The sequence below is a fragment of the Carcharhinus amblyrhynchos genome, chromosome 9 (genome assembly GCF_965287045.1).
Source record: "Carcharhinus amblyrhynchos chromosome 9, sCarAmb.v2.hapA, whole genome shotgun sequence".
Lineage (NCBI taxonomy): Eukaryota > Metazoa > Chordata > Chondrichthyes > Carcharhiniformes > Carcharhinidae > Carcharhinus > Carcharhinus amblyrhynchos.
The window spans coordinates 111338426-111409948 of NC_137332.1; the positions used below are offsets into that span (position 1 = coordinate 111338426).

At 50.9% G+C, this 71523-nt stretch overlaps 1 protein-coding gene and 1 pseudogene across 2 annotated transcripts in view; both read left to right on the plus strand.

The window, feature by feature from the left end:
* The first annotated feature begins 387 nt into the window (after nucleotides 1-387).
* On the plus strand, nucleotides 388-35893 carry LOC145348558 (early estrogen-induced gene 1 protein-like). Its single transcript, XM_080196749.1, has 12 exons — nucleotides 388-617; nucleotides 774-935; nucleotides 17815-17935; nucleotides 20656-20685; nucleotides 23934-24050; nucleotides 25537-25583; nucleotides 28100-28284; nucleotides 28863-28970; nucleotides 31986-32175; nucleotides 32986-33107; nucleotides 35029-35098; nucleotides 35645-35893. Exons 2-12 carry the CDS (start codon nucleotides 787-789, stop codon nucleotides 35682-35684), a joined length of 1179 nt encoding a protein of 392 aa, XP_080052875.1. The 5' UTR covers nucleotides 388-617; nucleotides 774-786; the 3' UTR covers nucleotides 35685-35893.
* Nucleotides 35894-68187: 32294 nt separating this feature from the next.
* Nucleotides 68188-71523, plus strand: part of LOC145348695 (TNF receptor-associated factor 3-like) — a 7334-nt pseudogene continuing 3998 nt past the window's right edge. Inside the window, exons 1-2 of the transcript XR_013887959.1 lie at nucleotides 68188-68889; nucleotides 70099-70153. The product of XR_013887959.1 is annotated as a TNF receptor-associated factor 3-like (transcript). The remainder of the gene's footprint in view (nucleotides 68890-70098; nucleotides 70154-71523) is intronic.

The window sequence follows — 71523 nt, forward strand, 5'->3', positions numbered from 1 at the left end:
CTGTCAGAGGGTCAGTACTGACAACACCATTTCCCCAATCCCATTCACCAAATCCCCCCACTCCATCCCTTACATCCTAATGCCATTTCCTCAATCCCATTTCCCCTCAAATCCCAACTCCTCCTCCTCCTCAATCCCACCCCAGCAGGATTGAGGTGGTGAAGTTCCCCCCTTTAAGAGAAGGAAGCGGGGGGGGGGGGGGGGGGAGCAAACTCACAGAGACTAACTATACCTCCCCACTTCCTAATACTGGACTGCTGCAGTGACTCACATGACTGATGCCTGGAGGCTGAGTCTGAGCAAGTAACAGCAGTAACCCAGCCCATATAGGAGAGGGCTGGACGCTTTTGTTTTAAAAGAAACAGTCTCCTTCCCGGGGGTGGGGGAGAGAAGAAGAAATGCTGGTTCCAAATAAGCTGGCAGTTTAGAAGCAGGTTCGTTTCTGTAGATTGAATCAGCAGCTTAGAGAGAGAGAGAGAGGAGAATGGGGCGTGAGGACTTTTCCTGGTTGTGAAATTAAAGAGAGAGAGAGAGAAACTTCGGAGCAAACTTGATCCAGAAAGTCAATTTCACATCATTAAGTTAATATTTCCACTCAGAACTTCTGCCCTCAGCAGGTAAGACAGAGATGTGTTTCATTTTTAGAAATAAATGGGAGTCTCTCAGCTTTTTTTTAAAATAGAGAACTATGTATTTTCTTTTTTTTTTTGCTTCCCTCTTGCTGGTGTGACTGTCCTGACAGGTTTTGCTGTCCTCTTCTGCTTTCTGTGCAGTGTTGCTTCCTCGATGGCTTTCTTGGTGGTGAAGAAGAAAAAATTTAAGTTCCTGGTCACTCTGAAGTTAGTGGATCTCTCGGCCATCCCCTTCGTCAATGGGATCCTCTTCTGCAAGATCCGCCTTCTCCACGGGGGATCGTTCACCGATCTATCCAGCAGGTAAGATGCAGAAACCCTTCTATTCCCACCCACCCACTTCATAAGGCTTTACCTCCTCCCCATTTCCCCCCATATCTTCCCAATCATTTTATTCCACTCCATTCCAACAACTTCATGGAAAGCCACAGCACAAAACGAGACCCCTCTGCCCATCTTGCCCGTGCTAGCCCTCTTCTGAAAGGGCGACGGTGGGAGGAAACCCACAGCGTGCAGACTCCACACAGACATAAGAGCAGGAGTAGGCCATCTATAGCCCCTCGAGCCTGCCCCGCCATTCAGTAAGATCATGGCTGATCTGACGTGGATCAGTTCCACTTTCCCGCTTTCTCCCCGTAACAGATGCTGACCTGAGGCCGGGGTTCGAAATGAATCCTGCTCTTTCCTACGCTTGTCTGAATTGGGAGCAGGAGAACCCCACTCGAGTCTCCTCCGCCATTCGATAAGACTGTGGGTGGCGCAGTGGTTAGCACAGCTGCCTCAAAGCACCAGGGATCTGGGCTCGATTCCTGGCTTGGGTCACTGTGCAGAGTTTGCGTGTTCTCCCTGTGTCTGTGTGGGTTTTCTCCGGTTTCCCTCCCACACTCCGAGAGACGTGCTGGTTAGGTGTTATTTAAGGCTAACTTCAGTGCTTTCGTTTAAACCCATCTATAAAATAACTTGCCTTGGCCCATTTAAGACAGAGATGAAGAGGAATTTTTTTCTGACTCATGGGTTTCTGGAATTCTCTCCCTCCAAAGGCAGCGGAAACAAAGCCTTTGAATGTTTTTAAGAGCTAGATCGATTCTAGATTAACAAGAAGGTGAAAGGTTATTGGGGGTTACGCAAGAATGTGGGATTGAGTTTACGATTGGATCATAAATGTTAAAGGTGGCCCAGTGGGTTAGCACTGCCGCCTCACAGTGCCAGGGTCCCGGGTTCGATTCCCGGCACGGGTCACTGCCTGTGTGGAGTCTGCACATTCTCCTCGTGTCTGCGTGGGTTTCCTCCCACAATCCAAAGATGTGCAGGTTAGGTTGATTGGCCGTGATAAACCACCCCTTAGTGTCGGGGGCAGGAGGTTAGCTAGGATAAATGTGTGGGGTTACGGGGATGGGATTGTGGTTGGTGCTAGCTCAATGGGCTGAATGGCCTCCTTCTGCACTGTAGGATTCGATGAGCAGGCCCTTCGGCCCTCCGAGCCTGTGGGTTGGAGGGATAGACGCTGTACGGTAGGGATTGAGTGGTTTCCACAGCTCCCCGACCTTTCACATCACTTTTTGAAGCCAGCTGAGTGATTTCCAACAGTGACGCCATTCAACGGTTAGGAAATAGTGCAGTTAACACATCAAGCCAGCCCCCACAAGCTGCAATGTCACAACAACCAAATAACTAATGTGTGTGGCTTTGAATTGATGGATAAATGTTGGGCAGGACGCTGGGGAGAACTCTCCCCACTTTGGTTTTAAACATCCGCACCCAAACCGATAAATTTGATTTTATTATTGTCGCCTGTATTAGTTTGCAGTGGAAAGTATTGTTTCTTGCGCGCCGTACAGACAAAGCATACCGTTCATAGAGGGTGCAAAATGCAGTGTTAGTTGTAGCTGAGGTGTAGAGAAAGATCCACTTAGTGCGAGGTAGGTCCATTCAAAAGTCTGGAGCAGGGAAGAAGCTGTTCTTGAGCCGGTTGGTACGTGACCTCAGACTTTTGTATTTTTCTTTCCTGATGGAAGAGGGAATATCCGGGTTTGCCGGGGATCCTTAGTTGCGCTGGTTGTGTTTCCAAGGCAGCAGGAAGTGTGGACAGAGTCAATGGATGGGGGGCTGGTTTGAGTGGTGGACTGGGCTACGATGCAGGTTAGGGGGATTGGCCGTTGCCTCTTAGTGTCCAAAAGATGTTGGGTTGGATGGATTGGTAGTTAATGCATGGGTGTTACGGGGGATAGGGTGGAGGGGAGGGCCTGGATGGGACGTTCTTTTGGTGGGTCGGTGTAGACATGATGAGCTGAATGGCTTCCTTCTGCACTCATGGGATTCTGAGTCTGCACTTTCTCCCCCGTGCCTGCCTGGGTTTCCCCGCCCCTCACAGTCCAAAGACGTACGGGTTAGGTGGATCGGCCATGCTAAATTGCCAAGGATGTGGAGATGAGTGGGGCAAAAAATGTGGGCTGATGGGGGATCCGACCTGGGTGGGATGCTCTTCCGGTGAGCGGGTCACACTCGATGGGCCGAATGGCCTCTTTCTGCACCGTGTCGGGATTCTGTGGCTGCCTGGTGCTGTGCGAATGTAAGTTGTTGTTGCGTGCCGAGCGACTCCGGCATCGGGGATACTCGTCGGCTTCCGATTTGGACCGGGAAGTCCGTCCCGCGCTCCTGCCTCCGCTCCGTGCCTGGTTTTCCAGATCTCTTTGTTTTAAAGAGAAAGACGTTCTGGTTTTCCCTAAAAACTCTCTTCCCACGGTCCCGGCACGCACGTCAAAACCACTGGGAACGCTGGCCTCGATTTTGGGTGGGGGGGGGGCGTGGTTTTTGAATTCCGCTCCCTGGGGTACTCGTAAGACGCGGGTCTAACGGGCGCTGGCACTGTGGGGAGCGAGGGGTTCGGAGCGAGATGGTGCCCGAATGATCCGTTGAGGGTGTGAGATCCACTTATATATCCAGGGATGCACTTAATCACGGTTGGCAACTCTTACCGTGGGCTGTAAGTTCGATATGTTGTGTGTTTGCTCCCTCCCCTACACCACACCACACTCAAGAGTGCGAATTGAGGTACTCGAACCCAAATTGGTCGCTCCCTCCACTCTCCTGTGCCAGGCTCTGCTCAGACCCCATTTGGAATAATTGAGGGCAGTTTTGGGCCCCATTCCTAAGGAAGGATGTGTGCCGGCCTTGGGAAAAGGTCCAGAGGAGATCGGCAAGAATGATCCCACGATGAAGAGATTGTCGTATGAGGAACATAAGAAATAGGAGCAGGAGTAGACCATCTAGCCCCTTCGAGCCTGCCCCGCCATTCAATAAGATCATGGCTGATCTGTCGTGGCTCAGTTCCACATTCCCGCCCTCTCCCCATAACCCTTAATCCCCTCTCTTATCAAAAACCCATCAACCCGCGTCTTAAATATATTTAGTGAGGTAGCCTCCACCACTTCAACGGGCAGAGAATTCCAGAGATTCACCACCCTTTGAGTGAAGGAGTTCCTCCTCAACTCCGTTCTAAACCGCCCCCCCCCTTTATCTTGAGGCTGTACCCCCTAGTCCTACTGTCCTTTCTGAGCGGGAAGAGTCTCTCCACCTCTATCCTATCCATCCCATTCATCATCTTATACGTCTCAATGAGATCTCCCCTCATTCTTCTAAACTCTAACGAGTACAAGCCTAGTTTATTCAGCCTCTCCTCATAGCTCAACCCCCTCAACTCCGGCATCAGCCTAGTAAACCTCCTCTGAACGGTTGAGGACTCTAGATCTGCACTCATTGGAGTTTAGAAGGGTGACGGTGGAGGGGGGGAGATATTATTGAAACTTATTGCCAGGTCCGGATAGAGTGGAGAGGATGTTTCCACTAGTGGGAGAGACTAGAACTCAAGGGCACAACCTTGGAGTGAAGGAACGCTCCTTTAAAACAGAGATGAGGAGGAATTTCTTCAGGCAGAGGGCGGCCAATCTGTGGCTGTGAAGGCTCGGTCATTAAACGTCTTTAAGACAGCAATAGGTTCTTGATTGATAAGGGGGTCAAGCGTTAACTTGGCAGGAAAAAGGGGATGAGAATCGTATCAGCCATGACTGAATGGTAGAGCAGGCTCGATGGGCTGAGTGGCCTAATCCTGCCCCTATCTGTTGGGCAGTACTCACCTAAAACGTAAGAGTATCGTGTTCAGTTCTGGTCGCCACGTTACAGGAAGGGTGTGGAAGCTTTGGAGAGGGCGCAGAAGAGGTTTACCAGCTGCCTGGATCAGAGGGTATGAGGTACAAGGAGAGGCTGGACAAACTAGGGTTGTTTCCTCTGGAGTGGTGGAGGGGAGACCGGATGGAAATCTATAAAATAATGAGAGGCGAAGACAGTCAGAATCTTCTTCCCAGAGTTGAAATGTCTAATACTCGGTGGGGGGGGGGGGGGGGAGAAAGTTATTTTGTACAGACTGGTAGGTGCCTGGAACGCAGTGCCAGGGGTGGTGGTAGAGCAGATACAATTGGGGTGTTTAAGGGGCTTTTAGATAAGCACAAGAAAATTCAAGGAATAGAGAGATGTGGACAAAAAGGTAGGCAGAAGGGATTAGTTTAACTTTGCCTCATGTTCAGCACAACATTGTGGGCCGAAGGGCCTTTTCCTGTGCGGTACTGTTCTATGCTGCACCTCTCTCAGTTCCTGTCCCCCACCCTGTTGGGTCAAAGCTGCCACTTATCTTTGTCCCACTGCATCTTGATGTGGCCGCCATTTTTGTTTTTGGCTCACTCTTACCTCGTTGCCAGTTGACATGGTTGGTGGGTCAGAGCTTTGATTCCCCCCTGCCCTGGAAGCCACGCTTTTTGGTCCCCACGAAGGATTTGTGTTTTTTTTTTGGAACTTGGAATGTCGTGTCTGGAAAAGGCGGTGGAAGCCTGGTGTCACGGCAGGTACCTGAAGGTCACGGGCAAAACACTGCAGATTCTGCAGTCTGAAACAAAAACAGGGAACGCTGGAAAATCTCAGCGGGTCTGACGGCATCTGTGGAGAGAGAATAGGGCCAACGTTTCGAGTCTGGATGAGCCTTCGTCAAAAAGCAGGGGATATGGCTCCAAAACAGTATTGTTCCTTCACTGTAGTAGCACACATAATGGGCTGAAGGGCCACCTCCCATGTGAATAATTTCACAGAATCCCTACAATGCAGAGGTACGCCATTGTTCCCATCAAGTCTGCACTGACCCAAGCCCCCTTTTTTCCCCCCTCATCTTATCTCTGTGACTTATCCATCTGCCCTACACACCTTGGGACACTAAGGGGCAATTTAGCATGACCAATTTGCCTATCCTATACATCTTTTGATTGTGGGAGGAAACTGGAGCCCCCGGACGAAACTCACGCAGACACGGGGAGAATGTGCGTAGTCAGTGACCCGAGGCGGGAATCGAACCCGGGGACCCTGGCGCTGTGAGGGACGCGAGTTGCTGGTTTGAGCAGTTAACGCGTGGCTTTTAATGGATCTGGATGAGGCTGTATTGTGATGAGGGTGGGGGGAGGTAGAGTGTCCATTCAACGTTGAGGTCAACGTGGCAACTTGAAGTGTCTTTGTGGGTGGGTGCGGGGGCAGAGTAACACGGCATAGTGGACACGGTGAGAATTGCATCCAGCCTATTGATTTATTATTCACATGTATTAACATACTGCGAAAAGTATTGTTTCTTGCACGCTCTACAGACAAAACATACTGTCCTTAGAGAAGGAAAGAAGAGAATGTAGAATGTAGTGTTACAGTCATAGCTAGGGTGTAGAGAAAGATCAACTTAGTGCGAGGTAGGTCCATTCAAAAGCCTGACAGCAGCAGGGAAGAAGCTGTTCTTGAGTCGTTTGGTACGTGACCTCAGATTTTTATATCTTCTCCTGTCGGAAGAAGGCGGAAGAGAGAGAATATCCATGGGGTCCTTAATTATGCTGACTGCTTTTCCGAGGCAGCGGGAAGTGTAGACCGAGTCAATGGATGGGAGGCTGGTTTGCATGTTGGACTAGACTTCATTCATGACCCTTTGCACTTTCTTGTGGTCTTGCTCAGAGCTGGAGCCATACCAAACTGTGATACAACCAGAAAGCACCTGCGCAAAGATATTTTGGCCTTGGAGGGAGTGCAGAGGAGGTTTACTAGGCTGATACCGGAGTTGAGGGGGTTGAGCTATGAGGAGAGGCTGAATAAACTAGGCTTGTACTCGTTAGAGTTTAGAAGAATGAGGGGAGATCTCATTGAGACGTATAAGATGATGAATGGGATGGATAGGATAGAGGTGGAGAGACTCTTCCCGCTCAGAAAGGACAGTAGGACTAGGGGGCACAGCCTCAAGATAAAGGGGGGGCGGTTTAGAACGGAGTTGAGGAGGAACTTCTTCACTCAAAGGGTGGTGAATCTCTGGAATTCTCTGCCCGTTGAAGTGGTGGAGGCTGCCTCGCTAAATATTTTTAAGACGCGGGTTGATGGGTTTTTGATAAGCGAGGGGATTAAGGGTTATGGGGAGAGGGCGGGAATGTGGAACTGAGCCACGACAGATCAGCCATGATCTTATTGAATGGCGGGGCAGGCTCGAAGGGCTAGACGGCCTACTCCTGCTCCTATTTCTTATGTTCTTATGAATGCTTTCTATGGTGCATCTGTAAAAGTTGGTGAGAGTCATAGCTGACATGCCAAATTTCCTTGGCCTTCTGAGAAAGTAGAGGCATTGGTGGGCTTTCTTAACTATAGTGTTGGCATGGGGGGGACCAGGACAGGGTGATCTGGACACTGGAAACTTGAAGCTCTTGACCATGGTCCTCTGGTTTTCAAATTCCCCACCAAGGCAAACAATTTTATCCTGCCCACTCTTCCCCTCATAATTTTCTACACCTCTATCGGGTCACTTCCTGGCTTGAATCATTAGTAGTTGTTGTTTTGGTTTGGCTGTTTATGGTAAAACCCCCTTGCCATCCCTAACTGCCAACATTTTCCCATCCCTGGGGGCATCTGAGTCAACCGCATTGCTGTGGCTCTAGAATCACACGTAGGCCAGACTGGGGTAAGGACGGCAGATTTCCCTCCCTAAAGGGACATTAGAACAAAGAAAATTACAGCACAGGAACAGGCCCTTCGGCCCTCAAAGCCTGCACCGACCATGCTGCCCATACTAAACTAAAACCCCCTACCCTTCCAGGAACCATATCCGTCTACTTCTATCCTATTCATGTATTTGTCCAGACACCCCTTTAAAAGTTACTATCTGCTTCCACTACCTCCAAGCACCCTGCATGTAACAAAACAAAATGAAATCTTGTACATCAACGTCAGATTAGTAAACCAGATGGGGTTTCTTTGGTTTTGTGGTCATTCGTAGATTCTTAATTTCAGATTTTTTAAAAAATTGAATTCAAATTTCACCATCAACTGCGGTGGGATTCGAACCCAGTCTCCAGAACGTTACCCTGGGTTAAAAACAGATTACTGCGGTTGCTGGAATCTGAAACAAAATGTTGGAAAATCTGGCAGTGTCTGTGGAGAGAGAAAAGATCCAATGTTTTGAGTCTGTTTGTCCGAACCATACCCTGGGTCTCAGGATTACTAGTCCAGCAACAATATCACTACACCACTGCCTCTCCATCATTTTCCATTTGAACCTTTCTCTTCTAATATGAAAAGATTTAAATCTGGGGGGAAACAGAAACAAAGATTTTTCAGGATACAGGCAGCATTATCCAGTTGGGTCTTTTGTTTTTTGTTTTCCGATTGGAGTAGGAAGTCAGTCTGGCACAGGATAGATGACCCACTGTCCCACCCAGTCCCAGAGAGGGGGAAAGGACAGTGTCTGACCCACTGTCCCACCCAGTCCCAGACAGGGGAAAGGACAGTGTCTGACCCACTGTCCCACCCAGTCCCAGATGGGGGGGAAAGGACAGTGTCTGACCCACTGTCCCACCCAGTCCCAGACAGGGGGAAAGGACAGTGTCTGACCCACTGTCCCATCCAGTCCCAGACAGGGGAAAGGACAGTGTCTGACCCACTGTCCCATCCAGTCCCAGACAGGGGAAAGGACAGTGTCTGACCCACTGTCCCACCCAGTCCCAGAGGGGGAGAGGACAGTGTCTGACCCACTGTCCCACCCAGTCCCAGACAGGGGAAAGGACAGTGTCTGACCCACTGTCCCACCCAGTCCCAGACAGGGGGAAAGGACAGTGTCTGACCCACTGTCCCACCCAGTCCCAGAGAGGGGGAAAGGACAGTGTCTGACCCACTGTCCCACCCAGTCCCAGAGGGGGGGGAAAGGACAGTGTCTGACCCACTGTCCCACCCAGTCCCAGAGGGGGGGGAAAGGACAGTGTCTGACCCACTGTCCCACCCAGTCCCAGACAGGGGGAAAGGACAGTGTCTGACCCACTGTCCCATCCAGTCCCAGAGAGGGGGAAAGGACAGTGTCTGACCCACTGTCCCACCCAGTCCCAGACAGGGGGGAAAGGACAGTGTCTGACCCACTGTCCCACCCAGTCCCAGGGGGGGGGAAAGGACAGTGTCTGACCCACTGTCCCACCCAGTCCCAGAGGGGGGGGAAAGGACAGTGTCTGACCCACTGTCCCACCCAGTCCCAGAGGGGGGGAAAGGACAGTGTCTGACCCACTGTCCCACCCAGTCCCAGAGGGGGGGAAAGGACAGTGTCTGACCCACTGTCCCACCCAGTCCCAGACAGGGGGAAAGGACAGTGTCTGACCCACTGTCCCACCCAGTCCCAGACAGGGGGAAAGGACAGTGTCTGACCCACTGTCCCACCCAGTCCCAGAGGGGGGAAGGGACAGTGTCTGACCCACTGTCCCACCCAGTCCCAGAGAGGGGGAAAGGACAGTGTCTGACCCACTGTCCCACCCAGTCCCAGGGGGGGAAAGGACAGTGTCTGACCCACTGTCCCACCCAGTCCCAGAGGGGGGAAAGGACAGTGTCTGACCCACTGTCCCATCCAGTCCCAGACAGGGGGAGAGGACAGTGTCTGACCCACTGTCCCACACAGTCCCAGACAGGGGGTAAGGACAGTGTCTGTCCCACACCGGTCTGTACTGGGGGGGTGGGGGTAGGGACAGTGCCTGTCCCACACGGGTCTGTACTCTGGGGGGTGGGGGTAAGGACAGTGTCTGTCCCACACCGGTCTGTACTGTGGGGGGTGGGGGTAGGGACAGAGCCTCCCACACGGGTCTGTATTGGATCGGTGAGATTCCCCTCATGTTGAACTCTCTGATAATGGATGACGCAGGATTTGGGGATTTGCTGTTTAAACAGGCTCTCTGTTGTCACGGTGACGTTCCACAGAAGCCCGTCTGTCCACACTACAGGCCCGGGCCTGTTTCCGCTTCACCAGAACTCGTTTGCCTGCGATGACTCCGCTTGAGGGCGGGTTGCCGGGGCAACCAATTTGGCGATTATGGGCTGGAACTCGATGGGGCCTGAAGACTGGGGGCAAACCTGCCCGTTAGAAGCGGGCCGAGACAGCGAGCGTGAGACAGGATTACCCCCCTGTGATTAAATATACCCCCAGAGGCCTCAAAAATCTCACACACTCCCAATTAGTCTGGGACAGTGGGTCAGACACTGTCCTCTCCCCCTCTCTGGGACTGGGTGGGACAGTGGGTCAGACACTGTCCTCTCCCCCTGTCTGGGACTGGGTGGGACAGTGGGTCAGACACTGTCCTCTCCCCCTGTCTGGGACTGGGTGGGACAGTGGGTCAGACACTGTCCTCTCCCCCTGTCTGGGACTGGGTGGGACAGTGGGTCAGACACTGTCCTTTTCCCCCCTCTGGGACTGGGTGGGACAGTGGGTCAGACACTGTCCTCTCCCCCCCCTCTGGGACTGGGTGGGACAGTGGGTCAGACACTGTCCTCTCCCCCTGTCTGGGACTGGGTGGGACAGTGGGTCAGACACTGTCCTCTCCCCCTGTCTGGGACTGGGTGGGACAGTGGGTCAGACACTGTCCTTTCCCCCCCTCTGGGACTGGGTGGGACAGTGGGTCAGACACTGTCCTTTCCCCCCTCTGGGACTGGATGGTAATGTATCGAGGGTGACCTGATGGGTGTGCCCATTTCAATGGGGCAAGGGTTAAATCAATGACGATTGATTGGAAGTTTAGGATACGGAGGAGGAGGTGTGATGTCTGCCTGGTTAATTGTGGATGAAGTTTTACACTGTATCTAATCCATGCTGTACCTGCCACAGAAACATTCGTGGGCACACATCATTCCTCAATGTTGACCGTAGCATTGTAATCCCAAAATTGCTTCTTGCTCGCTCCCCCCCCCTGCATTCTAGTCTAATTTTGAGGAGTGTAGGGTCTTGAGATCATTTTTAGGATCTCATTTTTTGGAAAAGTATTGCCTTTTTGCTCGTTACTTCCTCACCAACCCAATAATCCCACTATAACTGACTGGATACTTAGACGTGGACCAATAGGGTGACTGGAGGAAGTGGTCAGGATCTCCCATAATGCAACTCCTTTGCCATTCCCGATGCCCTGCCCTTGAAGGGGGGGGCGGCCATTTTTCTAGCCCTGTCTCTACCATTCTTTGTACTACCCCAGTCCTCCAAATGTGTCCCTCCCAAACTGTCCTCTGTTAGACTGAGTGCAGGTCTGGGTGGGCAATTTTTGTTTTAGTTCAGATTATTTCCCTCTCCCTCCCTCCTGCTTCACACCAAAGTCACTTGCAAATTGAAATCGAAGCTTAGAACCCCGCTCCGGTGCAGAATTTATTTAGTATTAGTGTCACAAGTAGGCTTCCATTAACACTGCAATGAAGTTGTTGTGAAAATCTCCTAGTTGTCCCACTCCGGCGCCTGTTGGGATACACTTGAGGGAGAATTTAGCACGGCCAATGCGGCCTAACCTGCACGTCTTTTGGAGTGTGGGGAGACACTGGAGGAAACCCACGCTGACATGGGGAGAATGTGCAGTCTCTGCAAAGACAGTGAGCCAAGCTGGGAATTGAACGTGGGTCCGTGGCGCTGTGAGGCAGCAGTGCTGACCGCTGCTGCTGTCCTGGCGGAGGCCATTCGGCCCATTGAGACCACACTGGTGACAATCTCACCCAAGCCTTATCTCTATCCCCCTGACACTCAGGGGCAAGTTAGCATGGCCGATCCACCTAACCAGCACCCATCATTCCTGCGCCTTGCTCTTTAGTGGATAGTCAGAAGGATTTTCCCAGGGGTGGAAGAACCAGTTACTAGGGGGCATAGGTTTATGTTGTGAGGGGACAAAGTTTAAAGGAGATGTACAAGGCAAGCTTTTTACACAGGCTGGCGGGTGCCTGGAACTCGCTGCCAGGGGGAGTTGGTGACTTTTAAGGGGTGTCTGGACAAATAGATGAGTAGGATGGGGACGGAGGGATATAGCTCCTGGAAAGGTAGGGGGCTTTAATTCAGATGGGGCAGCATGGTCGGTGCAGGCTTGGAGGGCCGAAGGGCCTGTTCCTAATGTTCTTTGTCTTTCGGACTGTGGGAGGGAAACTGGAGGAAACCCACGCAGACATGGGGAGAATGTGCAAACTCCCTGTCACCCTAGACCAGAATTGAACCTGGGACCCTGAGGGCACAGTGCTAAGCCCTGTGCCACCTCACCATTCCGGCCCTCCTGTTGCTTTGGGAGCCGGTGGCTTGTTTCTGTTGCCAGTTCCTTCCTCGGGAGCCACGTTATTTCCTGGTGCTTCCCGTTGTTCTGTAATTGCTGTCGTTTCGCAATGAACAGGATTGCGGGATCCGGGGAGGGGGGCGACGCGTGTTTGATCCGTGATTCATTCTCACGGGGAAAGCTGTGGAGATTTCGTGTTGACGTCTATTCATGCGATTGTAGACAATACTTGGGGGGGTGGCCACATCAACTCACAAGAAGCAAAATCCCATTCGTAGAATCCCTACAGAGCTGAAGGAGGCCATTCGGCCCATTGAGTCTGTACTGACCACAATCCCACCCAGGTCCTATTCCTATAACCCCATGCATTTACCCTCCTGATGTTAAGAGGCAATTTAGCACGGCCAACCCATCTAACCCGCACATCTTTGAAGTGTGGGGGGGGGGGAAACCCAAAGGGGGAAAGTACAACCTCCCCGCGGACAGCGACCTGAGGACGGGAATGAACCTCCGGCGCAGGATTGCGTACGATACTCCAAACGCAACTGGCTTTCAATTCGGGTTCACTGTCCGAATTTCATTTCCACTTGGCTGCGATGGGATTCGATCCCAGAGCAACGACTTGGGCCTCTGGATTGCAAGGCCAGTGACGATCTCACGGCGCCACCACCCCCCCCTCCGCGGATGAGGTGTGCAACAGCCGCTGTCGGTGGGAGGAACAGACCCCTGGAAGGGAGAGGTTGGGATAGTACAGAGGCAGACTTGGCTCTCCCAAGCTGTGCGTGCTTCTGTCTCTGTGGAATTGAGTGTTTATGTGACTCATCAGTATCTGCTGACCTCTCCGCTTCAGTCAAACATGGGAAACGTCAGGGAAATTCCAGCATTTCTGTGCAGTCCAGTTCTCCAGCCAATTTTGAACATGCCTGGAGATTATCAGCTGGAACTGGTTTAAAAACAAGTTTAATCAGTAAAGAGTTCGAATGGAACATTTTCTCAGAAGGCAAAAGATTCACTTGTGTTTATCTTTTGATCTGTGATTTTAAACTCTTTATTATGTTCGTATACAACAGAAATCTGACTTACGCCCTCCTCAATTCTTCACTCACTCCCTCACCCTCTCTCTCTGACTCTTTCCCACAATGCTGGCGGCACAGTGGTTAGCACTGCTGCCCCACAGCGCCAGGGACCCGGGTTCGATTCCCAGTCTCGGGCCACTGTCTGTGCAGAGTCTGCACATCCCCCCCCCCCATGCCTGCGTAGGTTTCCTCCGGGTGCTCCGGTTTCCTCCCATGGTTTGAAGTGCCGGTTAGGGTGCTAAATTCTCCCTCGGTGTACCCGAACAGTTGCTGGAGTGTGGCGACTAGGGGTCTTTCACAGTAACTTCATTGCAGTGTTAACGTAAGCTGACTTGTGACACTATTTAATTAACTTAACCAAGGTTTTGTACAGCTGCAATATGATTTCCCACTCTTGTACTCAATGCCCTGGCTGATGAAGGCAAGCATGCCATCTGCCTTCTTAATCACCTTGGCCACCTCATTGCCACTTTTAGGGAACTGTGAACCTGTACGCCCAGATCCCTCTGTACATTAATGTTCCTAAGGGTTCCTCCACTCACAATATAATTCACACCTCAATTTCGTCCTCCAGAATGAATCATAGGAATGCTACAATGCAGAAGGAGGCCATTTGGCCCATCGAGTCTGCACCCAGATCCTATCCCCGTAACCCCGTGCATTAACCTGCTAGTTCTGCTGACACTGAGGGGCAGTTCGACGCACCCTAACCCGCGCATCTTTCGGACTGGGGGAGGAAGCCGGAGCACCTGGAGGAAACCCACGCAGACACGGGGAGAATGTGCAGACTCCACACAAACAGTGAGCCAAGCAGGGAATCGAACCCGGGCCCCTGGCGCTGTGAGGCAGCAGTGCCAACCACCCTGCCATCTCTTGCATTTTACCCAACAGTTGAAGACGGGTGCCAGAGGGGAGGGGAAAATATCCGTTTTTGAAGGGGAGAAAAAGGAAAGATTTACATTTAAATAGCGCTTTGCGTGTCCAGATGTTTCCAGATGTGTGGCCTCTGTTGGAACGTGGGAAATTTTGGCAATGAGCTCTCCTGCCGAGTGTTGTGGCGACGGCCTGCCTGTCTGTTTCTTTTGGTGACGTGGGTTTGAGGGATTTAAAAATTGGCCAGTTCTCCAGGGAGAATTTCCCCCTGCTCTGCCTTGATGTAGCGCCGAGCGTTTGTGCCTCTTTCTAAAGATGGGGGGGCCCTCGTGGACCGTGTGGTCCTCCTTCACTGAGGGAATCTGCCGGATTTTTCTTTTGTTTTTGCGTGCGCCGGAGTGGGATTTGAACCTGGAGAGGCGCGATCGCGACCGGTGGAGCCCACTCCGAGAAGCCTCCTCCCCCTACCCTTGAAATCCCAACCCAGCCAGGAAAATTTCCTTTTCTTTTTGTAAAAAAAAAAGGCTATGAAAAACTTCCCTCATCGATGTGAGTTTAGGAACCCCCCCTCTCCTCCACTCCTCAAATTTAAATTCTGAGGAGAAATGAGAGGTGGGTAGAAGCAGGAGAAGGCCATTTGGCCCTTCGAGCCTGCTCTGTCGTTCACCTTGATCGTGGCTGGTCATATTTAATATCCTGCCTTCTTCCCCATCTCCCTCCATTCCCTCAGCCCCGGGAGATCTATCGGAATGCCGAAGCTTTCCAGCTGGACTCACTGGGACTTTGCAACAGTTGACTTCTGTTTCCGATGGGAATCCTTTCTCCTTTGGTTATCCACCGAGTGCCTGCTCCCCACCCTCAGGGGGTGCCAGGCCCCCCACACTCTGACAATATACCAACTGGAATCCTGAGCTCAATTCTGCGTTTGGAAGGCGACAGGGCTTAATTTTTTTAATTGGTGTTTTGTCCAAAGGCCCTGGGTGTATCTAGAGAGAGAGAGAGAGCGTGAGAGAGAGATGGCTCTTGTGGATTTTCACATACCGACACTCTGGAATGAAGATTGGCTTTAATTGATGAAGTGTTGGCTTAATGTGTGGTGGAAACTTCTGCTGAATTTGACATTGATCTGAGTTCTGGGAAAATGAACACGCCTTGTCAATGATTGTCCTCTCTCTCTCTCTCTCTTTTTCTTCTCTCTTTTTTCTCCTCTCTCTGTCTCTCTTTTTTTCTCCTTTTTTTCTACTCTCCTTTTTCTCCTCTCTCTTTTTCTTTTTCTCCTCCCTCCCTCTTTCTCTTTTTCCTCTCCCTCTCTCTCTCCTTTTTTCTTTTTCCCCTCCCTCTCTCTCTCTTTTTCTTTTTCCCCTCCCTCTCTCTCTCTTTTTCTTTTTCACCTCCCTCTCTCTCTCTTTCTTTTTCTCCTCCCTCCCTCTGTCTTTTTCTTTTTCTCCTCCCTCTCTCTCTCCTTTTTTTTCTTTTTCTCCTCCCTCTCTCTCTCCTTTTTTTTCTTTTTCTCCTCCCTCTCTCTCTCCTTTTTCTTTTTCTCCTCCCTCTCTCCTTTTTTTTCTTTTTCTCCTCTCTCTCTCTCCTTTTTTTTTTCTTTTTCTCCTCCCTCTCTCCTTTTTTTCTTTTTCTCCTCCCTCTCTCCTTTTTTTTTTCTTTTTCCCCTCCCTCTCTCTCTCCTTTTTTTCTTTTTCTCCTCCCTCTCTCTCTCCTTTTTTTTCTTTTTCTCCTCCCTCTCTCTCTCCTTTTTTTTCTTTTTCTCCTCCCTCTCTCTCTCCTTTTTCTTTTTCTCCTCCCTCTCTCCTTTTTTTTCTTTTTCTCCTCTCTCTCTCTCCTTTTTTTTTTCTTTTTCTCCTCCCTCTCTCCTTTTTTTCTTTTTCTCCTCCCTCTCTCCTTTTTTTTTTCTTTTTCCCCTCCCTCTCTCTCTCCTTTTTTTTCTTTTTCTCCTCCCTCTCTCTCTCCTTTTTTTTCTTTTTCTCCTCCCTCTCTCTCTCCTTTTTTTCTTTTTCTCCTCCCTCTCTCCTTTTTTTTTTCTTTTTCCCCTCCCTCTCTCTCTTTTTCTTTTTCCCCTCCCTCTCTCTCTTTTTCTTTTTCCCCTCCCTCTCTCTCTGTGTCTTTTTCTTTGTCTCTCTCTCCTCTCTTGTCCCTGGTTGCTGTGAGGCAGTCGTGCTAATCACTGTGCCACCCAGAAAGCTCTCGCTGAAAGATTTGCATTGATGTCCTTTATAGAACCTCAGGCCACATTTGGAATAGAGTGTTCAGTTCTGGTCACCACACTACCAGAAGGATGTGGAGGCTTTGGAGAGGGTGCAGAAAAGATTTACCAGGATGTTGCCTGGTATGGAGAACATTAGCTATGAGGAGAGGTTGGAGAAACTTGGTTTGTTCTCACTGGAGCGACGGAGGTTGAGGGGAGTCCTGATAGAAATCTACAAGATTACGAGAGGAATGGGCAGAGTGGATAGTCAGAAGCTTTTTCCCCAGAGTGGAAGAATCGAATACTAGGGGACACAGGTTTAAGGTGTGAGGGGCAAGGGTCCTTGTGCATGAGTCGCAAAAACCCAGCCTGCAGGTGCAGCAGGTGGTCAGGAAGGCGAATGGGATGCTGGCCTTCATAGCGAGGGGGATTGAATATAAAAGTAGGGAGGTCTTGCTGCAGCTGTATAGGGCATTGGTGAGGCCGCAGCTGGAGTACTGGGTGCAGTTTTGGGCGCCGCACCTGCGCAAGGATATTTTGGCCCTGGAGGGAGTGCAGAGGAGGTTTACTAGGCTGATACCGGAGTTGAGGGGGTTGAGCTATGAGGAGAGGCTGAATAAACTAGGCTTGTACTCGTTAGAGTTTAGAAGAATGAGGGGAGATCTCATTGAGACGTATAAGATGATGAATGGGATGGATAGGATAGAGGTGGAGAGGCTCTTCCCGCTCAGAAAGGACAGTAGGACTAGGGGGCACAGCCTCAAGATAAAGGGGAGGCGGTTTAGAACGGAGTTGAGGAGGAACTTCTTCACTCAAAGGGTGGTGAATCTCTGGAATTCTCTGCCCGTTGAAGTGGTGGAGGCTGCCTCGCTAAATATTTTTAAGAAGCGGGTTGATGGGTTTTTGATAAGAGAGGGGATTAAGGGTTATGGGGAGAGGGCGGGAATGTGGAACTGAGCCACGACAGATCAGCCATGATCTTATTGAATGGCGGGGCAGGCTCGAAGGGCCAGATGGCCTACTCCTGCTCCTATTTCTTATGTTAAAGGAGATATACGGGGCAGATTTTTTACAGAGTGGTGGGTGCCTGGAACTGGCTGCTGGAGGAGATAGTGGAAGCAGATACAACAGTGAGTTTTAAGGGGTGTCTGGACAAATACATGAATAGGATGGGAATAGAGGGATATGGTCCTGGGAAGAGCAGGGAGGTTTTAGTTCAGACAGGCAGCATGGTCAGTGCAGGCTTGGGGGGGGCCAAAGGGCCTGTTCCTACGCTGGAATTTTCTTTGTTGCCTTTGCAGCTCTCCCCAGTACCTGGCGCTATCTCAGCACGCTCTGCAGACGGTCTTGTTATGACGAGGGAAGGCTGGCTCCAGCTTGCGTGCCTTCCTTGCAGTCTGTATTAATCCGTTTTTTTTTGTTAAATGTGCCATTCCCAGGGAAGAGGTGCAGGAGAACTGTGTGCAGTGGCGGAAGCAATCCCGATTCATGTGCAAGATGAGCGCGAGTTCAGCCACGGGGGTCCTGGACCCCAGCGTTTGCCGAGTGTCCATCCGCAAGGTTTGTGCTCGTCTGTCTTTTCTCCCTCTTGTCTTTCCTCGCTCCCCCCCCCCCCCCTCCGTCTCCTAACGTGGTGAATCCCGTTCGCTATCTCGGCGCCCACCCTGCAACCTTCCCCTCTCTCTTCCCAAACCTCCTTCCCGAGAAATAACTTCACCTCCCGGTCACCCTCCGATGGGCGATTTTGTTTCAAAGAAGGGTAGGGCTTTCTCACCGGCGTCCTGGCCAACGTTTGTGGACGTCTTCTGGATCGTGGGAGGGAGACGGGAGCGCCCGGAGGAAACCCGGGCAGACACGGGGAGAATGTGCGAATTCTCCCGCGGTGACCCGAGCCGGGAATCGAACCCGGATCCCTGGCACTGAGAGGCAGCGGTGCCAACCACTGTGCCGCCCTTACCTGGTCTGGCCTACATGTAACTCCAGCGTCTCAGCAATGTGGTTGACTCCCACAGTCCGGAAGATGTTTTTGGGAGCTTGCTCTGTCGAAATTGATTGATCACCGCGTGCGTTTGTGATAGTGACCGAGCTGTTTCCGTTACGATGGGAAAGATATTCGCCGGAACTCGTACCGCCTTGCCCACTCGGGAAGCAGAGCGGGTGAGGGTTGGACGACGGAGATGTCTGTTGACCTGGGAGCGGGATTATCCAGTCTCGCCTGAAGTGAGGCTGTAAAATCCTGACTCTGAAGGGCTGGGGTTGTGGAAGATGCTATACGAATGCAAGCTTGCATTTTTTTTTTGTACAGGATGAAAGCAAATTATAGCGGATGCTGGAATCTGGAACCAAAAGAGAGAGTGCTGGAAAATCTCAGCAGGTCTGGCTGTGAAGAGAGGAAAGAGCTGATGTTTTGAGTCCCTTTATCAAAGTTGGGATGCCGACATAGAACATAGAACATTACAGCGCGGAACAGGCCCTTCGGCCCACAATGTTGCGCCGACCAGTCTTATTTTTTAAAAAAAAACATTGACCCACTAATCTAAACCAATCCCTTTTCGTCCATAAACCTATCCACCAATCTCTTAAACGCCCCCAAACTAGGCGCATTTACAACTGCAGCAGGCAGGGCATTCTAATCCCTCACCACCCTCTGGGTAAAGAACCTGCCCCTGACATCCGTCCTATAACTACCCCCCCTTAATTTAAAGCCATGCCCCCTCGTGCTAGCTTTCTCCATCCGAGGAAACAGGCTATCGCCATCCACCCTATCTAAACCTCTAATCATCTTATATGTTTCTATAAGATCCCCTCTTAGCCGCCTTCTTTCCAGTGAAAACAACCCCAAATCCCTCAGTCTCTCCTCATAGGACCTCCCCTCCATACCAGGCAACATCCTGGTAAACCTCCTCTGCACCCTCTCCAAAGCCTCCACATCCTTCCTGTAATGTGGGGACCAGAACTGCACACAATACTCCAAGTGTGGCCGCACCAGAGTTGTGTACAGTTGCAACATGACTCCTGCGACATGGGAAGGGAGAGCATGCAGACTCCACACGGATATTGTCACGGTGTTGACGAAAGGTCATCTGGGCTCAAATCATCAGCTCTTTTCTCTACTCGCAAATGCTGCCAGACCTGCTGAGATTTTCCAGCATTTCCTCTCCCTTTTTGTTGGTTTTACGTTTTGTGCTTTGCGCGTGAGTGTGTTCGAGTTCCCCGATGAGATTCCAGTGATCTGTAACGATCGATTCACTGGGATCAGTGCCACCGCGTGGCCTGTGTGTGTGTGTGTGTGTGTGTGTGTGTGTGAGGAGGACCCATACCTCCGCCAGGCTCAACCTTTGACCCACCCACACCACGTAGCCAACCCTTTGGGGGCAATTTAGCACGGCCAATCCACCTAACCCGCGTGTCTTTGGAGTGTTGGGGAAACCAGAGCACCCGGAGGAAACCCACGCAGACATGGGGAGAATGTGCAAACTCCACACAGATACTGTCAAGGGAATAACGGTTCAGAAGCCTAATGAGAGGGGGGAGAGTTGGATCTCTCCATAGCGACTGGTAAAATTTGAATATATAGTACATTACAGCACAGTACAGGCCCTTCGGCCCTCAATGTTGTGTGCAATCCCAAGATCAAGCTATCCCTATAATTTTGGATCAATTAATAAATACATTTATTAATCGATTGAATTTATTCGAATCTGGAGTTGGGTCTACTGTTGATTTTGTCTTTTTAAAATAAAAGCCCCATCTGGTTCACTAATGTCCTTTAGGGGAGGAAATTTGCCATCCTTACCTAGTCTGGCCCACATGTGATTCCAGAGCCATAGCCAATGTGGTTGACTCTAAACTGCCCTCCAAAATGGCCCAGTGACTCGATTGAACCGGGGCGATGCAGAGAAGTTGGACATCTGCGGTTCGAGACGCGGCGCCAGGGACCCCGGCTCGGGGGTCTCTCTGTGTAAACTCCGCACATTCTCCCCATGCCTGCGTGGGTTCCCTCCGGGTGCTCCGATTTCCTCCCGCAATCCAAAGATGTGCGGGTTAGGTGGAGTGGGTGCGTTAAATTGTCCCTTAGTGTCAGTGGGACCGGCGAGGGTAAATGCGTGGGATTACGGGGATGGGGCCTGGTTGGTGCAGACTCGATGGGCCAAATGGCCTTCTCCTGCACTGTAGGGATTTTGTGAGACCACCTTGAGGGATGGGGCCTCATCAATGGTGCCCGCATACCATGAAATGTAAGAACCCCGTTGATGTGCTTTCTACTGATCTCTCCACAGGAGCTGAAGGGTGGGAAAGCATTTGTGAAGGTGAGTGAGATCGTCCGTCGAGTCCAGTTTACCGAGGCCTGGGATCTGGGCAGCCACGTCCGGCCCGGTGGCACTGAGGGGGGGGCAACAGTTGGCACATTAGCTGGGGAGGGAGAGCGCCAACTCCGCAGGTTCACGGGGGCCTCCGTGGGTGAGGAGGGGGAGTGATCTGGTCTGTCCCGAAACAGCAGCTTTACAGTAACAACCCGTCTTGTTTTTAAAAAAAAAGAAAATCACTTCAACTTCAGCATTTCAAACCCCACCTACCCCTCGGGTTAACCCGTCGGCGCTCTCCTTTCTCCGTTTGGCCCTCAAGGCTGTGTAACCCGTAACCGCCTGCTACTATTTCATCTGGAACCTTTCATATCCCCCTCGTCCGCTCCCCCCCCCCCCCTCTCTCCTGAAGGTTTTTAAGGATTCAAAGAAAATTCCAGCACAGGAACAGGCCCTTTGGCCCTCCAAGCCTGCCCCGTCTGAGCTAAAACCCCCCCTACCCCTCCGGAGACCGTATCCCTCTATTCCCATCCTATTCAAGTATTTTTCAAGACGCCCTTTAAAACTCACCATTGTATCCACTTCCATTCCCTCCCCCAGCAGCGAGTTCTAGGCACCCACCACCCTCTCTAAAAATAAATCTGCCTCGTACATCTCTTTTAAACCTTGCCCCTCGCACTTTAAACCTACGCCCCCTAGTAATTGACTCTGGGACAAAGCTTCTGACTATCCACTCTGTCCATTCCTCTCGTAATCTTGTAGATTTCTATCAGGTCACCCCTCAACCTCTGTTACTCCAGTGAGAACAAACCAAATTTCTCCAACCTCTCCTCATAGCTAATGTTCTCCATACCAGGCAACATCCTGGTAAATCTTTTCTGCACCCTCTCCAAAGCCTCCATATCCTTCTGGTAGTGAGGCGACCAAAATTGAACACTCTATTCCAAGTGCGGCCTAACTAAGGTTCTATAAAGCTGCAACGTGACTTGCCAATTTTTAAACTCAGTGGCCCGGCCGATGAAGGCAAGCCACGCCGTACGCCGCCTTGACTACCTTCTCCACCTGCGTTGCCACCTTTTTCAGTGACCTGTGCTCCCAGATCCTGAAGAGCGTCTTGACGTTGTTCCGATGTTCTGGTCTCGTAACTTGGAAGGTTATATTTCATCACTCCCCCACCCACCCACCCACCCACCGCGCCCACCCACCCACCGCGCCCCCAGCTTGTTCTGGTCCCCTTCTGTCAGGTGGTGGCACCCTCCTGCGGGCACCGGTTCCCCGCTAACTGCCTCCACGGTGCCCAGCGTTTGGGGCAACGCTGCCACCACCCAATGTCCATAAAATGTGCCAGTCACTCCCACGCAGCCTCCAACTTCTGATTCTCTGGGTCCGGGGGGGGGGGGGGTGGGGGAGAGCTATGCCAGTCCGCCCAGCTGGGATGGCAATGCCCTCTTGGGTGGGCATCAGCTATCCCGTGTCAGAGCTGTGGGGGGGGGAGGGAGGGGGCTGGAATGTAAGGAGAGGGCTCCTTGCTGTCCTGGAAAATATCTAACCCCGGGGCAACATTCTCCCCCGCCCTGCCAAAAGAAATTGTTGCGGTCGTTTTGTGGGATCTTGCTGTGCACAAATTGGACGGCGTATCTCCTACGTTACGACGGTGGTCTATTTAGCACTTAGGATCTACAGAGACTCGAACCTTGTTCCCCTCAGAACGTATCGACTGCATCGCATGTCGGCAAGACCACATCTGAAGTACTGTGTCCACTTTTGGCCTCCTTTTGTATTTGAGGAGGGATGTGGTGGTTTAGAGACAGCTCAGAGGAGATTGATTCTGGGGATGAATCATAGAATCCAGACAGTGCGGAAGGAGGCCATTCGGCCCATCGAGTTTCGAACAGCCCCACCCAGGCCCTATCCCCTTAACCCCACATATTTATCCTGCTAATTCCCCCAACACCAGAGCCAATTTTAATATGGCCAATCCACCTAACCCGTTTTGGGCGCCGTACTTACGCAAGAATATTTTGGCCTTGGAGGGAGTGCAGAGGAGGTTTACTAGGCTGATGCCGGAGTTGAGGGGGTTGAGCTATGAGGAGAGGCTGAATAAACTAGGCTTGTACTCGTTAGAGTTTAGAAGAATGAGGGGAGATCTCATTGAGACATATAAGATGATGAATGGGATGGATAGGATAGAGGTGGAGAGACTCTTCCCGCTCAGAAAGGATAGTAGGACTAGAGGGCACAGCCTCAAGATAAAGGGGGGGCGGTTTAGAACGGAGTTGAGGAGGAACTTCTTCACTCAAAGGGTGGTGAATCTCTGGAATTCTCTGCCCGTTGAAGTGGTGGAGGCTACCTCACTAAATATTTTTGAGACGCGGGTTGATGGGTTTTTGATAAGAGAGGGGATTAAGGGTTATGGGGAGAGGGCGGGAATGTGGAACTGAGCCACGACAGATCAGCCATGATCTTATTGAATGGCGGGGCAGGCTCGAAGGGCTAGATGGCCTACTCCTGCTCCTATTTCTTATGTTCTTATCTTTGGACTGTTTGTTTATTAATGTCACAAGTAGGCTTACATTAACACGGCAATGGAGTTGCTGTGAAATTCCCCTAGTCGCCACACCCTGGCGCCTGTTCGGGTAACACCGAGGGAGAATTTAGCACGTCCAGCGCACCTAATGAGCAAGTCTCTCGGACTGTGGGAGGAAACCCACGCAGATATGGGGAGAATGTGCAGACTCCACGCAGACAGTGGCCTGGAATCGAACCCGGGTCCCTGGCGCTGTGAGGCAGCAGTGCTAACCAGTGTGCCACCCTCATCCGAGGAGAGGTGAAAGAGTTTGGGCTCGTACCGACTGGAGTTTAGAAAGTTGAATGCGGATCGAAGTATGTAAAATACTAAAAGGGATTGATAGGGTAAATGTAGACCCAATATTCCCTCTTACGGGGCAATCTAGAGCAAGAGATCAGAGGTATTAATGTACTTAACGTAGGAGATAGGAGGAGGCCATTCTAGCCTCCTTCACCGTTCATTACTGATCATCCAACTCCAATAGCCTCACCTTCTCCCCATAACCTTCTGTGATTAACACCTAGCTCACGGTGAGGGGGGAGAGACCCTCCGTGTGTCTTAGCCAGCTCCACCCTCTGCCCGTAACGGGCCGTCTCTGACCACTCAGCCCCACTCTGCTGCCTGCACTCGCGCCCTCCCCCCCCCCGCCCGACTGTTGCTGACCTCTCCCCTCCTCTGCCCTCAGCTGGGATTCGTCGACCTGAACCTGGCGGAGTTTGCCGGGGCTGGCACTGCCACCCGCTGCTACATCCTGGAGGGTTACGACACCAAGCACACCCGGCAGGATAACTCCATCCTGAAGGTATGAGGCTGGGAGGCGAGGGGGAGGGGTGCGGAGGGGAGGGAGGGCGTGGGACTCTTCACCGCAGAGGGCTGCAGAGGCCAAACTATTAAGTGGCTTTGACACAGAGGACAAGATTCTTGATTTAAGGGTTATGGGAGAAGGTGGGAGGATGGGGATGAGGAAGATGCCACTCGTGAATGAATGGCGGAATAGACTCGATGGGCCGAGTGGCCTAAATGTGCTCCTATGCCTTGCGAAGGGGGCTGTGAGGCAGTGGGAAAGGAGAGAACGACGAAATCCGACTTAAAATCATCCGTTACTGATTCTGCATCCATAAACACTCTCTCCCCGGGAGGCAGTCTGGATTTCAAGGCCCCATACGGGCCTGGCTGATGCCCCTCCCCACCCCCCACACCCAGTGCTAGGGAGGGTCGCCGTGTTGACAAGGCAGGCTTTTAGTTGAGGCCTTTTGTACTGGGTTGGGCCTTGCACCCGAGGATCGTGTTTCACAAGGTATGGGAGCAGAATTAGGCCATTCGGCCCATCGAGTCTGCTCCGCCGTTCGATCGTGGCTGATGGGCTCCTCATCGCCATTTTCCTGCCTCCTCCCTTCAACCCATTCCCAATTAAAACTCCTCCTTAAAACTGTCCCAGCATCCACCGCTCTTTGGGGTAGCAAATTCCACACCTTTTCCCTTTGGGAGAAGTAGTTTCTCCTCAAGACTTGTTTCAAATTTATCGTAAGGCTATAATCTCTCGTCCTGGAATGTTAGTTCAAGTCGTTACCCACCCCCCCCCCCCACCCTCCACTTGAGGCAGGAGTGTCTCCCCGCCAAGGCCTAGAAGATTTTGGCCTCATTGACCCCTTCACGGTGTAAAGAAACCACCCTCCCTTTCTCCACCCCAGGAAAATCCATACTCTGAGTTCCTATTAAGAAGCCTGGCTCTCGTTGATGCTGGGAAATTTGTGTCTGAGATCAGGAATTCAATGGGGGAGGGAAGAGAAAGTATAAATAATTCCAACGTGCTGTCCAACATCGCTCTGGGATAGCCCAGCTCTAAAGATGTCCCCTCTTATTCGGGATTCCCACCTCCAGAAGAATTTTTAGGCCTCTAGGCCTGTGCTGGTCCCCTCCCTCTCCCGATGCAGAAACCTGTTCTGAACACACAGGTTCTACTTGGTTTGTACACAATCTCCGGCCCGCTACAGCGATCCTGAGGCTTTGGAGTAACCCTAGTTTCAGTCTCGCACCAGAGAACGACCGAATGCGCCCGCTAAAGCCTGTGGGTATAGGCCTTGAGGAGAAAGACTAGGCCGCAAGCCTGAATTGAGGCAAAGCTGGATTCGGAGGCTCACTGTGAGGACAATCTCTCTCCCGTTGAGGAGATCTCAACTTTGGAGTAGCAAAATTCCTGGGATTTTGGGCAGGGAAGTGTTGTTTCCTGGCAGTTTGACCACCTTGGATGTGTGCACTGATCATTCTCCCCTCTCTCTGTCTCTCAGGTGTCCATCGGTCTGCAGTTGTTGTCTGGCGACCCCTGTTTTAAGACGTGAGTATGTGCCATATGTGTTTTTTTCCCCCCTTCCTCACCTGTGGACTTTTCCAGATGTTTGGTCCCGTTCTCCGGACTGAGAATGAGTTGGGAGATGAGGTGATTCCCAACCGGAATCCGATTAGCCACGGCTGAAGAGCGAGGCCGGGATTCATAGATTCGTCGAAACCTTACAGCGAAGAAGAGGCCATTCAGCCCATCGAATCTTCACCGACAACAATCCTCCTATGCCCTATCCTCGTAACCCCACGTATTTACCTCACTGACCCCTCTAACTTGCACATCCCAGGACACCAAGAGGCAATTTAGCACGGCCAATGCACCCTAACCCGCACATCTTTGGACGGTGGGAGAGAACAGGAGCACCCGGAGGAAACCCACGCAGACATGGGGAGAATGTGCAGACTCCACACAGATCGTGACCCGAGCCAGGAATCGAACCCGGGTCCCTGGCGCTGTGAGGCAGTAGTGCCATCCACCCCCCCTTCTTTAACGCAGGGAATGTGAGGCCACCAGTAGACTCCATCTTATTGATCCATGGGCACGGTTGTTAGCACTGCTGCCTCTCAGCGCCAGGGCCCCGGGTTCGATTCCAGCCTCGGGTCACTGTCTGTGTGGAGTCTGCACATCCTCCCCGTGTCTGCGTGGGTTTCCTCCGGGTGCTCCGGTTTCCTCCCACACTCCAAAAGATGTGCGGGTTAGGAGGATGGGCCGTGCTATCCCTAGTGTCGGAGGGGACTAACAGGGTAAATACGGTGGGGTTAGAGAGAGAGGGGGCCCGGGTGGGATTGTGGTTGGTGCAGACTCACTGGGCCGAATGGCCTTCTCCAGCCCTGTAGGGATTCTCCGATTCTAATCGACTGAACCTACAAGGGAGAGGCTTTCTTTTCTCCCTCACCCCCCTCCTTGCCTCGTAACTCTGAGTGACCAGTGGAGAGCTGAAAGGGTTAACTGCGCCCGCCATGCCCACGTCATCACGGAAACCCTACCGTGTAGAAGGAGGCCATTTGGCCCGTCGCATCTGGACTAGCTCTCCGACAGAGCATCCTTCCTAGGCCGTTTTTTTTTCCCCCAGAACCCCAAGTGTTTACCCCTCTAACCTACACCCTTTTTAAGGGGCAATTTATCACGGCCAATCTACCTAATCTGCACACCTTTGGACTGTGGGAGGAAGCCGGAGCACCCAAAGGTGCTGTGAGGCAGCAGTGCTAGCCACTATGTCACTGTTTTCTTTATAATATTACCCTTAACCCCACCCCAACTGTCCAGAGCTCTGGCTTTTAGCTAGCTACGTAACTCCCTCCCTTCCCCTGAGGGTTCCTCAGAGCAGGCAAGATCTTAGTAAAAGGGTGGAACAGGTTTGATGGGCTGAATGGTGGTGGGGTAGTGGTATTGTCGTTGGACTAGTAATCCAGAGATCTTGGGTTCAAATCCCACCATGGTGGCTGGTGAAATTTGAATTCGGTAAAAATTTGGAATTAAAAATTTGGAATTAAAAATTTGGAATTAAAAATTTGGAATTAAAAATTTGGAATTAAAAATTTGGAATTAAAAATTTGGAATTAAAAATTTGGAATTAAAAATTTGGAATTAAAAATTTGGAATTAAAAATTCGGAATTAAAAATTCGGAATTAAAAATCTACTGATGACCATGAAACCATTGTCAGAAAAACCCATCTGGTTCACTAATATCCTTCAGGGAAGGAAATCTGCCGTCCTTACCTGGTCTGGCTTACATGTGACTCCAGAGCCACAGCTCTGGATGACACGCAACTGCCCGTGGATGGGCAATAAATGCTGGCCCAGCCAGTGATGCCCGTGTCCCATGAACAAATAAATAAGAGAGGTTCTCTCGTCCCTGGTTTCCGTGCTAATCAATCTTCACCGCTCCCTCTATAAGGCCTTGACGAACTTACCTGGTGTCCAGAATTGAACGCAATACTCCAGCTGAACAAAGAACAGGCCCTTTGGCCCTAAAACCATATGCATTTATGGGATCTTTCCATTCCCATCCTATTCATGTATTTGTCTAGTTGCCCCTTAAATGTCGCTATTGTACCCTCTCCCACTGCCCCCCCAGCAACGGGTTCCAGACATCCACCTCCCTCTGTGTAAAAAAAAAACATGCCCCGCACATCTCCTCAAAACTTTTCCCCACACATCGTAAACCTACGTCCCCTCGTACTTGACTTTTCTACCCGATCTGACTATCCAAGGCCTAATTGGCATTTTGCATCAGTTTAGCACAATTTCTTTGCTTTTTGAAGGCTTTTCTTCATGAAACCAAAAATTCTATCTCTTTTATTTCTAAACAGTTCTCGGATTGACCCGTCCCTTCCAAAGATTCTTGTGTCTAAACCCTTGGGTCTTGTTCTCTCTCAGTACAGGCCGGTGCTACCTGGAGTGGCGGCCATTTTGTTTTCTCGGCCTACTGTTGAGACGGGGCGCGGTTGTTTGATTTCCCTTCTTGTCCGCTCGGAGGCTCACTTCGATCTGTTCTTGCTCGCCGTAGGCCGCTGTCCACAGCCAAGCCAATCGAGGTCCTGGGTAGGCAGAATTCCCTGGCGCCGGACTGCAAAGGGGATGATGGGAAGGCGAGCCGCACCTCCGGGGATGATGGGAAGGGCAGCCCGGCCTCTGTGCACAGCAGGCCCAGCTTTTCCAGGCTGTCCAGGTGTCGGTCTTTCCTGGCCGCAGGTAAGAACTCCTGAAGGGCAGTTGCTTGGTTACCTCTCTTTGCCACCACCTCCTCCTTAACCCTCCAGGATGCTTCACGTAAGGGACTCTTTGCTCTGATTTGGGTTTGAGTTAGCCGACTCGAGTGGGTGACGCCTTGCCAGAAGGCCCTGGCTTCAAGTCCTGAGCACTGAGAGGCCTGGATAGGGTGGATGAGAGGAGGATGCTTCCAATAGTTGGAGGGACTGGGATCCGAGGGCACAGCCTCAGAGTTAGAGGGAAGACTCTTTGGGACCGAGATGAGGAGGAATTTCTCCAGCCAGATGGTGGTGAATCTGTGGACAGGAGGCCTGATCGTTGATGTATTTAAGACAGAGATAGTTCGTGATTGGTAAGGGGATCAAAGGTTACAGGGAAAAGGCAGGAGAATGGGGTTGGGAAACTTATTCCAACATTCCCAAACTGTCTGGTGGGCCGTGTGGATCCAGGGGATTGGGAACAGGCGAAGGCTTCAAAAAATCTCACTAGGCCCGAAGGACTAAACACCTCCCAATCTGACTGGCTCATCCGCCTTGTGGTTTCTTTTCCCCCTCCCCCAGGAGTGATATCCCAGGATTCGGATAGCGTGTCAGTCGCTACGGAGGACTCGATCCGGAAAAGGCATTCCCGCAATTCCAGCGCCTCCAGCCAGGTGTCGAAGTTGTCAGGTGAGTGAGGGCTCTCTGTGGGAGCGGTCTGAGGAGGTGGGGGGGGTGTCCCTGTGTTCGGTTGTTGCCCGGGAGACGGTGCGGCACGGAGGTTCGCGCCGCTGCCTCACCGCGCCAGGGGTCTGGGTTCGATTCCCGGCTCGGGTCACTGTCCGTCTGCGCGGAGGCTGCACATTCTCCCCGTGTCTGCGTGGGGTTTCCTCCGGGTGCTCTGGTTTCCTCCCACAGTCCAAAGATGTGGAGGTTAGGTGGGATTGGCCGTGCTAAATTGTCCCAAAGATGTGCGGGGTAAGATGGATTGGCCATGGGAAATGCGTAAGGCAAGGTGCTCTGTCAGAGAGCGAGTACAGACTTGATGGGCTGAATGGCCACCATCTGCACTGTTAGCATTCTAACGGATTCTATAAAAAGACCGCTTAGTTCTCATTAGCGATGATTCAGAATTACGTTTTGGTTCTCTGTGGAAAAACTGAGGAATCTTTACTGCTGAAAGAACCTCCTCTGCACTCGTCCTGAGGATACGAAAATAGCCGAGTGACTCAGCTTCCGGGAGCAAGTGGCAGTGAACGTGAGAGTTTCTGGGTTCTGTCTCAGGATCCACACACACAAAATGCACGCAGAACGCGCACGCAACGCACAAAACGCGCATGCAACGCACAAAACGCACGCGCACGCACGCACAAAACGCACACGCAACGCACAAAACGCACGCGCACGCAACGCACAAAACGCGCATGCAACGCACAAAACGCGCGCGCGCGCACACACAAAACGCACACGCACGCACAAAACGCGCGCGCACGCACACACAAAACGCACACGCACGCACAAAACGCGCGCGCGCGCACACACAAAACGCACACGCACGCACAAAACGCACACACACAAAACGCGCTCGCACAAAACGCACAAAACGCGCTCGCACAAAACGCGCTCGCACAAAACGCGCTCGCACAAAACGCGCGCGCACGCACAAAACGCGCACGCACAAAACGCGCACGCGTGCACGCACAAAACGCGCTTGCACAAAACGCGCACGCGCGCTCGCACAAAACGCGCTCGCACAAAACGCGCTCGCACAAAACGCGCTCGTGCACACGCACAAAACGCGCACGCACAAAATGCGCGCGCGCGCACAGCAATGGTGTAGTTAGGATGTATAATACCAGGACAAATGTGCCAGCCTCGGCTTTGTCAGAGAATGGCGAGGGCTCTCAGCTTCCCTCCAGGGCCTCGGCTGTGTGCACACACTGGCTGTTGAACTGTGTGGGGCATCACAGCTGAGCCCAGATCTATTTTCTACCCCCCCCCCCCCCCCCCCCCCAGAATCTGGGAGGGGTGACTGGATGCCAGTTTTCAGAACATCCACTCCTGTTCGCTGTCCCATTTCCTCCCCTCCCCACACCTCCCCCCCCCGCCCCTCACAGAAACCCAGGGCACTGAGGCCGGGTGCTGTTCATACTGGCTGGGGTCTACACCGGGATGGATGGGGCGTGTAAGAGCTGTTTCGATTTACCTGCGCGTTTTGTTTTTTATTCACTTGTGGGATGTGGGCATCGCGTGCCGGAACGACACTCGCCCATCCCTCATTTCACAGCGGTTAGCATTGCAGCTTCGCGGTGCCAGGGACCTGGGTTCGATTCCCAGCTTGGGTCACTGCCTGTGCGGAGTCTGCACGTGTGGGTTTCCCTCCGGTTTCCTCCTACGGTCTGAAAGATGTGCTGGTTGGGGTGTATTGGCCGTGCTAAAATCCTCCTTTGGCGTACCCGAACAGGCACCGGAGTGTGGCGACTGGGGGATTTTCACAGTCACTTCATTGCAGTGTTAATGTCAGCCTAGTTCTGACACTAATAAATAAACTAAACAACGTTGGGGTGTACAATGGTCTAGTGGTATTATCGTGAGATTAATAATCCAGCTAATTGTTCTGGGGGACCTGGGTTCGAATCCCACCACAGCAGATGGTGGAATTTGAATTTTATATCATTTTTAAAAAAATCTGGGATTAAGAATCTACTGATGACCGTGAAACTATTGTTGGGAAAATCTGTCTGGTTCACTAACGCCCCTTTAGGGAAGGAAATCTGCCATCCTTACCTGGTCTGGCCTACATGTAACTCCAGAGACACAGCAATATGGTTGACTCTCAACTGCCCTCCAAGGGGCAACTAGGGATGGGCAATAAATGTCGGCCCAGCCCCGCGAATGAACAGGGAAAAAAAAGAGATACCCGGACAAATAAGGGGTAAATTATAAAGAGTTCTTGCGCAAACTGGGGGTCGTAAACCCTCATAAATTTTGTAAATCCCAGAATTGAGAGTTCGGAGGGGGGGGAGGGAGGAGAGAAAAGAAACTCGGAGTCCAGGGGGCTATAAAACGAGGGGAAGAGGGACATTTGGAAACACCGCAAGAAAAAGAAAATCTAATTTGGAAAACTCTCTCTCAAATGGCGAATGATATTGGTTCAACTGTAGGCTTTGAAATGGCGGATTGGGAGACTATTTTGTTTGTGGGGCAAAGGGTTAGAGGTAAAAGGGCACCGTTGGGTCACAGGTTGATCTGATTGGATGGCGGAAGAAGGTGAAGGGGCCCCAGTGACCTCCCACCCTGACCTGATCGTGGGGCACTCGGGGGTGGAGGGGGGGGGTGGTGGGGGAGTGTGGGATTTCCTGTTAGCACGTCAGGTGGGGGGGTTGGCTAGGCAGGGATCCTCTCGGCACCCTCGGAGTGAATAGTGAGTGACGTTAGGGTTGGTGAGGGCCCCCCCAATCCAGTGTTGTCACTTTACTGCGGGGCGGGTTAGACTAAGATTAATCTCTGCACCTCCCTCATAGCACCCAGCTCTTCCCGTGTTGTGTCCCGTGGTGTTTGAGGGGGGGGAGGGGGAGGGTGTGGGGGGGCTGATGTTTTTGAGGGTTTGTTATTGTTGCTAAACCAGAATCTGACTCTTGCCTCTCTTTCTCTTTCCCCCCCCCCCTTCATTTTCTCTATGTCTCTCTGTCCGTCTCTCCACAGGCTCCAGCTCCGAGTGCTCCCCCTCCGTCTCCCGCTTCGAGCTGACCCACCGGCGGGACGGCTCCTCCGGCAGCAGCGGCCTGTCCTCCGGGATCGGGAGCATGGCCGACATCCAGGAAGGGGGCAAGGACGTGAGCCCGGAGAAGGCGGCAGGCCAGGCCTTCAGGCTGCGCTCGGAACGCTTGAGCAGGTAGGCCGCGCCGGTTACCGCGGCAACGGGCTACTCTCCGGCCAACTTTTTTGGGGAGCGCTGTCCGTCTGGTGTGGGTAACGCGCTGGAGGTTGCGGGTTCACGTCCCGGTCCAGGGGCTTGAACGCCGGACTCGAGGCCTACAGTCCCAATACTGACCTGTAAATAAGAAACAGCGACTCCCTTAACGTCACGGGATTATTGGGGGGGTAAATACTGGGGTTCTGGGGATAGGGCCTGCGTGGGATTGTTGTCAGTGTAGACTTGATGGGCTGAATGGCGGCCTCCTGTACTGCAGGGATTCTGAGTGTACAAGGCCAGTTTATAGGAGGATTCTCCCCTCCCTGTTTTGGGAGGGACTGTAGGAGGTGCCTCTTTTAGCAGATCAGAATCTGATTCAGTCCCATTGAGTGTCTGTCCCAGAGAGGGGGGAAAGGACAGTATCTGACCCACTGTCCCACCCCGTCCCAGAGGGGACCAGGGTGGGGGGAGGACAGTGTCTGGTTAACTACTCCAGCGATTAACGTGATTCTTACATTGAATCCATCTCCAAATGTCAGCGCGATTATTGTTTGAAAGCAGTGGGGGAACCTTAGGGCCACAATTCTCCCATTTTGTTCGCCCCGACCCCCGCTGCCAGTGAAAACTAAGGAATTTGGCGCTCAGCCGAGCCTTCATTCACTGCAGCGGGACTGGAGAATTGCGTCAGAGAATCCTGGCCTTAATTTAAAAAAATCGTGTGTGAGTGGAGGGGAGGTGAGGGAAGAGTGGGTGTGTTTGACACTGACGCTGACTCCCTAATGTTTGTAGGCGGAAGAAGGAAGCGGCCGAAAGTCGACCCACGTGCGTCGACGATACGCGGGTGGCCGCGGATGACATCGTGGAGGAGATCGTTCGGAGTCAGGACTTCAGCCAGTGCAGCAACACAGAAGGTGAGGGAGAGGAGCCAGCATGTGATCTAGCACAGCTGCCTCATAGCACCAGGGAACCCCGGTTCGATCCCCGGCTCTGTTAACACTGTGCGGAGTCTGCATGTTCTCCCCATGTCTGCGTGGGTTTCCTCCAGGTGTTCCGGTTTCCTTCCACACCCACGCTGGTTAGGGTGCGTTGGCCATGCTAAATTTTCCCTCGGTGCGCCAGAGTGTGGCAACTAGGGGATTTTCGCAATAACTAATACAAGCCTCCTCTGAGGAAAGTTTGGCCTGTCTGGCTGTTAGATGGAAACTAACTTCCTTCGCCAATAAAGTTGGTATCAGTTGTACCTGTTGTTTTGTTGTCCTATCTTGTGGATTTGGAAATCTATCTCTCTCTCGTTCCTTTAGAAATTATCAGTAAAGCCCCACTAGTAAACAATTTATTTTGACTGAAATGGCAATTCACACCTCATGAATTCTCTAGACGCCTGCTAATCTTGTTACTGGGCCAATTGCATTTCGTTATTCCTCCTAGATGTCTGCTAATCTTGTTACTGTCTGTTTTGTTTTCACTTCTGGTTCACTGTTGATCACGTTAACTTTCTTAACCAGGATGTTGAGAGTGTTGTGGGCTACAGAAAAGCTCCCTCTTCTGTTCATCCTCTCGTTTTCTTTCCATTGTTTCCTGCTCCTTTTTCTCTTGTGGCTGCCAGGCTCTTAAACGCCAAGCCTTCTTGCCGTGCTGACATCTGGACCTCTGACCCTTTTGAACTCTCTTTAAATTTGTTTTCGCGTCGCAAGTTGGCTTCCATTAACACTGCAATGAAAGTACTGTGAAAACCCTTGAGTTGCCACACTCCAGCGCCTGTTCGGGTACACGGAGGGAGAATTTAGCATGGCCAGCACACCCGAACCGGCAGGTCTTTCAGACTGTGGGAGGAAACCGGAGCACCGGGAGGAAACCCACGCAGGCACGGGGAGAAGGTGCAGCCTCTGTACCGTGTCCCAGGCTGGGAATCGAACCCGGTAACTCCCGCCGCTGCGTGTTTCCGAGTGACTTGTTGGATTGGTTTTGCCTTGGGATCTTTTTGCGACGTTTCGGATCTGAAATCTCCCCCCTCCTTGTACCATATCCTCCTCGATGCGCCCGCGTTAATTCACAATAACGCCCCGATTTTATTTTCTCTCTACTAACGACCGTTCAGATGTACAGACTTTCCAGAAATGGAAAATGTTGCATCAACTCAGCGAGTCTGGCAGCACTAGTGGAGTGAGAAACGGAGTGAATATTTCGAGTCAATTTGACTCTGGGGTGACTTGAAACGTAAACACTGAGAATTTCCAGCATCTATGGTGTCTTGCTTTCATTATAGGATTTTCCAAGTTTTTTTTATCCGTTCATGGGACATTGGCTGGGCCAACATTTATTGCCCATCCCTAGTTGCCCCTGGAGGGCAGTTGAGAGTCAACCCCGTCGCTGTGGCTCTGGAGTCACGTGTAGGCCAGACCGGGTAAGATTTCCTTCCCTAAAGGACATTAGTGAAGCAGGATGGGGTTTCACGGTCATCAGTAGATTCTTAATTCCAGATTTTTTTTTTTTAATTGAACTCATATTTCACCATTGGCCGTGGTGGGATTCGAACCCGGGTTCCCCAGAACGTTAGCTGAGTTTTTTAATAGCCCAGCGATAATACCACTAGGCCATCGCCTTCCCACAAGCCTTTGGGGGTCAGAGATAGTCAAAATTTCGCCGTCCTCCTTCCCGTTGCCACATGGGAGACGGCTCACTTTTGAAGGGATTGGCCTGTTTTGTTGGTCGAAGGAGCGTCCTGGGACGTCTCCTGTGTTTTAAAGGTGCCTCGTAAACGCGAAGTACTTTCACCAGTTGCCTCCAGTCTTCGCTGATCGCGTTCTCTGGTGTCTTTTCGTGTCGTTTCAGACAGTGGGCTGAAGCTCTACGTAGGCCGAGATGGCACCGTCAGGCTGGGCGGCCTCCAGAGCGACAACAGGTAAACAGGAGACGAGATTGCCAGGCGCGGGTGGGGGTGGGTGATGTGCTCCAAGTGCCGCGCCGGAGGAAGCTGCGCTGTCGGAGGCGCCGTAAGCGCAGTGAGAGTGAGCTGCCCAACCGTGACCGGTGCTGCAGGCTAAGCCGGAGGAGGGGTTGGCAAAGTGGGCATCACTACTGCCTCACGGTGCCAGGGAGGAGGGTGATGGGAGTCCTCCGGAAGTGTGGAAAAGCTCTATTTGAATATGGGTAGCCGCACCCCCCACGTGTTACTCGGTTTGGGCCTGTAAATTAAGGGGGGGTGCTGATCAAGGCTTTGGTTGGGGGGGGGGGGGGTAAGGAATGGGCTTTCCTGCACCCCCCCCACCGCCTTTCACCTTCATCAACCTCGCTTGATCAGCGAGGAATTGTCAATGCTGGAATCGGTGCTTTAATTCAGTCGGTGATGGCCTTGAGGCTTTGCCGTCGGACGTTAGGCCGTGTTTCCATAGTAACAAGGTCTCTCTCTCTCTGTTTCTCTCTCTCTGTCTCTCTCTCTCTGTCTCAGGTGGTGTGACTACAAGCCGGTTGTCATCGATAGTCACTGATAACCGTAGGGCTTCTCACTCCCCTCCCACCCCGGATAGAACATTCCGGAAGATCAGGAATTTCTGGCTGGCGCCGTACTTGGACAAGCGTTTCCAGCGCTGGGCCGATCGTCGTCAATTTGAAAGGAAGAATAGGAAATCAGATTGAAGATGGCATCCAACTGGAGTCCCTACGGTTTTCGGCCTTCGTCTAAAGTTGTCCAAAGTGCGAGGGGTGGAGTGGGGAGGGCTTGGGAATGCGCACAATGGCCTTAAGTGCAATATTCGTGGATGTACAGACGAATAAAAGACGTTCTGAAGAGATTGCGCTGCGTAGGATCCGACCTTCTAGCTTATTGGCGACGGATAATTATTCCTTTATTTATTTATTTTGTTTTAAGTGGGTGGGGGAGGTCCACTTTGGCCCTGATTTGCTACGTGAGCCACTTGCTTCACCGTGACACCAGCGAGGGAACTGACGTTATTATTATTGAACCGTCCCCTGAATTCCTGGCTGGCTGAGAGGAGGCCGACTGCCCGGTTACTGGTGGTCCGTCACGTTGCTGACTGCAATCCCGTCTCCGATCCTTCTCAAGTCCGGTAAATCCTGAAGGAAAATGAAGGGGGGGGTGGGGGAGAAAGTAGGAAATCTCTCCCCTATGACGGGATTTTGGTCGGGGGAAGTGTGTTCCCTGTGATTCCGGGATAATTCTGGAGGATTGGGAAGACTCCCGGTTGGAGTTGGCCCTGGAAGGAAGCCATCTTGTTATGTCTGCTGCTCCGATATGACCAATTAGTGTTGCTCAGAGCCAACTGGTCCCCTGCCCTGTTTGGATGTTCCAACAGGGGTGAGTTTGACGCAAGACGGGGAAGTTTTTATTTAGAGAATATACTAACACGAGGTACGATCCAGTGTGTTGACACTACTTCCTAACATTTAGGATTTGGGGTTTTCCAACATTGCCTCGGCCTATCCCTCCTGGTCTCCATGTGTTTTTTTTGATCACGGAATTGCAAACTGGGCCCAAAGAAATGAGGGGGGGTGGGTGAAGAGTTCCAGATTTTTCTTTATTGACTAATAATTGCTCTTGGACAGCACCCCCTCCCCCTCCAGTTGTACTGAGCCCAAATTCCCAGAGTTTCCAGGCCTCTTCCGGATCCTGAAGAGAATTGCTGGCCCCTTCTCTACGCTGTAACGTGCTTCAGGAAACGGGAGTAGGGTATGGAGGCTTGGTAATCCGATCTAATCTTCGCGCAGTGCGGGGTAGGGAGGGAGGTGCGAGATGAGGGAGGTTTGCGTACGTCTCAAAAGTGCGAGGGAAGAAGCCGAACAGAGTTACCGTTCCTAACCTGCCCATTGGGAAGCCATGTTGTGAGGCCAAACCCTTGGCTGTCCTGGAGGTCAAAGGGCAGAATGACCATTTTAAAGATGCTTTTTAATTTGTGAAGACGGGCGTTGATTGGGAGCGATGCTTCTGTCATCTTACTCTCCCCCCACTTTGGCCCAGTATGTAACCATCGGCCATTTTGTGAGGCCAACTCTTGGTTGTCCAGGAGGTCAAAGATTATGTTTTTAAACTTGTGAGCGATTAGGAGAGACGTTTTGGTGACGTTACACTCCCCACTTTGGCCTAGTCGGCCATTTTGTCAGGCAAAAGGCTTAAGTGTCCTGGAGTTCAAAGGACAGAATGGCGATTTATCAAAATGTTTTTTAATTTGCGAAGACAGGAGTGATATTGGAGAGATGCTTCAATTATATTCTTTCCCTGTTGGCCCAATATTTAACCATAATTCAAAAAGAAATAAACTATCAGCCCTTAGCGAACGATTTTTGATTAGAAGTAGCCAACTGCGGGGGGACGGGGGTCACCTGAATTAACATCCTTCCTGATAACGCCAGTACGATCTTTAAGTTTAAGTGATTCCTTAAAGGGTCCAGCACTTTCAGAAAGAAAACCAACATTTAACTGGAGCAAGAGTTAATCGGAAGCTTGTGTTGTGATTTTTTGCGACCTGAATGAGGTGATATAGTCCCGGCAATTTGTGTACGATCTTTTTTGTCTTGAAAGAGAGCGTTTAACGGGGGATGCTTTGTCGTGGAGATGGTGGTCCCTTTAAACAATGTGTATTTTATATTGGTTTGGGGAGTATGGAGTAGGCCCCATCGCCACTCCAGTCCAGGGTTGCTTGTGACTACGTGTGTGTGTGGTGATTGGTCTCCCATGTGTTTACTGGGAAGGTCTTTGCATCTTTTTTTTTAAAAGAATTTTTCAATAAAATGTTTTTCTAAAACAAAAAAAACACCCATATCCGTGGTTTCTGTTGGGAGCTGGAACATTTATGTTGGCCACTCGATCGTGTTCACAAGTGTTTGTATCCGGGATAGAGACAGGGAGAGGGGTAATGGGATAGATGGGTAATTGGCAGGGTAGCATTGGAGAGTGATGTGGGTACAATGTCTGACCCACTGTCCCACCCAGTCCCAGACAGGGGGAAAGGACCGTGTCTGACCCACTGTCCCACCCAGTCCCAGACAGGGGGGAAAGGACAGTGTCTGACCCACTGTCCCACCCAGTCCCAGACAGGGGGGAAAGGACAGTGTCTGACCCACTGTCCCACCCAGTCCCAGAGAGGGGGAAAGGACAGTGTCTGACCCACTGTCCCACCCAGTCCCAGACAGGGGGAAAGGACAGTGTCTGACCCACTGTCCCACCCAGTCCCAGACAGGGGGAAAGGACAGTGTCTGACCCGCTGTCCCACCCAGTCCCAGACAGGGGGGAAAGGACAGTGTCTGACCCGCTGTCCCACCCAGTCCCAGACAGGGGGAAAGGACAGTGTCTGACCCACTGTCCCACCCAGTCCCAGAGGGGGGGGAAAGGACAGTGTCTGACCCACTGTCCCACCCCGTCCCAGAGGGGGGAAAGGACAGTGTCTGACCCACACTGGGGGGGTGTTTGGGGGTAAGGACAGTGTCTGTCCCACACCGGGGGTGTTGGGGTAAGGACAGTGTCTGCCCCACACTGGGGGGTTAAGGACAGTGTCTGTCCCACACTGGGGGGGTGTTGGGGGGGTAAGGACAGTGCCTGTCCCACACGGGTCTGTACTGGGGGGGGGTGGGGGTAGGGACAGAGCCTCCCACACGGGTCTGTATTGGATCGGTGAGATTCCCCTCATGTTGAACTCTCTGATAATGGATGACGCAGGATTTGGGGATTTGCTGTTTAAACAGGCTCTCTGTTGTCACGGTGACGTTCCACAGAAGCCCGTCTGTCCACCCTACAGGCCCGGGCCTGTTTCCGCTTCACCAGAACTCGTTTGCCTGCGATGACTCCACTTGAGGGCGGGTTGCCGGGGCAACCAATTTGGCGATTATGGGCTGGAACTCGATGGGGCCTGAAGACTGGGGGCAAACCTGCCCGTTAGAAGCGGGCCGAGGGGGTGGGATGGTGCTGGGGGGGGGTGGCAGTGGGTGAGGGCGAATCTCCCTCTCAACCTGTTGGATCAATCCTATGACTAACTCAACTTCTCAGACGGGTTGGTTAATCCCTGGGTGGGGGGGGGTTGGGGAGGGGTATTTCCAATCTGGTCTTCACTGGAATGGTGATATTTAAACCCTGATGTAGTCCATTTCTCTTCCTCTTAATCCTTGATGGCATCAGACATGGGGTGCGCATGTCATTCTGCGATCACTTCCTGGAAGTGGCTAGTTTAACATCTCTCAAGTTTGTGCCAAGGCAGAATCATAGAATTCCTACAGCGTAGAAGGCGGCCATTTGGCCCATCGAGCCTGCCCTGACTCTCTGACAAAACATCCTACCTGGACTCTCACCCCACTGTAACCCCGCACATTTCCCACGGCCAATCCACCTAACCCGCACCTCTTTGGGCAGTAAGGGACAATTTAGCACGGCCAATCCACCTAACCTACACATCTTGGGCCACTAAGGGACGTTCAGCGTGGCCAATCCGCCTACACACCTTCCGGAGGGTGGGAGGAAACTGGAACGCCTGGAGGAGACCCGCGCAGACACGGGGAGAATGTGCAAACTCTACGCACGCAGTGACCTGAGACTGGGATCAAACGCGGGCCCCTGGCGCTGAGAGGCAGCAGTGCTAACAACAATATGTCTGGGACGCTGAGATTTTGGGGGAGTGGAGGTGGGGGAGGGGGTAGCCCCACCAATATTTTGAGATTTTTAATTTTCTGCTGGTTAAAGGGCCTTGAATAGATATTTCCATCTCCAGTTCCTCAGCCCTGGTCTATTGGACTCCTTGTTCTGAGTGCTTCTATTGCACTAGAGCCCCATCTATAGGCTGAAAGCTGGCATTGCCCCAGCTCTCGGTCCTCCCTTTCCTCCCAGTGACTCAACAACTACTCATCCTTGTGTTATATTTCCTAACCCACGGACCACAGACAGTAAAAATAGGCAACAATACCTCCTACGTGATCGTCCTAAACATAGCAACGCGGTAACGCAGTGGTTAGCACTGCTGCTTCACAGCTCCGGGGGCCTGGGTTCGATTCCCGGCTCATCTGTGTGGAGTCTGCACGTTCTCCCTGTCTCTGCGTGGGTTTCCTCCAGGCACTCCGGTTTCCTCCCACAGTCCAAAGATGTGCGGGTTAGGTTGATTGGTCATGCTAAATTGCCCCCTTAGTGTCCTGCGATGAGGGGTTGTTGGGTAAATGTGTAGGGATAAGATTGGGGGAACGGCAAATTGTGCGGAGGGTGTGGAGAGCCTGCAGAAGGATCTAGATAGGCTGGGCGAATGGGCCAGGAAATGGCAAATGGAATTTAATGTTGGCAAGTGTGAGGTGGTCCACTTTGGTAGGAAGAATGGTAGGAAGGACTATTACTTACGGGGCGAAAAACTGCAGCAGGCGACGGTGCAGAGGGACCTCGGGGTCCTTGTGCATGAGTCGCAAAAACCCAGCTTGCAGGTGCAGCAGGTGGTCAGGAAGGCGAATGGGATGCTGGCCTTCATAGCGAGGGGGATTGAATATAAAAGTAGGGAGGTCTTGCTGCAGCTGTATAGGGCATTGGTGAGGCCACAGCTGGAGTACTGTGTGCAGTTTTGGGCGCCGTACCTGCGCAAGGATATTTTGGCCCTGGAGGGAGTGCAGAGGAGGTTTACTAGGCTGATACCGGAGTTGAGGGGGTTGAGCTATGAGGAGAGGCTGAATAAACTAGGCTTGTACTCGTTAGAGTTTAGAAGAATGAGGGGAGATCTCATTGAGATGTATAAGATGATGAATGGGATGGATAGGATAGAGGTGGAGAGACTCTTCCCGCTCAGAAAGGACAGTAGGACTAGGGGGCACAGCCTCAAGATAAAGGGGAGGCGGTTTAGAACGGAGTTGAGGAGGAACTTCTTCACTCAAAGGGTGGTGAATCTCTGGAATTCTCTGCCCGTTGAAGTGGTGGAGGCTGCCTCGCTAAATATTTTTAAGACGCGGGTTGATGGGTTTTTGATAAGAGAGGGGATTAAGGGTTATGGGGAGAGGGCGGGAATGTGGAACTGAGCCACGACAGATCAGCCATGATCTTATTGAATGGCGGGGCAGGCTCGAAGGGCTAGATGGCCTACTCCTGCTCCTATTTCTTATGTTCTTATGTTCTTATGATATGGGAATAGGGCTTGGGTGGGATGGTGGTTGGTGCGGGCTCAATGGGCTGAATGGCCTCTTTCTGCACTGTAGGATTCTATGGGAGCCCCAGTGTCCTCAGCAACTTGCTATACTCTTTATGAACATAGAACAGTACAGGCCCTTTGGCCCTCAATGTTGTGCTGAGCTACACCTCAATCCAAGATCAAGCTATCCCACTCCCTACCATTCTGGAGTGCTCCCTGCGCCTATCCAATAACCACTTGAAAGTGTCCGACTCCACTATCGCAGCAGGCAGTGTATTCCACACCCCAACCACTCTCTGAGTGACGAACGACAAATTCCCCTTCAATCCAATTTTCAAGTTTGCTGATGACGCCACTGCGGTGGGTCGGATCTCAAACCGTGACGAGACAGAGTACAGGAATGAGATAGAGAACCTGGCGAACTGCTGCGGCGACAATAGTCTCTCCCTCAGTGTCAACAAAACGAAAGAGGTTGTCATCGACTTCAGGAAGCGTGGTGGAGAACAAGCCCCTGTCTACGTCAACGGGCATTCAGCCTCTGACCTTCGGGTAAGCATTCTCCAAGGCGGCCTTCACGACACACGACAGCGCAGAGTCGCTGAACAGAGACTGATAGCCAAGTTCCGCACACATGAGGACGGTCTCAACAGGGATCTTGGGTTCATGTCGCACTATCTGTAACCCCCGTGACTTGCCTGGGTTTGCAAAACCTCACTTACTGTACTGTCTGGAGACAATACACATCTCTTTAACCTGTGATCGGTGCTCCTTCCACTCACATTGTCAGCCACTTCAGGTCTTGAACAGCAGGTTAGGTGTAAGGATTCGCATTCTAATCAGTAATCTCTAAACTGTCTGTGCTTTATATGCTCTGTCTGAGGCCAGAACTCTCCATTCACCTGACGAAGGGGCTAACCCCGAAAGCTTGTGAGTCTATTATCAAATAAATCGGTTGGACTAAAACCTGGTGTTGTCAGACTTTTTACGACGTCAACAGGGACAAAGTTGTAAGGGGCGAGAGCTTCAAGTTTTTGAGTCCGGATCCCCAACAACCTGTCCCGGTTTCCCCGTGCTGACACTATCGTTAAGAAATCCCACCTACGTTCTCTGGAGGCAAGGCTATTTGTCACGTCCGTGATGACCCTCGCCAATTTTTACAGAGGCACCATCGAAAGCACCCTTTCTGGTTGTATCACAGCTTGGTATGGGCTCCAGCTCTGCCCAAGACCGCAAAAAGTTGCCAATGTAGCCCAATCCATCAGGCAAACCAGCCTCCCATCCATTGGCTCCGTCTACATTTCCCGCTGCCTCGCAAAAGCAGCCAGCATAACTAAGGACCCCACGCACCCCGGATATTCTCTCTTCCACCTTCTTCCATCGGGAAAAAGATACAAAAGTCTGCGGTCACCGACTCAAGAACAGCTTCTTCCCTGCTGCCATCAGACTTATGAATGGATCTACCTCGCATTAGGCTGATCTTTCTCTACATCCTACGACTGTAACACAATATTTTGCACCCCGTCCATTCCTTCTCCCCATATACTCTATGAATGGTATGCTTTGTCTGTATAGCGCGCAAGAAATAATACTTTTCACTGTGTCCCAGTACACGTGACAATAACATATCAAATCAAAATAAAATCTATACAGCACCTTTAACGTAATGAAATGTACCAGGGACTGTTATACAACAAAACTTGACACTGAGCCACTGATGTTAGATCGAAAAGGGAGGTTTGAGGGGGTGCCTTGGTGGAGGACAGCGAGGCAGAGGGGCGTAGGGAGTCCCAGAGCTCAGGATTCTGGAGGCATTGTCACTAGTGGTAGAGCCTTTTACAATTAGGGAGGTGATGGCCTAGTGGCATTATCGGTAGGCTACGAATCCAGAAACCTCGGCAAATGTCCTGGGGACCCGGGTTCGAATCCCGGCCACAGATGGTGGAATTTGAATTCAATAAAAAATGTCCGGAATTAAGAATCTACCATGAAACAATTGTCGGTTGTTGGGGAAAATGCCCTTTAGGGAAGGAAATCTGCCATCCTTACCCGGTCTGGCCTACACGTGACTCCAGAGCCACAGCAATGTGGTTGACTCTCAACTGCCAGCTAGGGATGGGCTGGCGAGCCGGTGACACCCATATCCCACTAATGAATAAACAAACAAATTGGGCTGGAGGAGAACAGCTCTCTTGGATGGTTGAGGGTTATGGGGGGAGGAATTGCTACAGACAGAAAGAGGCCATTTGGCCCATCAAGTCTGCACCAATAATAATCCCACCAGGCCTGATCCGCGTAACCCCATGTTTTAACCCTACCTAACTGCCCCCCCCCTTGACACTAAGGGGCAATTTTAGCACGGCCAATCTAACTAACACGCGCATCTTTGGATTGTGGGAGGAAACTGGAGGAATGGGCAAACTCTGCACAGACAGGGAATCGAACCCAGGTCCCTGGTGCTGTGAGGTAGCCGTGCTAACCCACTGTGCTGCCCAGGTTGAAGTGCGGCGGGGGGGTGGGGGGGAGCTGAAGTGGGGTAGGAAGGGGGTTGAGGTGGGAGATTTGGGGGCAAATATTCGGAGTGTGTTCACATAATGTTGCATTTCCTTGAACAATAATCCCGATAATGGTCTAAAGGAGAGATGAGTTCAAACCCTGGGGAATTTAAATTCAATTCATGCAATAAATTGTCAACAAAATCTTGGTAATGGTGACCATAAAACAGTGCAAATTGTCAAAGAAATCTAATTCCTTTGGTAAAAGGGAAAGTCGTCATAGTCCCAGATGACCATGAGGGGGCGGTGGAGAGCTGCCAGGCGGTGATTTAACCTGAGGATCTCAGGCAAGGCTGAGAAGGCTGGGTCTTCACGGACAACCTCAGCCGGAACGGGAATAGGCCTGGCCTACGTTTTCTGAATTGGTTTTTGGGGTGTGGGCATCGCTGGCATTTATTGTCAATCCCTCCCACACAGCTCCCACCCCCTGCCCCCACACAGAGCAGCCCACACTGCACCCCTCCCTCCACACACACACACACACACACAGCCACCCAGACCACCCCCTCCCCGCCCCCACCATCACCCCACCGCAGCACCGACCCACTCACACACACAGGGATCAGGGAATCTTAATCAGGAGCAGGAATGCTGGTGAAAAGGGATAGGTTGGAGAATGCTTGAGGGCTGAGTGGCCTTCTCTTCTCACATTTTGATATTGATCATGTGGGGAGGGGGATGGTGGGAGGGATGTAGAGTGTTTGTTCACAAACAAATACCCACCCCAATATACACGCACACATATGTACAGACGGACACGCACACATACAGACACTTAGATAGTCGCCCAATACTGACATGCACACACACACATACACGCACATATACACACACAGACACATACATATGCACACACACATACATACTGACATGCATACACACACACACATACACACACACGTACACACACACACATATACACACACATACACACACACAGACACATACACACACATATACACAGACACATACACACACACACTCACACACACACAGACACGTACACACACATACACACACATATACACACACAGACACATACACACACACACACATACACACACAGAGACACATACACACACATATACACACACAGACACATACACACACACACACACATACACACACATATACACACACAGACACATACACACACAGACACATACATATGCACACACACACATATGCACATACATACACACAGACACATACATATGCACACACACACATACAAACACATGCACACACACACAGACACATACATATGCACACACACATACACATACACACACACATACACACTTTTATATACACACATACATACAGATACATACACATTAACACACACGTATACACAGAACTATGGACACCCATGCTTATGCACATACATGTGTAGAAACAAGATATACATACACGCACACACACACAATATACACACGCATGTACACACACATATACATTCAGACACATATACACAATTATACATCCATGTATACACACACAGAAATATACATGCACTAACACGCATGTACAAACACACACACAGAAATACACACACACAGAACTGTAGGGTTATCCAATCATGCAATCCTTACAGTGCAGAAGGAGATCATTCGGTCTATTGACTCTGCACTGACTGTCCGACAGGGCACTTTACTCAAGCCTGCCTCTGTAACCCCACATATTTACCCCATTAGTTCCCCAAACCTACAAATGTTGGGACGCTAAGGGGCAATTCAGCATGACCAATCTACCTAACCAGCACAGTTTTGGAGTGTGGGAGGAAACCAGAGCACCCGGAGGAAACCCACGCAGATATGGGGGGAATGTGCAAACTCCGTACAGACAGTGACCCGAGGCCGGAATTGAACCTGGGCCCCTGGCGCTGTGAGGCAGCAGTGCTAACCACTTATTTCGTTTAATACCCAGGGGTGAAATCAAGGATCCGGAGCCTTAAACAAGGTCAACAACAACCTGCATTTATATAGCACCCTTGATGGAGGCAAAGCACTCAGAGCACTTTCTCATTGGCTGCCCCCTTCACTCTTTGAAGGAGATCTTTTACATTCATAAAGCGGATGGGGCTTCGACAGACAGGTCCTTCGAGGTGAAGTACTCCCTCCCTCGGTACTCGAAGATCCGGCAACCCCCCGCACATTGTATTATCAACTAATGTTCAGGAGACCCGGGTTCGAATCCCGCCACAGTAGGTGGTGGAATTTGAATTCGAAAATATCTGGAATTAGGAATCTACTAATGACTATGAAACCTTTGTCGCTTGTCGGAAAACCCCATCTGGTTCACTAATGTCCTTTAGGGAAGGAAATCTGCTGTCCTTACCCGGTCTGGCCTACATGTGACTCCAGAGCCACAGCAATGTGGTTGCCTCTCAACTGCCCTCCAGGGGCAATTAGGGATGGGCAATAAATGCTGATCCAGCCAATGGTGTCCCATGTCCCATGAACGAACAAAAAAAAAATTTGGGATTTTTCCCAGGCCTGTGGGAACAATTGGTGCCAGAACCATCGGAAGTAGGAATTGGGAAGTGCCGACGTCCCTTCCTGATCTTTGGTCATAACTGAAGGATAGTCGGAGAGAGGGTGGCGTGTCTTTATGTGGATCCCCGGGAGGAATTTTGCAAATATTAGAGGTGAGTTTGCATTGCTGTTTGGGGATTTGAATGGTTTGATTTGATTTATGTATTAGTATGCGTGAAAAGTATTGTTTCTCGCGCGCTACACAGACAAAACACTCCGTACATAGAGAAGGAAAGGAGAATGTAATGTTACAGTCGTAGCTTGGGTGTAGAGGAAGATCAACTTAATGCGAGGTAGGTCCATTCAAAAGTCTGACGGCAGCAGGGAAGAAGCTGTTCTTGGTACGTGACCTCAGACTTTTGTATCTTTTTCCCGACTTAAGAAGGTGGAAGAGAGAATGTCTGGGGTGCGTGGGGTCCTTAATTACGCTGGCTGCTTTTGCGAGGCAGTGGGAAGTGTAGACAGAGTCAATAGATGGGAGGCTGGTTTGCGTGATGGATTGGGCTACACTCATGACCTTTTGTAGCTCCTTGCGGTTTCGGGCAGAGCAGGAGCCCATACCAAGCTGTGATACAACCAGAAAGAACACTGTGTGCTGAAGTGGATGGATGACGAAACAGAAATGAGGCATCAGATTGTTTGATTTGTTTCTTTTCCTTCACCGAATCACTTCCAGTAAGTGAGATCAGAAGAATTCTCCCATTCTGGGAATTTCATTCTTTAAAATTTCCTGAGAATTTTCGTGTTTCAAGCTGTTTAAATTAAAGGGAAGACCTGGCCACCAAGATAGAGAGGCAGCCCCTCGATGGGCCCCTACAGACCAGGAAACACGCCGTCCTCTCTCCCCCCCCACCTCCCCATCCCCGCTTTTTGCCTGACTATCAGCGAGTGGCTCAATGGTGAGCATTCCCGCCTGTACAACAGGAAGGCTGCGGGTTCGAGACTGACACACGCCACTGCAACAGAAACAGAAAGTTGCTGAAAAAGATCTCGGCAGCTCTGACGAGCACCCCCGTGCAGAGAGAGGACAGAGTGGCACAGTGATTAGCATTGCTGCTTCACAGCGCTGGGGACCAGGGTTCGATTCCCGGCTGGGGTCACCGTCTGTGCGGCGTCTGCACATTCTCCCCGTGTCTGCGTGGGTTTCCTTTGGGTGCTCCGGTTTCCTCCCACACTCCAAAGATGTGCGGGTGGGCCACGTAGATTGGCTGTGCTAAATTGTCCCTTAGTGTCAAGGGGGGAATTAGCTAGGGTAAATACATGAGGTTGATTTATTATTGTATTGGTATAGAGCGAAAAGCATTGTTTTTTGCGCAGACAAAGCATACCATTCGTAGCGAAGGAAAGGAGAGAGTGCAGAATGTGGTATTACAGCCATAGCTAGGGTGTAGAGAAAGATCAGCTTAGTGCGAGGTGGGTCCATTCAAAAGTCTGATGGCCGCTGTTCTTGACTCGGTTGGTACGTGACCTCAGAGTTTTGTATCTTTTTCCCCAAGGGAGAAGGTGGGAGAGAGAATGTTCGGGATGCGTGGGGTCTTTGATTATGCTGACTTACAGGGTTACAGATAGTGTGACATAAACCCAAGATCCTGGAAGAATGGCGGAGCAGGTTGTGAGGGCCGAATGGCCTCTACTCCTGCTTCTAGTTTCTGTTGGTTAGGTGCATTGGCCGTGCCAAGTTCTCCCCTCGGTGTACGCCAACAGGCGCCCGAGTGTGGCGGCTGAGAGGTGTTTTCACAGTAACTTTATTGCAGCATCAACACATGCCCTACCTGCGACACAATCAAATAAGCCTTAAACTCAAATAAATAAACTGAAAACTAGTCGAGGATGGTACGGAATGGTAGAGTTTTGGGTTCGAACGGCCTATCGCACCCAGAAACCACCCCAACCATGGATCTTTGCCATCCATTGCTTGACCGCGATGAAGACTTTGCCTGGCATGAGGTGAAGGTGGTGGGGGGAGGAATGGGGGGTGGGGGGGACAGCAGGGCTAGGGGGGAAACTGGGAAAGGCGTAAAGGCGACGAGCTGCTTTTTCAGGAAGTTCTGGGAACAAGAAAGAGAGAGAAAAAAAAAAGTCCTTTTGCAGAGCAGGAGGAACTGGGGAGGCGAGATTCCAGTAAACCTGCGCCGGGCCAATTTTTTTGCTGCTGATTTCTGCTATGACTCAGCCGTGAGCCCAAAACAAAAGAGGAAAGACTGATTTACAATCAGACAGCTGTTTCCCATTCCGTTTTCGCAACACCCGAGATGGCTGCGGACAGGGCAGGCGTAAGTGGCACGGTAGCACAGTGGATAGCACAGCTGCCTCTCAGCGCCAGGGACCCGGGTTCAATTCCAGCCTCGGGTCACTGTCTGTGAGAGCTCCGCACGTTCTCCCCGTGTCTGCGTGGGTTTCCTCCCACGCTCTAAAGATGAACGGTTAAAAGAGGGCACAGCCTCAAAATAAGCGGGGGGGGGGGGAACGCAGTTTAGAACAGAGTTGAGGAGGAACTTCTTCACTCAAAGGGTGGTGAATCTCTGGAATTCTCTGCCCGTTGAAGTGGTGGAGGCTGCCTCGCTAAATATATTTAAGTCACGGGTAGATAGGTTTTTGGTAGGCAAGGGGATTAAGGGTTATGGGGAGAAAGCGGGAAATTTGAACTGATCCACTTCAGATCAGCCATGATCTTATTGAATGGCGGGGCAGGCTCGAAGGGCTAGATGGCCTCCTCCTGCTCCTATTTCTTATGTTCTTATCATGTCTGCGTGGGTTTCCTCCGGGTGCTCCGGTTTCCTCCCACGCCCCAAAGATAGAAGGTTTATTTATTCGTCGCAAGTGACATTAACACTGCAGTGAAGTTACTATGAAATTCCCCTAGTGGCGCCCGTTTGGGTCAACGCATCTAAACAGGACGTCGTTCAGAACACGGGGGGAAATGGGAGCACCCGGAGTAAATCCTGGAGGATGTGCAGACTCCACAGAGACAGTGACCCGGGAATCGAACCCGGGTCCCTGGCACTGTGAGGCAGCAATGCTAACCACTGTGCCACCGTGCTGTCCACGTGTGCAGGTTAGGTGGATTGGCCACGCTAAATTGCCCTTTAGGGTCAGGGATTGTGGGGATAGGGCCTGGGTGAGATTGTAGTCGGTGCATATTCGATGGGCTGAATGGCCTCCCTCAGCAGTGTAGGATTCTATGATTCTAAGGACGCACTCTTCTCTGAAGTGTGGTCACCGATGTTACGTGGGGGGTGCGGTAGCCAGTTGCCTCATATAAAGGTCTCCCGGACAAACGACGTGACAATGTCCAGGTCACCAACTGGATTACGGGTGATCGGGAAAAGATTTCTTACCCGGGAAGACTGCGGGTAAACTCCCTCCCACTCCCGCTGTCCTGGGAATTACTTATTCTTCAGCCTATGGGGGGGGAAATATATTTGATTTGATTTGTTATTGTCACAGTGAAAAGTATTGTTTCTTGCGCACTATACAGACAAGGTGTATCGTTCATAGAAGGTAAAGAGTGCAGAATGTTGTGTCACAGTCATAGCTCAGGCGTAGAGAAAGATCAACTTAATGCGAGGCAGGTCCATTCAAAAGCAGCAAGGGAGGAGCTTAATTGAGTCGGTTGGTACGTGACCTCAGACTTCTGTATCTTTCCCTTAATGGAAGAAGGTGGGAGCGAGACAGTCCGGGGTGCGTGGGGGGGTCCTTGATTATACCGGTTGCTTTCCTGAGGCAGCGGGAAACGTAGACCGGGTCAGTGGATGGGAGGTGGGTTCGCGTGAATAAACTTGTCACCTGGTTACTGGCTTCTTTGGGAATGTTTCTGGGATCTTGCTGCGCATAATTAGTCAAAACATTTCCGACTGTGCCTCTGTGAGTATCCTCCGGAAAGTACCTCGTTGGCTGTGAAGGCCCTTTTGGGAAGGACCTGAAGCTGTGTGGAGAAAGAGTTTAATTCTTCGCTGCAGTGTTGTTGAACGTAACAGAACTCGGAGTTTCGAGTGTGGGGTTTTTTTTTAAGCTATTAATTCGTGTCGCTGGCTGGGCTAGTATTTAGTGCCCTTGAACTGAATGGCTTGCTAGGCCATTTCAGAGGGCAGTTGAGAGTCAACCATAAACCTGGGAAAAAAATCCCCACTTATTTTTGCGGGACATGGGACATGCCCAACCCGACTTACCCGAGGCCAATTGCGAGTCAACCACATTGCAGTGGCTCTGGTGTCACACGTAGGCCAGACTGGGTAAGGATGGCAGATTTCCTTCCCTAAAGGACATTAGTGAACCTCCCCCCCCTCTGCCTCAAAGACATCACCCCCCCAATCCCCTCAATCCCCAACCCTACCGCCCAAAATCGCCAACGCATCAGAAGAGATGTACAACGGTGGGGAGAACACAGGAGTGGACCCAAAATCCCACAAGTTTTTCCGACAATGGTCATCAGTAGATTCTTAATCCCAGTTATTCTCTGCTTGAATTCAAATTCCACCGTCTGCCGTGGCGGGATTCGAACCCGGGTCCCCAGAACATTAGCTGAGTTTCTCCATTAATAGTCTAGCGATAATACTATAGGCCATCGCCTTCCCAAAACTGGCCAGGGTTGGAACCATATTGATATTGATATATCTATTCCAAGGGATACCACACCACTGCCTCTCCACGCCTCCACCCTCTTTCCAATGAACTCTGTGCCTCTGTATTGGAACCCTTTCCTCATTCCTCCTAGCCACTGGGAATAACGAACTACAGGCCCTGCTCCTGGATTTTGGGCCCACTATTGTGGCCCTCCCCACTGTTGTACATCTTTCCTCACTCTGATGTGTTGAAGATTAATTCTGTTTGGGGGGAGGGGGGTGCTGGGGAGGAGGGGTGTGGGTTGAGGGGACGGTGGCGGAGAGATATGTAGCTTAAATAGTTAGAAGTCCCACATTAGAAGTACTGTATAATTAGAATCATAACATCCATAATGCTATCCAGTTTTGTACAGTTTTGGTCTCCTTTCTTGAGAAAGGATATACTGGCACTGGAGGGGGTGCACAGGAGAGTCACTAGGTTGATTCCGGAGTTGAGAGGGTTGGCTTATGAGGACAGACTGAGTAGACTGGGGCTATACTCATTGGAGGTCAGAAGAATGAGGGGAGATCTTATAGAAACATATGAAGGGAATAGACAAGATAGAAGCGGGGAGGTTGTTTCCACTGCTGGGTGAAACTAGAACTAGGGGGCATAACCTCTACACAATTTGGGATACTAACGGGCAATTTACCATGACTAATCCACCTAACCTACGTGTCTTTGGACACAAAGGAGTAATTTACCATGACTAATCCACGAAACCTACACATTTTTTTGACACAAAAGAGCAATTTAGCATGGCCAATCCACCTAATCTCTACATCTTGGGACACTAAGGGGCAATTTAGCATGGCCAATCCACCTAATCTCTACATCTTGGGACACTGAGGGGCAACTTAGCATGGCCAATCCACCTAATCTCTACATCTTGGGACACTAAGGGGCAACTTAGCATGGCCAATCCACCTAATCTCTACATCTTGGGACACTAAGGGGCAATTTAGCATGGCCAATCCACCTAATCTCTACATCTTGGGACGCTAAGGGGCAACTTAGCATGGCCAATCCACCTAATCTCCATCTTGGGACACTGAGGGGCAACTTACCATGGCCAATCCACCTAATCTCCACATCTTGGGACACTAAGGGGCAATTTACCATGGCCAATCCACACAATCTCTACATCTTGGGACACTAAGGGGCAACTTAGCATGGCCAATCCACCTAATCTCTACATCTTGGGACACTAAGGGGCAACTTAGTATGGCCAATCCACCTAATCTCTACATCTTGGGACACTGAGGGGCAACTTAGCATGGCCAATCCACCTAATCTCTACATCTTGGGACACTGAGGGGCAATTTAGCACGGCCAATCCACCTAATCTCTACATCTTGGGACACTGAGGGGCAACTTAGCATGGCCAATCCACCTAATCTCTACATCTTGGGACACTAAGGGGCAACTTAGCATGGCCAATCCACCTAATCTCTACATCTTGGGACACTGAGGGGCAATTTAGCACGGCCAATCCACCTAATCTCCACATCTTGGGACGCTAAGGGGCAATTTAGCACGGCCAATCCACCTAATCTCCACATCTTGGGTCGCTAAGGGGCAATTTAGCACGGCCAATCCACCTAATCTCCACATCTTGGGTCGCTAAGGGGCAATTTAGCATGGCCAATCATCTAACCTGCCTATCTTTGAACTAGGAGCAGGAGTCGGCCATCTGGCCCCTCGAGCCTGCTTTGCCATTCACTAAGAACATGGCTGATCTTTTCATGGACTCAGCTCCTCTTACCCGCCTGTTCACCAGAACCCTTAATTCTTTTACTGTTCAAAAATTTATCCTTGCCTTAAAAACATTCAATGAGGTAGCCTCAACTGGGCAGGGAATTCCACAGATTCACAACCCTTTGGGTGAAGAGGTTCCTCCTCAACTCAGTCCAAAATCTGCTCCCCCTTATTTTGAGGCTATGCCCCCTAGTTCTAGTTTCACCCGCCAGTGGAAACAACTTCCCTGCCTCTATCTTATCTATTCTCTTCATAATCTTATCTGTTTCTATAAGATCTCCCCTCGTTCTTCTGAACTCCAATGAGTATAGCTCCAGTCTACTCAGTCTCTCCTCATAAGCCAACCCTCTCAACTCCGGAATCAACCTAGTGACTCTCCTCTGCACCCCCTCCAGTGCCAGTACACCCTTTCTCAAGCAAGGAGACCAAAACTGTACAAAACTGTATAGCATTAACGATGCTGTGATTCTAATTATACAGTACTTCTAATGTGGGACTTCTAACCATTTAAGCTACTATATTGCACCCTCCCCAGTCCCTGTCCCCTCAACCCACACCCTTCCCCTCCACAACCCCCCAAATGGAATTAATTGTCAACACATATTGATTGGTCGACCCATGTTGGATACGGTGGGCTCGAGGAGGAGTTCTTGGAATGCTGCCGGGATAGTTTCCTTGAACAGTGTGTGTTGGAGCCAACGAGGGAGCGAGCTATCTTGGATCTGGTGCTATGTAATGAGGCGGGTAGAATTAGGGACCTTGTGGTGAAGGATCCTCTTGGGGAGAGTGATCATTGTATGATGGAGTTTCTGGTGCAGATGGAGGAGGAGAAAGTGGGTTCCCGGACACGCGTCCTTTGTTTGAACAGAGGGGAGTACGATAGGATGAGAGAGGAATTGGCGAATGTGGACTGCGGGAGCGCGTTGGAAGGTAGGTCTGCTGAGGAGCAGTGGAGGATCTTTAAGGAGATCTTTCTTGGTGCTCAGCAGAAATTTATTCCGATGGTTAAAAAGGATCGTAGGAGGAGAGATAATCAGCCGTGGATAACGAAAGAGGAAAGGGGAGTATTAAATTAAAAGCGGATGCGTTTAGAGTAGCTAAGAGTAGTGGGCGAGAAGAGGATTGGGAGAGGTTTAAATGTCAACAAAGAATGACAAAGAAGTTGATAAAGAAGGGTAGGAGAAACTATGAAGCTGGGCTAGCGCTTAATATAAAAAAGGATAGCAAGAGTTTTTATAAATATATAAAAAGGAAGAGGCTGGCTAGGGTGAACGTTGGACCCTTAGAGGATGAGAGGGGGGACTTAGTGGTAGGGGATGGGGAAATGGCTGAGGCCTTGAATAACTTTTTTGTTTCGGTCTTCACGGAGGAGGATGTGAATAATTTGCCGGGTGTTAGCGATGGAAAGATGGTAGGAGTGGAGGGCCTGAATGACATTATTGTTACTAGAGAGGCAGTGCTCGACAGACTGGAGGGACTGATTGTGGTCAAGTCCCCAGGACCAGATGGAATGCATCCCAGGTTCTGAAAGAAATGGCGGAGGTGATAGTGGATGCCTTGGTGATTATTTTCCAAACCTCGCTGGATTCCGGGGAAGTGCCAGAAGATTGGAAAACGGCTAATGTTATGCCGTTGTTTAGGAAGGGTGGCAGGCAAAAGGCAGGGAATTATAGGCCGGTTAGTTTAACGTCTGTTGTAGGTAAAATGTTAGAATCTGTCATCAAGGAGGAAATAGCGAGGCATCTTGAGGGGAATTGCTTGATAGAGCAGACGCAGCACGGTTTCATTAAGGGGGAGTCGTGTCTGACAAATTTACTGGAGTTCTATGAGGATGTGTCTAGGGCGGTGGATAGAGGAGAGTCGGTGGATGTGGTCTTTCTTGATTTTCAGAAGGCGTTTGACAAGGTACCTCACAAGAGGTTATTGCAGAAGGTCGGGGGCATGGAGTTGGGGGTAGGGTGTTAGCGTGGATAGAGGATTGGCTGTCAAATAGGAGGCAGAGAGTGGGGGTCAATGGGTGCTATTCGGATTGGCGGTTGGTGACTAGTGGAGTGCCTCAGGGGTCGGTGCTGGGGCCTCAGCTATTTACCATTTATATAGATGATCTGGAGGAGGGAACCGAGTGTAAGGTGTCGAAATTTGCTGATGACACCAAGATTGGTGGAACGGCAAATAGTGCGGAGGGTGTGGAGAGTCTGCAGAAGGATCTAGATAGGCTGGGCGAATGGGCCAGGGACTGGCAAATGGAATTTAATGTTAGCAAGTGTGAAGTTGTCCACTTTGGTCGGAAGAATGGTACGAAGGACTATTACTTACGTGGCGAAAAACTGCAGCAGGCGACGGTGCAGAGGGACCTCGGGGTCCTTGTGCATGAGTCGCAAAAACCCAGCTTGCAGGAGCAGCAGGTGGTCAGGAAGGCGAATGGGATGCTGGCCTTCATAGCGAGGGGGATTGAATATAAAAGTAGGGAGGTCTTGCTGCAGCTGTATAGGGCATTGGTGAGGCCGGAGCTGGAGTACTGTGTGCAGTTTTGGTCGCCGCACTTACGCAGGGATATTTTGGCCTTGGAGGGAGTGCAGAGGAGGTTTACTAGGCTGATACCGGAGTTGAGGGGGTTGAGCTATGAGGAGAGGCTGAATAAACTAGGCTTGTACTCGTTAGAGGTTAGAAGAATGAGGGGAGATCTCATTGAGATGTATAAGATGATGAATGGGATGGATAGGATAGAGGTGGAGAGACTCTTCCCGCTCAGAAAGGACAGTAGGACTAGGGGGCACAGCCTCAAGATAAAGGGGGGGCGGTTTAGAACGGAGTTGAGGAGGAACTTCTTCACTCAAAGGATGGTGAATCTCTGGAATTCTCTGCCCGTTGAAGTGGTGGAGGCTGCCTCGCTAAATATATTTAAGACGCGGGTTGATGGGTTTTTGATAAGAGAGGGGGTTAAGGGTTATGGGGAGAGGGCGGGAAGGTGGAACTGAGCCACGACAGATCAGCCATGATCTTATTGAATGGCGGGGCAGGCTCGAAGGGCTAGATGGCCTACTCTTGCTCCTATTTCTTATGTTCTTATGTTCTTACATCAGAGTCAGATAAGATGTACAACAGTGGGGAGGGCCACAGGAGTGGGCCCAAAATCCAGGGGCTAGGGACTGTGCCTGTAGCTCGGTATTCCCGGTGGCTCGGAGGAATGAGGAAAGGGTTCCAATACAGAGACACAGAGTTCATTGGAAAGAGGGTGGGCGGAGGGGGGGAGGGCAGTGGTATGGTGGCCCTTGGAATAGATATATCAATATAGAACGTAGAACACTACAGCACAAACAGGCCCTTGGGCCCACAAGTTGCGCTGATCATATCCCTACCTACTAGGCCTAGCTATTACCCTCAATCCTATTAAATCCCATGCACTCATCCAGAAGTCTCTTAAAAGACCCCAACGAGTTCGCCTCCACCACCACTGATGGCAGCCGATTCCACTCACTCACCACCCTCTGAGTGAAATATAGTAGCCCAGGTGTGGCCTCACCAGCACCGTATACGGCTGCAGCATAACCTCGCTGTTTTTGGACACCGAGGGGCTATTTACTCTGACCAATCCTCCTAGCCCGCACATCTTTGGACTGCGGGAGGAAACCGGAGCGCCCGGAGGAAACCCACACAGACACGGGGAGAACGGGTAAACTTCACATGGTCACCCGAGGCTGGAATCGAACCGGGTTCCCTGGTGCCGTGAGGCAGCAGCGCGAGCCATTGCGCTGCCAAAATTCTTGCACCTCTTGCAAATTTCCTCTATGTCGTTCCCAGCGTTCCGCAGATCCAGCTATATAGATTCCATCCTGGTCTCTTAGGAATCCCCCGTCCCTTCATTGCGATGTTCTCCTGAGCCAATATTGTCTGTCCTTCTCCCCTTCCTTTCCGGAATAACATGTATCCAGTGATGTTTAACATCCTTCTTTGCGTCTTTCACCATGATTGCAACATCATCTTTCCATGTGGTAATGGGGACTGCACACAGGTCGTGACACAGAGATTGCATTCAAGTCGTAACACACAAACTGCGCCCAGCTCGGAATACCTGCACTGCAATTAGCTAACGATGTCAAGGCTGCACCCAGCTCGTAATTCAGAGACTGCACCTAGCTTGGAATGTAAAGGAAAGGCACAACACAGATCATATTACAGAGATCGCACCCACCTGTAATACAGAGATTGTTCTCCATTAATAATTCGATACAACTTGCAACATGGAGATTCCCCCAGCTTGTAGCAGAGCTGAGGCATCCAGCTTGTAACTTGGAAACCAATCCTGCTTGTAATACAAGAGCCTGTATCCAGCTTGTAATGTAGGAGCTGTCATCCTGCTCATAATACTGGATCCTGTATCCAGCTTGTAACACTGGAGCCTGTATCCAGCTCGTAATCCAGGAACCTATATCCAGCTTGTAATACAGGAGCCTATTTCCAGCTTGTAATAATGGAGCCTATATCCAGCTCATAATACTGGAGTTTGTATCCTGCTTGTAATACAGGAGCCTGTATCCTGCTTGTAATAATGGAGCCTGCATCCAGCTTGTAATACTGGAGCCTGTATCCAGCTCGTAATGCTGGAGCTTAGATCCTGCTTGTAATACAGGAGCCTGTATCCTGCTTGTAATAATGGAGCCTGCATCCAGCTTGTAATACTGGAGCCTATATCCAGCTCATAATACTGGAGTTTGTATCCTGCTTGTAATACAGGAGCCTGTATCCTGCTTGTAATAATGGAGCCTGCATCCAGCTTGTAATACTGGAGCCTGTATCCAGCTTGTAATACTGGAGCCTATATCCAACTCGTAATGCTGGAGCTTGTATCCTGCTTGTAATACAGGAGCCTTTATCGTCCTCGTAATACTGGAGCCTGTATCCAGCTTGTAATAATGGAACCTGTATCCTGCTTGTAACATTGGAGCCTGTATCCAGCTCATAATACTGAAGCTTGTATCCTGCTTGTAATACAGGAGCCTGTATCCTGCTTTCAATAATGGAGCCTGTATCCAGCTTGTAATACTGGAGCCTGTACCCAGCTTGCAATACTGGAGCCTGTATCCTGCTTGTAATACTGGAGCCTGTATCCTGCTTGTAATACAGGAGACTATATCCAGCTTGTAATATAGGAGACTGTATCCAGCTTGTAATACTGGAGCCTGTATCCAGCTTGTAATACAGGAGACTATATCCAGCTTGTAATAAAGGAGACTGTATCCAGCTTGTAACACTGGAGCCTGCATCCAGCTTGTAATACAGGAGACTATATCCAGCTTGTAATAAAGGAGACTGTATCCAGCTTGTAATAGAGAAGCCTGTATCCAGCTCATAATGTCAGTGGCTGTACCCAGATTGTGATATGGAATCATAGAATCAAAGAATCGTACAGTGCAGAAGGAGGCCATTTGGCCCATCGGGTCTGCACCGATCTCTGTCCTACCCAGGCCCTACCCCCATAACCCCATGCATTTACCCTAGCTAGTATCCCGTAACACTAGGGGGCAATTTAGCACGGCCAATCCACCTAACCCGCACATCTTTGGCGTGTGGGAGGAAACCTGAGGAAACCCACGCCGACACGGGGAGGACATGCAGACCCCACACAGACAGTGACCCGAGCCGGGAATCGAACCCGGGTCCCTGGCGCTGTGAGGCACTGTGCCACCGTGCTACCCCAAGATTGGTATAGAGCAGGGATCGCAAGAGGTTGGCAGCCAAGGTGCGACGTAAGAACATAAGAAATAGGAGCAGGAGTCGGCCATCTAGCCCTTCGAGCCTGCCCCGTCATTCAATAAGATCATGGCTGATCTGTCGTGGCTCAGTTCCACTTTCCCGCCCTCTCCCCATAACCCTTAATCCCCTCTCTTATCAAAAACCCATCAACCCGCGATCTACCTATCTACCCGCGACACTCGGCTTCCGTGTGTAGCTGGTCACAGCTCCTGTTGCTGGGCTTCCTGTTGGCTTGTTGCCTCAGTAACTACATGAGGAAATGATACCAAATGCACAGTCCCCGGTGGATATCTGTGTCACACAGACCTCACCAGCTTACGTCAGCATTTAAACGAGGAAACGGACAGGTAACAGGCTCCAGTGATCAGGAGAACACTGCGTAAGCAGGGGCTGAGTACAGCAGCCAAAGCGGCGGTGGTCATTATGGGACTTATGGTAGATCACACTAAAAATCGACTTTCTGATGTACCATTGACCAGAAACTGAACCCTGTAATATAAACTGAACCCTGTGATATAAACACTCAGCGCAGCAAGTCAGAGGCTGGGAATTCCGCAGCAAGTAACCAACCTCCTGACTCCCCAAAGCCGATCCACCATCCACAAGGCACAATTTATTTATTAGACACAAGTAGGCTTACACTGCAATGAAGTTACTGTGAAAATCCCCCAGTCGCCGGCGCCTGATCAGGTACACTGACGTGGAGGCGTTGGACTGGGGTAAGCACAGTGAGAAGTCTCGCAACACCAGCTTAAAGTCCAACAGGTTTATCTGGAATCACGAGCTTTTGGAGCACTGGAGGTCAGGGAGAATTTAGCACGGTTAATGCACCCTAACCAGCACGTCTTTTAGGCTGTGGGAGGAAACCGGATCACCCGGAAGAAACCCACGTAGATATGGGGAGAATGTGCAAACCCCACACAGACCCGAGCCGGGAATCGAACCCGGGTCCCTGGCGCTGTGAGGCAGCAGTGCTAACCCACTGTGCCACTGTGCTGCCAGTCAGGAATGTAATGGAATGCATTCAGAGTGCTTGCCTGGATGGGTGCAGCTCCAACAACACTCAAGAAGCTCGAGACCATCCAGGACAAAGCATCTACAAACATCCACTGCCTCCATCACCGAGGCTCAGTGGCAGCAGTGTGTACCATCTACAAGATGCACTGCAGCAATTCACCAAAGATCCTTAGACAGCACCTTCCAAACCCATGACCACTTCCATCTAGAGGGACAAGGGCAGCAGATACAGGGGAACACCAACATCTGGAGGTTACCTCCCCAAGCCACCTACCATCCCGACTTGGAAACATATCCATGTTCCTTTACTGGACCAAGATCCTGGAACGCTCTCCCATCAGCACTGTGGGTGTACCTACACCTCAGGGACTGCAGTGGTTCAAGAAGGCAGCTCACCACCGCCTTCTCAAGGGGCAATTAGGGATGGGCAATAAATCTTGGTGGAGCCAGTCACACCTATGTCCCGTGAAAGGGTGACAAATACCTTAACTGGCTCCCCATCACGAAATCCGCACCCTGAATCCAGGCGCTGACATGTGTGGGCTTCCCAATCCCCATCTCCCATCTGCTGGTGGTATCAGCGCCCGGGGGGTGGGGGCAGAGGTAGGAGCAGGGCCACCATCAGGGTGGCACGATGGCACAGTGGTCAGCACTGCTGCCTCACAGCCTTGGGGACCTGGGTTCGATTCCGGCCTCGGGTCACTGTCTGTGTGGGGGTTGCGCATTCTCCCCATGTCTGCGTGGGTTTCCTCCTGGTGCTCCGGTTTCCTCCCACAGTCCGAAAGACGTGCAGGTTAAGTGGATTTTTCCAACAGCCAAAGAAATTAACATTTGGGGTGGCACGGTAGCACAGTGGTTAGCACTGCTGCTTCACAGCTCCAGGGACCTGGGTTCGATTCCTGGCTCGGGTCACCGTCTGTGTGGAGTTTGCACATTCTCCTCGTGTCTACGTGGGTTTCCTCCGGGTGCTCCGGTTTCCTCCCACAGTCCAAAGATGTGCGGGTTAGGTTGATTGGCCATGTTAAAATTGCCCCTTAGTGTTCTGAGATGCTTAGTTTAGAAGGATTAGTGGGTAAAATATGTAGGGAAATGGGGGTAGGGCCTGGGTGGGATTGTGTTCGGTGCAGACTCGATGGGCCGAAGGGCCTTTTTCTGCACTGTAGGGTTGTACGATTCTATGATCCAAGGGCACAGTTTCAGAGCAGAACCAAGATGAGGAGAAATCGGTGAATCTGTGAAACTCGTTGCCACAGAAATCTGTGGAGGCCAGGTCATTGAGTGTCTCTCAGACAGAGGTCGGTAGGATCAAGATTGGTAAGGGGAAAAGGTGGGAGAATGGGATTGAAAAACATGATCAAATGGCAGAACAGACTTGATGGGCCGAATGGTTTAATTCTCCTCCGATGACTTACGGTCTTACGTACTGGCCGTGCTAAATTGTCTCTTAATGTCCAAAGATGAGGCGGTTAGGGGGATTAGTGGATAAATGTGCGGAGTTACGAGGATAGGGGGCGTGAAGGCCTGGGTAATATACTCTATCAGAGAGACAGCGCAGACTCGATGGGCTGAATGGCCTCCTTCTACACTGGAGGGATTCAATGAGCAGCATTAACGTGACGGTGGCACTGTGGTTAGCACCACTGCATCACAGCTCCAGGGACCCGGGTTCAATTCCTGGCTTGGGTCACTGTCTGTGTGCAGTCTGCACATTCTCCCCGTGTCTGCGTGGGTTTCGTCCGGATGCTCCGGTTTCCTCTCACATTCCAAAGCTGGATCGGCCATGCTAAGTTGCCCCTTAGTGTCCAAAGATGTGCAGGTTAGGTGGATTGGCCATGCTGAATTGCCCCTTTTAGTGCAGGGAGATTAGCAGGGTAAATGGGTGGGGTTATGGGCGGGATTGTGATCGGTGCAGACACGAGGAGCCGTATGGCCTCCTTCTATGCCGTAGGGAATTCCGTGACAACCCCCCCCAAAACCCTCGACGTCCCGTGATCAAACTCCTGAATCAACACCCCGTGAGATTATCCCGGGACCCCCCCCCCACACACCACAGCGGGTGAGGATTTCCCCTGTGAGTCAGTCGAGCGCCAGCTCGTTCAAATGGGCAACGAGGCAACGTGACTCACGCCTCGCTGGAGTGAGTGAGTCAGCCGGACATCCCCCCCCCTCCGACTTCAGAGCGTCTGTGCGAGGAGGGACGGTAAAGCAGAGCGATGTGGGGTCTGGATACGTCCTGCATGGCCAATGGGAGGGGTGGGGGAAGGGAGGCGGGCGAAGGTGGGGGGGTTAGGGAGGAGGGTGAAGTGGGGATAGGGAGGCGGGTGGGGGGGGGGGTTAGGGAGGAGGGCAAGGGGGGAGACAGGGGTGGGTGACAGGCACGGGGGTTGGTGCTAACTCACTGGGACGAAGTGATCCCTGGAAGCTGGCTGCCCAGACAAGATCTGTGACTGTCCATAAACCTCTCTCTCTCTCTCTCTGTGTTTGCAGATATCAATAGTTGGCTCACAGACTCTCCCCATGGCAACGTGGGGCATGTATACAAATCCTCGCCTTGCTCTGTACTGCACCCGCCTCTTTGCAACCTCATTCTTTCCGCTGCGGGTGACCCAGACTGGAGTTTCACCACATCATCTCCTGTCTCGAGCTACTCCCCACCTCCCTCCCCTCCACTCCCAGTTAAGACTATCCTCTTCCGTCCATCAACAACAAGCTACATTTGTGTAGCTCCCCTACAATACAAAGTGCCACCTTCACCTAGTGGGGGGAGGGGATGGCACAGTGTCTCCTGCCCTCACGGTGCCAGGGTCCCGGGCTCGATTGCCGGCTCGGGTCGCTGTCTGTGCGGGGTCTGCACGTTCTCCCCGTGTCTGCGTGGGTTTCCTCCAGAATCATCTTCACAGAATAGAAAGCATCGTAGAATCCTTACAGTGCAGAAGGAGGCTATTCGGCCCATCGTGTCTGCCCCTATAGCAATACCACCCAAGCCTTACTCCCGTAACCCCATGTGGTGTCCCTGTTACTCACTAAGGGCCAATTTAATTTGGCTAATCCACCTAACCTGCACATCTTTGGAGTCCAGATGTGGAAATGCCGGCGTTTTACTGGGGTGGGCACAGTCAGAAGTCTCACAACACCAGGTTAAAGTCCAACAGGTTTATTCGGAATCGCGAGCTTTCGCGAACCACTCACCTGATGAAGGAACAGCGCTCCGAAAGCTCGTGATTCCAAATAAACCTGTTGGGCTTTAACCTGGTGTTGCGAGACTTTTTAACCATCTTTTGGAGTGTGGGAGGAAACCAGAGCACCCGGAGGAAACCCACGCAGATACGGGGAGAATGTGCAGACTCTGCACAGACAGTGACCCGGGGCCCAAATTGAACTTGTGTCCCTGGCGCTGTGAGGCAGCAGTGCAAACCCCTCCAGTTTCCTCCCACAGTCTGAAAGACGCGCTGGTTAAGGACATTGGCCACACTAAATTCTCCCTCAGTGTACCCGATCAGATGCCGGAGTGTGGCGACAAGGGGATTTTCACAGTAATTTCACTGTCGTGTTAATGGAAGGTTATTTGTGACACAAATAGAAATAGACTTTAAATTTTTAACCATCAGGGAAATTTTGACATTTGGCCACACGAGGCACAGTGGCAGAGCGGTTAGCACTGCTGCCTCACAGCCTCGGGTTCGATTCCCAGCTTTGGTCACTCTCTGAGTGGAGTCTGCACATTCTCCCCATGCCTGCGTGGGTTTCCCTCAGGTGCTCCGGTTTCCTCCCACAGTCCAAAAGACGTGCCGGTTAGGGTGCATTGGCCGTCCTAAATTCTCCCTCAGTGTTCCTGAACAGGCATCAGAGTGTGGCAACTAAGGGATTTTCCCAGTCACTTCATTGCAGTGTTAAAGTAAGCCTACTTGTGACACTATAGGGAAGATATTATTGAACTGGAAACGGCGCAAGTAAAGATTTAATGTTACCGGGACTGGGAGGTTTGAATTCATAAGGAGAGGCTGGGACATTTTTTTGCCCTGGAGTGTAGGAGGATGACAGGGGGTGATCTTATAGAAGTTTATCAAATCATGAGGGACACAGATAAGATGAATAGCCCAGATCTTTTCCCTGGGTAGGGGGAGTCCAAAACTAGAGGACGTAGGCTGAAGGGGAGAGGGGTATGGGGCAAATTTGTCATTCGGAGGGTGTTGCATGTGTGGAACGAGCTACCAGCGGAGGTGATAGAGGCAGGTACAATTATAACATTTAAAGGGCATTTGGACAAGGTACGTGGATGGGAGAGGTTTCGAGGGATAGGCGCCAAACACACGATTGGTTCGGTGCAGGAAATCTAGATGGCATGGATGAGTTGGGCCGAAGGGCCTGTTTCCGCGCTGTATATCTCGATGACTCTGTGTTGGCTTTGGCTGAGACCGCTGAGTGTGTGTGCAGTTCTGGTGTCCATATTTCAGGATGGATATACTGGCACCGAAGGCAGCTCAGTGTCGAATGAGTATGTTGGCGTTCTGGATGACTGGGAGAGGGGACGTGTTATCCTGTGATCAGAGTCTAGGCAAATTGGGCCCAAATTCTCTGGGGTTTAGAAGAATGAGATCTCACTGAAACAGAAGATTCCGAAGGGGCTTGACGGGTTATATATTGAGGGAAGTTTCTTCCGCCGGCTGGGGAATCTAAACTACGGAGGCACGGATGAGAGATGGATTAGTGGGGACTGCGGTATGCCGAAATTTCTTCAGTCAAATATCTCAATCCCTGAGGGTCGTACTGGCTCCACCGTTGGATATATTTAAGGTTGGGATAGATCGGTCTCTCAGGGAATTAAGGGATTGGGAAAATATGGAGTTGAAAACCAAAGTCATTGAATTCTTTACAGTGCAGAAGGAGGCCATTCAGCCCATCAAGTCTGCACCGACTCTCTGACAGGGCATCCCATCCAGGCCCACCCTTCTGTCCTATTCCCCCTAACTCCACACATTAGCTTGGCTAATCCATCTAAACTACACATCTTGGGACACTAAGGGGTAATTTAGCATGGCCAAACCACAGAACCCACACAGCTTTGGACACTTAAGGGCAATTTAGCACGGCTAATACACTTAACCTTTACATTTTTAGACATTAAAGGGCAACTTACCATGGCCAATCCACCTAACCTACACATATTTGGACATTAAAAGACAACTTACCATGGCCAATCCACCTAACCTACACATATTTGGACACTAAAAGACAACTTACCATGGCCAATCCACCTAACCTACACATATTTGGACACTAAAAGACAACTTACCATGGCCAATCCACCTAACCTACACATCTTTGGACAGTAAGGTGCAATTTAGTGTGCTTAATCCACCTAACCTGCACATCTTGGGACACTAATGAGCAATTTAGCATGGTCAATCCACCTAGCCTGTGCATCTTTAGACTATGGAAGGATACTGGAGCGCCCGGAGGAAACCCACAGAGACACGGGGAGAATGTGCAGACTCCACCCAAGGTCGGAATCGATCCCTGGCTCTGTTAGGCAGCAGTGCTAACCACTGTGCCGCCGTGAATGGTGGAACAGGGTCGATGGGCTGAATGGCCTAATCCTGCCTTTGCGTGAGCCTCAGTGCGAGCCTCTGCTGGCCAACAGGGTCGGAGCCAGGTCTCAGCGAGGGCGGCTTGACTTGGGTTAGCCAACGGAAAGAGAGAGCTAAGCAGGTTTAACCCGACAGTAACCTCAGTGAAGTTATACAGGCTGCACCACGAAAGCAGAAAGTGGAACGAGAGTTAAAGCAAGTTACAGCGAAGGATGATTTATCAGAGGTTTATTTTTAAGCATTGGATCTGACCCTGAGTCACCCGGGCTTCTGACTGGCAGGTCAACTGGAAATCTTTCAGGAAAGTTTCTGAACCGTTTAGCAAGGGGAAAACTATTGGTGTGGTTTTCTTGAATTTTTCAACCAAGTGTTTGACAAAAGTTCCCCATTCGAGAACAATAGGGAGGCCAGAGAAATGTTATCTGATCTGCGTGCAGTCGGTTTGGAGACAGAAGTGGTGATAAATGGAAAACACATTTCCTTATTTAAATTTGGATTCTTTTTTTGTAGGGGGTCTCACGTGGGGCCACACAGCTATAGCTGGGACTAATCCCGGCCCACACAGTGCCTGCAATAGCCTGAGCCCGTCCTCAGGAAAGATGTGCTGGTTTGGGAAGAGTTTGCAGAGTAGGAATAATAATAACAACGCCAGAGCAATTAGTGGGCTCAATTCTGGGAAGCCATCGTGTGTGCACGGACACATACATACACACACACACACACACACATGCACACAGACACAGACACACACACACGCGTGTGCGCAGGCGCTCACACACATACACACACACACGCGCGCAGGCACACACACACACGCACGCGCGCGCAGACACACACACACATATACGTGCGTACACACACACACATAGACACACACACATACGTGCGCACAGGCACACATGCGCGCGCGCAGGCACACACACACGCACATATACACACACACACATACACACCGCACACACATATACACGCGTACACACACACATATACACACACACGCGCGCGCGCAGGCACACACACACATACACACACACGCACATATACACACACACATACACACCGCACACACATATACACGCGTACACACACACATATACACACACACGCGCGCGCGCAGGCACACACACACACACGCACATATACACACACACATGCACACCACACACACATATACACGCGTACACACACACATATACACACAGACGCGCGCGCACAGGCACACACACACGCGGGCGCGCGCACACACAGGCATACACACATATACACGCAGGCACACACACACATGCGCACGCGCGAACACACACACGCATATGCGTGTGGACACACATGCGCACAGACACACACACACATGCGCACGGACACACACACACACATAGTCATAGATCTGTACAGTGCAACAAAGGCCCTTCAGCCCATCGAGTCTGCACTGACAATAACTACCACTAAAAGCATGCTATTCCCATTTTCCTGCACTTGTCCCATACCCTTGAATGCTATATTTCAAGTGCTCATTCAAATACATTTTAAAGGTTGTAAGGTTTCCGGCCTTCCAAGGCAGTGCATTCCAGATTCCCACCACCCTCTGTGTGAAGAAAATGTTTTCTCAAATCCTCCCTGAATCTCCTGCCTTTTACAGTCAAACAATATCTCCTCGTGATTGACGCCTCAACCTAGGGGAACAGCTGATTCCTACCCATAGAACAAAATCACACAGCACAGAAGAGGCCCTTCAGCCCATCGAACCCACACCGACACAAGGGGAACAGCTGACCTCCCACCTAATCCCACTTACCAGCACTTGGCCCACAGTCCTGAATGTTCTGATGTGCCGAGAGCTCATCCAGTTACTTTTTAAAGGATGTGAGGCATCCCACCTCCCACCCTCCCAGACAGCGCATTCCAGACCCTCACCACCCTCTGAGTAAAAAGGTTTTTCCTCATATCCCCCCCCCCAAATCTCTTGCCCCTCACCTTGAACCTATGTCCCCTCGTGACTGACCCTTCAACTAAGGGGAACAGCTTTCCTTATCCACTCTATCCCTCATAATCTTGTACACCTCGATCAGGTCACCCCCACAGTCTTCTCTGCTCCAACGAAAACAGCCCAAGCCTATCCAACCTCTCTTCGTAACTTAAATGTTCCATCCCAGGCAACAACCTGTCCTAGTCCCCCCACGCCGACGCAGGTTAAGCAAGCCCACCCACATCTCTACTTTCTCAGAAGACGAAGGACATTTGGCCCATCAGCTACCACTCTCACCAATTTTTTACAGATGCTCCATAGAAATCATTCTTTCTGGATGTGTCACAGCTTGGTATGGCTCCTGCTGTGTTCAAGACCACAACAAACTACAAAGGATTGTGAATGTAGCCCAGTCCATTACTCGAACCAACCTCCCGTCCACTGACTCCATCTACACTTCTCGCTGCCTCGGCAAAGCAGCCAGCATAATCAAGGACCCCCCATCAGGAAAAAGATACAAAAGTTTGAGGTCACGTACTGACTGACTCAAGAACAGCATCTTTCTTGCTGCCATCAGACTTTTGAATGGACCTATCTCACACTAAGTTGATCTTTCTCTACACCCTAGCTCTGACTGTAACACTAATTCTGCACCCTCTCCTTTCTTTCTCCCCCATGTAATCTGTGAATGGTATGTTTTGCTTAAGAGTGTGTTTAATATTTAAGTGGCAGCTGGATGGGTCCATGATTAGGGAGGGAATAGAGGGATGCGGTCCAAGTAAGGGAACAAAGTTTTTTTTAGTTGAGTTAGGGCATCATGATCGGCACAGGTTTGGAGGGCCGAAGGGCCTGTTCTTTGTTTTTTTGTCTGTGTAGCGTGCAAGAAACAATACTTTTCACTGTTTCCCAATACATAAAATCATGGAATCTGTACAGAGCATTGAGTCTGCACTGACCACAATCCCACCTGGGCCCCATTTACCCTAACACAAGGCAATTTAGCACGGCCAATCAACCTAACCCGCACATCTTTGGAATCTGCGAGGAAACTGGCGCACCCGGAGGAAACCCACGCAGACACGGGGAGAATGTGCAAACGCCACACAGAGAGTGACCCGAGGCTGGAATCGAACCCGGGTCCCTGACGCTGAGAGGCAGCAGTGCTAACCACTGTGTATCATTACCTGATACCATCAAATCCCTTATAACATTATCCACCTCGATCATGTCTCCCCTCAGCCTGGAGAAAACAATCCAAGCCCAATCAAGTCCACCCTTGGAGCTCAAATCCTCCGTCCCATCCTGAGGGTGGCCTCCCCCTGTGATTTGGAAGGTCAAAAGGTTGGGGGAGAGGGGGGGTTGGATCGAAGTTTTTAAGGGGAATTAAAGGGGTAGTTGGGAGACGTTATTCCTGTCGGCTGGGCTGCTGGGGGAAGGGAGGGATAGCTGTCTGGAGCCAGAGCCTCCTCGGGATTCCCTAACATTCCGAAACTGAGCGCTTGAGGGGCGGGGCTCCGGAATGCGACGTCACAATTAGGATGACGTACTTGGGAGGGGGGAAACCCCCTCTTACTTTAAAGCCTTCTGCCAGCAGATTGGATACATTTGTCCCAGGGAAATTGCAACACAGAAAGCTGAGACCCATTTAATCCTCTCTCTGACTCTTAGCGGAACTACCATGGTGGCCCTCGTCTCCGGGATCACCCCGGTCGACCCGAGCAACAGCTCTTGCCTCTGCTCTGCCTGCTGCTTCCTCCTCATTAAACCCAAGCAGACCGAGTGTGGACACCGTTACTGCACCGCCTGTCTGGAGAACCTGTTCAAGTGAGTTGCGAAGGCGTCCCCCCCCCCCCACCTCTCTCTATCTCTCTTATTCTCTCTGATTATCTCCCGCTTGTTCTCAAGAAGTGGGTCTGATGGCTGGTGTCTGTACTTTGGTGGGGTGGGGAGGAGGTGTTGCTGGATTTTGGGGTAAGGGGTACACAGATACATAAGGCATGGACTTATTTTACGTTAAGTTGATCTTTCTCTATACCCTAGCTATGACTGTAACACTACATTCTGTACTGTCTCGTTTCCTTCTCTATAAACGGTATGTTTTGTCTCTATAGCGCGTAAGAAATAATACTTTTCAGTGTATGTTACTACAAGTGACAAATCAATTCAAAATACCCATCGCCGTCTGTGTGCCAAGGATTATACGAGAGAGACAAGGATCACAACCCACAGCAGCAGGGACCTGGGTTCGATTCCCAGCTTGGGTCACTGTCTGTGTGGAGTCTGTACGTTCTCCCTGTGTCTGCGTGGGTTTCCTCCGGGTGCTCCGTTTCCCTCCCACAGTCTGAAAGATGTGCTGGTTAGGTGGATTTATGCTAAATTCTCCCAGTGTACCCGACAGGCACCGGAGTGTGGCGACGAGGGAATTTTCACAGTAACTTCATTGCAGTGTTAATGTAAACCTACTTGTGACACTAATAAATAAACTTTAACTTTTAATTTGACTAGTTCCCCAATTGTTAAGTTTTGAATACTCCCACAGAGTAAGCACTGAAAAGTTTTGTTTATTTATTAGTGTCACAAGTAGGCTTACATTAACACTACAATGAAGTTACTGCGAAAATCCCCTAGTCGCCACACTCTGGTGACTGTTCGGATACACTGGCCGTGCTAAATTCTCCCTCAATGTACCCTCACCTGCACAACTTTTAAACTGTGGGAGGAAACTGGAGCACCCGGAAGAAACCCACGCAGACACAGGGAGAACATGCAGAGTCCGCACAGACAGTGACCCGAGGCTAGGAATTGAACCCAGGTCCCTGGCACTGTGAGGCAGCGGTGCTAACCACTGTGCCGATGGCAAAGCTGCAAATACTGGCAGTACTGAGTCAGACGATGGAATGTGAATTGTTATCTGTAGCGACAGGAGGAGGTCATTCAGCCCCCAGGCATTGTTCCGTCAGTCAGTGCAACTGTGGTTGATCTATGGCCGAATTCCATATACATTAACACATTGGTTTTATCTCTTTCTCTCAGAACAGAGAATGAGGCAGACTGCACTGTTTGTCAACAGAAGGTCCTGCGATCCAAGGTAGGGCTCCTAATTCATTGAAAATTTGCTCTTTCATCGATGGCTTTGCTTGATGGGGGTTTAGGTACTTACAAGGGAGCCAGCCAGTAGTAAGGACAGCGACCAGAATGAATGCATGTGTATTGTGCATGTCAGCAATGTACAACCTGGAGGGATTCTTAACAAGAAACACAGCAGATATAAGAGTTACAGACTGGAATCTAATCGAGGGGTTCAGATGGTTTATATATGGAATACTGGATACCTGGGAGTGAGTTACAGACTGGAATCTAATCGAGGGGTTCAGATGGTTTATATATAGAATAATGGATACCTGGGAGTGAGTTACAGACTGGAATCTAATCGAGGGGTTCAGATGGTTTATATATAGAATAATGGATACCTGGGAGTGAGTTACAGACTGGAATCTAATCGAGGGGTTCAGATGGTTTATATATAGAATACTGGATACCTGGGAGTGAGTTACAGACTGGAATCTAATCGAGGGGTTCAGATGGTTTATATATAGAATAATGGATACCTGGGAGTGAGTTACAGACTGGAATCTAATCGAGGGGTTCAGATGGTTTATATATAGAATACTGGATACCTGGGAGTGAGTTACAGACTGGAATCTAATCGAGGGGTTCAGATGGTTTATATATAGAATAATGGATACCTGGGATTGAGTTACAGACTGGAATCTAATCGAGGGGTTCAGATGGTTTATATATAGAATAATGGATATCTGGGACTGAGTGACAGACTGGAATCTAATCGAGGGGTCCAGATGGTTTATATATGGAATAGTGGATACCTGGGAGTGAGTCACAGACTGGATTGTAAGTGCACAGTGATCGTCTGTCGCCACTATGTGTTAACATCCTGATGTCATTGCTTTGGAAGTACCCTGCACCCGATTGTTTTAGAATTTCCTTTCCCACTGCTGGGAATTTTTCATGAACGGAGTGGGTGAATTACAGTGAGGAAGTGAAACTGATGAGGGAGTCCAGTGGGAGCTGTCGTGACTGAACACTCTGTTTCTGCTTCTGCTGCGTGAACTGTCTGCCCTCCCTGCTTCTGGGAAGACAGCGGTGGTTAGCTCGCTGGCGTGATGCAGAGGATGGCTGACCTCACCCTGAGCCTTGCCTCAGCACTCCCAGTGCTTCCACTCTGGAGACTGACTGCTTAGTCCCCCAGTCTGACACTCCCAGTGCCAGACTGAGGGAGTGCCACCTGATCGGAGATTGCGTCTTTCCAGAGAAAAGAACAGCATGGAAACAGGCCCTGTGACCTGAGTCAGTCCATATCCCTCCATTCCCTCCCTATTTACCCAAGGGATATGGGTGTTGCTGGCTGGCCAGCATTTATTGCCATCCCTAGAATCATCG

What these genes read in the sequence shown, in the direction of transcription:
- LOC145348558 (XM_080196749.1), top strand. Translation starts at nt 787, where the DNA reads ATGGCTTTCTTGGTGGTGAAGAAGAAAAAATTTAAGTTCCTGGTCACT. An exon ending in AGGATAACTCCATCCTGAAG is followed by an intron (nt 24,051 to 25,536) that starts GTATGAGGCTGG and finishes TCTGTCTCTCAG; the next exon opens with GTGTCCATCGGTCTGCAGTT. An exon ending in CCAGGTGTCGAAGTTGTCAG is followed by an intron (nt 28,971 to 31,985) that starts GTGAGTGAGGGC and finishes GTCTCTCCACAG; the next exon opens with GCTCCAGCTCCGAGTGCTCC.